At 47.0% G+C, this 70,371-nt stretch overlaps 4 protein-coding genes and 1 long non-coding RNA gene across 8 annotated transcripts in view; 2 read left to right on the top strand and 3 right to left on the bottom strand.

Moving 5' to 3' along the window:
• LOC144167732 (uncharacterized) overlaps nt 1-6,407 on the bottom strand; it is a 17,139-nt gene extending 10,732 nt beyond the window's left edge. Inside the window, exons 1-2 of one of the 2 annotated variants that reach the window (XM_077696913.1) lie at nt 5,983-6,407; nt 1,146-1,354 (exon numbers count right to left, since the gene is read on the bottom strand). In XM_077696913.1, coding sequence (XP_077553039.1) covers nt 1,146-1,346 — 201 coding nt within the window. In that variant the 5' untranslated portion in view covers nt 1,347-1,354; nt 5,983-6,407. The remainder of the gene's footprint in view (nt 1-1,145; nt 1,355-5,982) is intronic. The other variant, XM_077696912.1, reaches the window with a different exon arrangement.
• Nucleotides 6,408-15,439: 9,032 nt separating this feature from the next.
• Nucleotides 15,440-28,597, bottom strand: LOC144167731 (NPC intracellular cholesterol transporter 2 homolog a-like). The gene is made up of 4 exons (XM_077696911.1): nt 28,463-28,597; nt 25,596-25,694; nt 17,093-17,268; nt 15,440-15,680 (listed from the first exon to the last, which is right to left on the bottom strand). Exons 1-4 carry the CDS (start codon nt 28,578-28,580, stop codon nt 15,597-15,599), a joined length of 477 nt encoding a protein of 158 aa, XP_077553037.1. The 5' UTR covers nt 28,581-28,597; the 3' UTR covers nt 15,440-15,596.
• Nucleotides 19,188-24,300, top strand: LOC144170347 (uncharacterized). Its single transcript, XR_013322600.1, has 3 exons — nt 19,188-19,563; nt 22,023-22,107; nt 24,066-24,300. It is a non-coding gene; the product is annotated as an uncharacterized LOC144170347 (long non-coding RNA).
• Nucleotides 28,598-36,859: 8,262 nt separating the features above from the next.
• On the bottom strand, nt 36,860-42,712 carry LOC144167730 ((3R)-3-hydroxyacyl-CoA dehydrogenase-like). The gene is made up of 3 exons (XM_077696910.1): nt 42,372-42,712; nt 40,252-40,445; nt 36,860-37,642 (listed from the first exon to the last, which is right to left on the bottom strand). The coding sequence occupies exons 1-3, from the start codon at nt 42,520-42,522 to the stop codon at nt 37,226-37,228; spliced, it is 762 nt and encodes a 253-aa protein (XP_077553036.1). The 5' UTR covers nt 42,523-42,712; the 3' UTR covers nt 36,860-37,225.
• Nucleotides 42,713-56,111: 13,399 nt separating this feature from the next.
• Nucleotides 56,112-70,371, top strand: part of LOC144170346 (uncharacterized) — a 29,818-nt gene continuing 15,558 nt past the window's right edge. For 2 of the 3 annotated variants that reach the window (XM_077700094.1, XM_077700092.1), the window contains exon 1: nt 56,112-56,268. Coding sequence is in view for 1 of the 3 variants with exons in the window: in XM_077700093.1 (XP_077556219.1) it covers nt 61,047-61,056; nt 65,307-65,497; nt 67,528-67,800 (474 nt within the window). In the remaining 2 variants the exon portion in view is untranslated. Of the gene's footprint in view, nt 56,269-60,963; nt 61,057-65,306; nt 65,498-67,527; nt 68,816-70,371 lie in introns of those variants that run through there. The other variant, XM_077700093.1, reaches the window with a different exon arrangement.

Here is a 70,371-nt window from a genome sequence, read left to right as displayed (position 1 = left end):
TACTTAGGAGGAGCAATATTCTTCAACGCACGAGAAACACGCAATGCACTTGCACTTGCCCTTCTCGTCGCCCTCGGCTTTCATCGGTTGCTTCTAGAGGCTAAAGCCAAAATCAGAGCAAACTGTGCAAGAGTTAAGCCGTTGCGCAAGTCCCCTTTGAATTCCTTGCAAATACTGTCCTTTAGGAGGGAGACTTTTAGTCGTAGTCACTACGCATTATGTGGTGTGAACACCCCTTTCTAAAAAGAAATTAAACCTGAATTTTCTTTCCCGGGAGAACGAAGACTCTGGGATGGTTTCCTAAGAGAAGGGCTAAACGAAGAATTTTGCCGTGCGCTCGACATTTCTGGAAATACCCTCATTTAACTATTCTTACAAGTAATAGGAGAAAGAGGAACGTCTACAAAAATAGGCTCTGAAAAAGTAAATATTAATCACTTAAAAATTTTTAACATTTACTTTGTAGTCTGAGGTCAAACTAATCGAAGGGGGCCGGGGTTTGCGGAGGTATTGTAGGCAGTCAAAACATGTTTGTTCGACCCTTAAAAAAAAAAAAAATCGTGGCGATAATTCAAGTTGCCGCCGCTTCGTGACGTACAGCTGGTGTTGGCTTCTGCGGATTGCGTTTATTGTTAAATTTGTTCTTTTTAAAGCCAAAAAAGTTACGTAAAAGCGTACTCATTAAAATGTGAAATATAAGCGTAAAAATGCGCTCGTTACTTAGATAACAGGACCGAATTGGTTTGGTAATATGTCACGTGTCAAAATGTCCCCTCAGTTCTTCACCGTGGTTCCCTATCTCTCTCCAGATCCCGGAAGGACTCCGTGACCCGAACCACAAAAAAAAAGAAAAAAAAAGAAAAGAAAAACGAAAAAAATAGGTGTTTTAAAAGTAGCAACACAAAAGCAAGGGGGTGGGTAAAGCCCTACCCTCTGCCCAGCCCATGTGATTTGTTTCGTTTAAAATGTCTTTAAATCATTCACAGAACTCAGCATGTACTATGTTAAATATCAGTGCATTCTATGTTGTAGCTGAATGGCTGAGTATAGGGAAGACTGCCTGGGAAAGGGGGTTTCTGTGCGTTTCAGTGCATCGGATTACACAATTATTAAGCGAGCTTAGATGTTGTGCCGTGCTGCCTCACCGCTTGTCGTGGACCCCTTGTCGTCACTTGGCCCACCGTCGTCGTCGGTCTCTTGCTAGGGCTGGCGACAACCGACGAACCGCCACTGCTCGTCAAAAAGATGGTGGTCGTCCTGTCTTCGCCGTCTCCGATGAGCGCAGCGGAGGGGCAGGCCGCGGCGCCCAGAAGCAACCACCTGAACAGCACCTCGTACCTCGGCATGTCCTGCACTGCGCGCCCAGTAGAACGAATGTCGCAACAATAAAGCCCTTCCACTACTGTGAAGATGAAAGACCAACTAAGCTGCATTGGTGGATACGTACACAGATTTATGTGTGGTGACTTACTATATTAATCGAATAAAGACAGATACGCAACAATTCTTACGAATTAACTCGTAATTTATTCTGATATGATCTGTTGCAGCTGTTGCAGCCGTTTTGTGTAACCATACCCACTCCGCAGACCGGAATTCCGCAACAACTTGACTGTGAACTAACTAATCGGGACAAGAGAGAGAGAGAGAGAGATAATAAACTTTAATAATTTAAGCAAGGAAATGCATCAGAGAGGTGTCCCCATTCTCGGGCCGCGTCGAAAGCCCTTTCGATCAGGCGCAGCTTATCTTTGAGACGGGAGCTGATCGAGGCTCTCTCCCAAAGCTCCGTGGAAAGGTGGATGTTAGAGGGGTCTAGGGTAGACTTGTCGCAGCCGCCCACTATGTGTCTGAAAGTCCCAGGCACTCCACAGAATCCAAGTCAACGAAACTTGGCGGGGAATCCTAGCGGGGAATTTCAGAATGATTTTTTTATATAACCAGGTTAGAGTGAGAGCTATAGACTATTTTACACTAGATGTGGAGCTAGCGCGTGCGATGCTTTGTCGATGCGACGCAATGGAGGCGCGCAGTTTTGGTCAGAACGTAGTTCTAGACCGCGTCGCTGTATTATTCGCGCCCGTCGAATCCGTCTGTAGGCCATGCAGGTCCCATTTTGTGAGCCTGAGCAGCAACGTTGCTTGAATTTGGATAACCAAGGCAGAGCTTAATACATTATGTATGGGACACCGCTAAGGAAACACCGAGCAATAAATAAACTGAGTGTATGTTCATTATGCACACGCACCGTTAGGATCACGCCCGATCGTAACAGAAAGTGGAAATTGATTAACGCAACCAAATTAAAGTGCGAATTAAGGCAACCAAAACAAAAGGTATCACTATCTCAGAAAAAAACAGCCCCTATGCTTTGATTACGATCTAGCAGGTCACATTTTAACTCAGACGGGCAGTGTGAAATATCTAGGCGTAACAATTGGTAAAATTTTAACAATATTTAACAATGTTTAACAATACAAACAATATATGCGCTAAGGCACTAAGACAACTCAGATTTTTGTGACCAAAAATTAACAGCGGTGCCTCCTAAAGCAAAACTAGCAGCGTATTTAACGCTAGTACGTCCCTTTCTTGAATACGCGAGCGTAGTATGGAAGCCTCACCAAGCATACCTCATTGATAAGTTAGAACACATGCAAAATATGGCCATTCGCTTCATTTACTCGAAATACTCACGGCATGATAGTATCACCGCACTCCGCAACCAAGCTAGCCTACCAACATTAAAATACCGCAGACATGTTGCATCCTTAAAGTTCCTCTGTCGTCTGTATCACGGCAGCGTAAACCTAGACAAACATACGCACCTCCGGCCACCTTTTTATCATTCACGTAGAACCAGTCATAGCCATAATATCAGGCCTTTCGTTCCTCGCAGTAACACTTTCAAATGTTCCAACTTTCCACCGACAATAGAAACATAGAATAAATTACCCGGTGGAGTTGTTGAAGCGCGTTCTTTGGGCATGTTCTGAGGACATGTTCGTTACTAAAGTCGGAACATTGTATAATTCTGATCATCAATGGAAGTGGGTTAACCTGTGAAATACGAATGTATTTTTTCATTATTAACCCTTGTATGCTTAACACCTTTGCAGAGACTTGTTAAAAGTGTCACATTTTTTGCACTGTACCACTCCTGTATGAGCCTTTGAATAGGCTTACAATATGAACTCGAAAAAGGAGGGAAATGCAGTATCATGACGTACAGCAAACTGAGCGAGTGGGTATCGGTTGATTGTGGAAAAGTGCACAAAATACAAACTCCTTAAAAGAGGAAATGAATGACGCTAGCGCAGTGTCGTCCATTTCCTCTTCTAAAGTGTCTATTTTGCGCAGCTCTCCGCAAAGTATCCGCACGGGCATCAGCATCTCGAGTGGACGGCTGCATGAATGCAATGACAGGGAGGTTTCACGCATTATGACAAGCCAGTGGAAACTGAGGAAGCTCGCCTATAGTGAGACTGTTCAACGCAGCTGTTAAGGTTGGTGCCTTCCTGGGAAGCACAATAATTGACGCTTTAGAAAATTTTAAATTAAATATTTCTATGAAGACTCAACTCACAAACCCATGTGTCCGTCTTTAACGCTTGATGTGTCACACTTTCTCCGCACACAAAAGTGCTAATGATAAAGGCCCAATGGCGTTCATATATTTATGTACAATCGCTAATATTTCCCTCAACAAAATGTATTTTTGCAATGCATATGTGTGTAGTAGTGAAGCCGATAATAAAGAAGTTTTGTATATAGCTTTCGTTAGGTATACATGCAGCTTTGTGGATGTATTATATAAAATTCCCTTGTGCCATCATAATTTGATATGAGACTCCTTATACTACCATGAAAAAAAAAAGCGTTTTCCAACAAAACCTTTTTTGTATATAGCCCTTCATCCATACAGAAAAGCTCGAACGAAGTTGCACGCCGCGGTACTACAGTTGGTTGTTTGCTGACTTAGGAGTACGGTTGCGCCCGTGACGCTATCGAAAGGCCCTTGGACATCTAGGTAGAGAACGGTGCTAGGATCAGTTTTGCTAAGGTTGTCGATGATCTCTTCTTCTAGTACTGGAAGCACGTCTTGGGTAGAGAAATGGGTTCGGATACCGGACATGGTGTGGAGTAGAGGTTGTTACGTTCGAATAAGTAACCAAATACAAAAAAAAAATGCGATGAACAGGTTCTGTCATCAGCCTGTACCGCACGTATTATGTTATAAGGTATGGAACTTGGCGAGTTGGAAAATGCTCATGATGGTCAGCGAGAACAAAAACACGTGACAAAAAGTGTTGGGACAAGAAGTGCTTGTGTCGTTCCCGCTCTTCTCCCGTGTTTTCGTTTGCGCTGACCATCATGGACGTATTACATCCCTTCAAAAATTGACAGCCACATGTGGCACGAGTGCCAGGCTGACACCGCAATATAGCACTGGACTAATGCTTGTTTCATTATGTCTACGTTCAGAAGGAGAAAATTAAATTTTTTTTAAACGAATAAAATTACAAGGCGGGTACTTTATAGTATCCATGTTGGAGTACACACTCATTTAACACTCCGGTAGGAGGGGTGTTTAAGTTGGGGGGGGGGGGGGGAGGGAGTGATTAATGGGAAAGAATAGAAGCGAGGGAGAAAAAAAGTCTTTCTGGGATGAAGGTCGCCAGAGCAGTTTTGTCAAGCATGGCACCGAAAAATGTTGATTGTGTGGTAAACTGGCGGCAATGAAACTCGAACACAAAACTGTCCTTATGAACAGACAACGTCAAAATTGGTTAAAAACCGTCGCCGTCACGGTCCATTTGCAAAGTGCGATGTCTACCATTCACGTTTATAAATAGATGGCGCTATTAGTTTACCATTAGTTGAACAAATTTTCAAAATTTGTGTGCCCATACTATTTGTTTTCTGTTGCTGTTCTATTTCAGCATGACTTTATATGTACAGTAAAGGTGTGTAAAAATAATTTGCGCTTAGAACTCATGCCAGGCAGGTAGCGAGGCATGCCTCCTACAATGGGGTCACGGGATTTGTGCAAAAGTAACACACCTCTGTCTGACCTTTTACTTCAACGCTTTCCGTGGTCAAACCAACGAAATTTTCGTTTGATGCAGTGGAGGACCTCCTTAGAAAGGAGTCTGACTTTTTCGGTCTCCAAAGATGGAAAATCACCCAGCGTATTATGAGGCCATTTCTTGGGAAAGAAAACGTATTCGGTAGATAAGTCGAAACCAAGAGAGCATGCGCTTGCCGTTCGTATAGATTAAGACCCCTGTTACATTAGATACGGTTTCATATTAAGTAGACCCTCGTTAAGACGAAATCGAAGGGGCCGTGAAAATGTATTCGTATTATCAGAAATTCGTCTTAAGCGGGGGTTTTTGGCATTGTGGACGTTATAAAACAGCAAAAACAGCAAAAGTGTTGTTCGTCTTAACCGAGTTCGTCTTAACCACAGTATACTGCACTTACATTTGATTTGAGGTGGTTGACATCGGGGGCCTTCATCAGAAGAACAGAACTGTACGAGCGAAACTGTAGAATGTCGTAGCGTTATGTTGACGCCAAGAGTGTGCGTCAGATTCCGGCGCACATTGAAGATTCCCAGGTGGTCAAAGTAAATCCGGAGCTCTCCACTATGGCGCGCCTCATTGCCTGTGTATACCGTCGGCTCGTTAAGCCCTACAATCAATCAAAGATTGTGCGTCAACGAAACAACTAAACCAAAAAGCTGAATATTACAATTCCTAACAAGTTTAGATACTCAGCCTGGAATGATTTCTACTAGTAGCGCTGCATTTTAGGTCGCGTGTCGATGTGTGGCGCAGTCGTACCAGCATAAAAACCACGGAAGGGTGTTTGTTTTCCTCAACCCATTTAACGCGGATACCAGGAATGCGCGTTAGTTCCTCTCTGTTTTTTCTTCGTTGCGTCTAGGTATTGGCAGAAAAATGAAAATACCCTTACCAGGTAGTGGTCCAGCGAAGACGCCGCAGTCAAAAAATCAGGGCCTATGCCGCGGGTCCCTCCGCCACCCGGTCGCTTTCAATGGCGGAGCGATGAGTGCGGCCGTGTGGTGCGCTAACCGTGACGTCGGCAGCGCCCGTCACGCCTGGCTTAGTCTTGGCCGCGGTACGGACCCGGTGTTCCGTAACCGAACTGCCACACGGCCCGCGGTCGATGGGCGCTCTGCTCGGCTGGCTTAATTGCTCTTCCCTAAGCCTTTCCAATTACCACAGGGTTAAACTCAGAAAGACCAAATTTTTCCACCCTGTCTTTCATTTCCTCAAAAAAGAGGCGCAGAAACGAGGGTCGGGATGTCTTTTGCATTCAGAGCGTACACGTTTCACTGTGCGCCGGCTGGACGTTAGCCCTTCCCAGCCATTGCCAGGGAGCGTTTCCTGTATCCGACGTCACGAGCTCGCTTTATCAGAGCTGGCCGAAACGAATGCAGAGCACGGGGCGTCCGCTGTTGCAGATGTGTGTGTGTGTGTGTGTGTGTGTGTGTGTGTGTGTGTGTGTGTGTGTGTGTGTGTGTGTGTGTGTGTGTGTTTCTCGCTTTTATATGTGACCGTTAGATGAAGCTGCAGTCCCTGCAGTGCGCCCACGTTACTTGGAGGAGAATGGAACGCTTGTGAATATGTGAGCACCACTGCCACCCCTAATGCAGATTAACAATTAATGCAATACGGAGTGGTTGATAAGTCAAGCTTCCCCGGCCGCCGCTCCTCATGTGCTAACGCCGCGATGGGAACCACAGAGCGGCGTGCATGAGACCGTAGAATTGCCAGATGTGAGCTCCGAAACGTCACTGCAGGCATTAAGGGTGAATGAATTTTTTGTGACGCAAGGCCAGCTGGGGCAAAGAGTGCTAAACAGAGGTGGTTTAAGCAAAAAAATACGAAAAGGTAGGTACTAAAACCTGCAAGCAAGAAGAACAGTAAAATCAATTAAAGGCAATGGTGATGGCTGGTGTAGAAGGCCAGTTTTTGATTATTCATAATATGAAATGAGGTGAAAATTGAAATTCTCATAAGTGCTCCAAAAGACACGCTTCATGGACACCCTGGGGTCTCACCCAAAAACAATGATGGGTGGAGTGGGATACGTTGTCAGTAGAGTGTATAAAGTGTTTGGGTCGCATTGCGTCTTGTGCACTACATTGAATTAGTATGTGAACTACGAACAGGTGTTTTCCCCACCTGCTGCACAGGGGTCTTGAAGAGCCAGTGAGCAGGTGGGAATGGGCCGCATGTGTGTGGCCTATCCGTAATCTTGCTAAGGCAACTCGAAAAATATTGTTACGGTGACGCTCAGGCGTTGAGGGGTGAGCTGAGGGTTTATTTAAAAAAACCTGGGTGAGGATCGTTGCTGAGCGTCGAGTCCGAGCCCTGGATACGCGAAAAAGCACCTCGTTCTTCTCTTCGTCGTCCCGGCATTTTCGCCGGCGGGATTGGCCTGTGCCATAGTCAATGCCATCTACTGTGCACAACATTCAACAAGTTATGTAGCGTTACATTTCCCCCCTCCGCAGACGAAACCCACGGGGTGAGTCACTCAGCAGCACGAGGGTGATAAGTCTTTAGCCGGGCGACGTGCACAAGTTGGGTCTTGCTGGACCGGCGACCATGTGTTGTGAGGCGCGAAATGACGTAGGTCACGTCGCTTACACGGTCGAGAATAACGAATGGGCCAGTGTAACGCGACAAAAACTTGCTACACAGTCCACGTTTCCTAAAGGGAGTCCATAACCACACCAAATCACCTTTACAGAATGATACACTGCGGTGGCGAACGTCGTATCTCTGTTTAGACCGGGTCTGTGATGCAAGGGTGCGCAGGCGAGCTAATTGGCGGGACTCTTCGGCCAGGCACAGAGTCTTGGCAACTGAGTCCTCGTCGTGCAACGAGAATGGCAGAATGGTGTCCAGAGGAGTGCGAGGATTGCGTGCGTAGACGAGGTAGAAGGGACTGTAGCCGGTTGTTTCGTGCTTGGCCGTGTTGTACGCGTAAGTTATGAAAGGCAATATTTCATCCCAGTTTTTGTGGTCTGAGGCCACGTACATTGAAATCATGTTGAGAAGTGTTCGATTTGTGCGTTCAACAAGTCCGTTGGTCTGCGGATGATACGGTGTAGCATGGCGAAACTGTGAGGTGCAAAGGCGAAGTAGCTCCTCTACAACATCCGCAATAAATTGGCGGCCACGATCACTTATAAGCACGCGCGGAGCGCCATGCCTCAGATTCATAAAATTTAGCAGGAACATAGAAACCGAGGCTGCTGAAGCTGTTGGTACAGCCGCAGTTTCTGCGTAACGCGTCAGGTGGTCCACGCAGACGATAACCCAGCGGTTTCCAGCTGGCGTCCGTGGAAGTGGGCCAACGAAATCAATCCCGACTTTCTCAAATGGAGCAGTGGGTGGATTCACAGGATGGAGGAGGCCGGGCGGTGTGGTTGCAGGACGCTTGTAGCGCTGACACTCCACACAACTGGCGACGTATTTTTCAGTCGTGCGCCGCATGTTGGGCCAGTAAAAGCGTTCTTGTACGTGGTTTAATGTGCGAGCGAAGCCAAGGTGCCCAGACGTCATGTCATCATGCATAGCACGAAGCACGCAAGGACGCAGCCGCTCGGGTACAACGAGAAGGAACCGCGCTCCAGTCGCATTGTAGTGTGCTTTGTAGAGCAGACCATCCCGAATAGAAAAGCGGTTGGGAGGGGTGGAGTCGCGAGCAGTGGCGAAGAAGGACGCTAGCTTGGGGTCACCTTCCTGTTCTCGCCGGAAGGTTTCTATGTCAGGGAATGTCTCAACGACTGCTGCAAGATAGTCGTCGAAATTGTCAGCTTCGCAGGCGGTAGATGAAACTGGGAGCCGGGAAAGGCAGTCAGCGCCGGTGTGTCGGCGGCCGCTTTTGTAGGAAACAACGAAATCATATTCTTGGATTCTGAGGGCCCAGCGGGCGAGCCGCCCAGATGGATCACGTAGTCCAACGAGCCAACATAAGGAGTGGTGGTCCGTAACAATTGTAAAATGCCGTCCATAGATGTAAGGGCGAAACTTATGCACAGCAAAGATGACAGCCAAACATTCTTGCTCAGTCACTGTATAATTTTTCTCAGGTTTGCTGAGCGTGCGGCTGGCGTAGGCAATCACATGCTCAGTGCCGCGAAGTCTCTGCACAAGGACTGCTCCGATTCCGATGCCGCTGGCGTCCGTATGCACTTCTGTAGGAGCAGCCGGATCGAAATGGCGTAGTATTGGCCCCGACGTGAGAAGAAATTTCAGTTGAGAAACGGAGGCTTCGCACTCAGATGTCCAGTAGAAAGGAGCATTTTTGCGTAACAGAGAAGACAGAGGAGAAGCGAGCTCTGCAAAGTTTGGTACAAACCGACGAAAGTAGGAGCATAGCCCCAGGAAACTTCGTAGGTCGCGCACAGACTTTGGCTGCTTAAACTGACTCACGGCTTCAATCTTTTGTGGATCAGGTCTAACGCCATCTTTGTCGACTAGATGCCCCTACACTAAGGTCTGGCGCTCGCCGAAGCGGCATTTTTTTTAATTTAGCACAAGGCCGGCTTTTTCTAGGCAGTTCAGGACCATGTCAAGGCGGGTGTTGTGCTCTTCAAAAGTGCGTCCAAAAATTACTACGTCGTCGAGGTAGCACAGACAAATCTCTCACTTTAAACCACGCAAAATTGTGTCCATGAACCTTTCAAATGTAGCTGGGGCGTTACAAAGGCCAAACGGCATGACGTTAAATTCAAATAGCCCGTCAGGAGTCACAAAAGCCGTCTTCTCTTTGTGGGCCGGATCCATCGGAATTTGCCAGTAACCAGATCTTAAGTCAACTGACGAAAAGTAGGAGGCGGAGTGCAGACAGTCAATAACATCATCTATGCGAGGAAGAGGGTACACGTCCTTCTTTGTAATTGCGTTCAGGCGTCTGTAGTCAACACAGAATCGCCAGGAACCATCCTTCTTCTTCACCAGGATTACCGGCGCTGCCCAAGGGCTAGCTGATTCCTGTACCACTCCCTTCTGTAGCATCTCGTTGACCTGGTCTGCGATGACCTTCCTCTCGCCAGGAGAAACCCGATACGGTTTTTTCCGGAGCGGGCAGGCGGTTCCGGTGTCTATGCTGTGGCGCGTGCGAGAAGGCGGGATTTCGGTCTTGTTGCCGGGGTTGGTGGAAAAGTCAAATACTGTCGCATGCCTTGAAAGGACATGGGCTAACGCCTCCCTCTCGGCAGAAGGAAGACCTAAGGCTTCAAAAGCTGTTCGTCACGCGTAGCGCAGTCACCCTCGAAATCGCAAGTTTCGTCACTCACTGTTGCCAGGGGTACTCTGGTATCCTTTTCAAATAGTGCAAGCTTCATCCCTAGCGGCAGAACGGTACTAGCGGCTGAGCAGTTAACTGCGCATATGGAACTGCGCCCACCGTGTACGGAAATCAAACAGTGCGGCAACAAGACATCCTTCTTGACGCAGTTCGGCAGAATGGGCTCAACAATTGCACAAAAGGAAGGCTCCACAGCACCGCAGACCATGACAGGTATAAAGGACGCCGATCGGGGTGGTAGAACCATGTCTTGCGAAACAACCAAAGCGTGTTCGCTCGAACGTGAAGATTCCTCGGCAAGTGCAGAGTAAAGAACACTGCTTACACAGAGTTCGCCAGTCGCACAATCTAACTTAGCACCACATTCTTGCAAGAAGTCAATACCGAGAATAACTTCGTGTGTAGACTTCTGAAGTACCGCAAATTCTGCTTTGAAGCTTTTGCCCTCTAATGACACATCCACTGTACAAGTACCAAGGGGCCACAACGGTTCACCACCAACGCCTCGAAATGTGGCACTGCGATCCCAGCTGAACATTACTTTAGTCCCAAGGCTGTCTTTAAATGCCTTACTCATCACAGAAACTGTTGCCCCAGTGTCAACCAAAGCCATCGTGGGCACACCATCAATTAAAACTTCAATCTTTTTTTTGACCATGTAAACGGGCAGAGGTATATTTCGTAAAGGCTGTCCGGCGACCTCACCTCCATCGGCCGCGCAGGCTAGTTTCCCGGCGGTAGGGACATTGGACGGCGCCGAGGTGATGGAGACTGGCGCTGGCGTAGAGGCGGTGGAGTTAAACTTATGTCCGAAGCGGGGGAGCCATTGCGTGGACCGGTCGGCTGGTCGTTATGTGTTGACGACAGTGGTGGATACCATCGAGTGCCAGGGTTGAGGTTATTGGGCCGAGGAAACGTGAACGTGGGATCGTCGTTGGGTCCTTGGCGCCGACGGCGACAAAACCGCGAAATGTGGCCGACTAGTCCACATCGATAGCAGGTGGGTGGTTTGCGACGAGGATACTGCTGAGCAGGCGAGAATTACCTTCTTGGAAAACTCGAGCGATGGTGCTCTTCCGGGTAGTAGACGTGCTGTGTACGATGGGAATCACGATGAAAATCTTCCCGTGGCTGGTAGTGGGGCACCATAGTGTACACGCCCCTTCGCTGGTAGTCGTCCACGTCAGCAACGTTGACCGACGGCCATGAGGAGCCAAAATGTGTTGTTGAATGGCAACAAGTAGGTGACGTATCGCGGAGGAAGCTTCCGTCGCGAGAGGGTGTCCAGCAACGAGTTACGTCTCCATGCCGCAGGAGCTCCTCGCGAACGATTTGTCGGATAGTCGCAGAGAGGTCGGCAGACGAGCTGACGTCCACGCTGGCCACCGTTGTGACGTTGGCCAGTCGGCCAAACTTGGGCGTAATTCGACGCGCCTTCATAGTTTCAAACGTACGGCAGTGGCGAATCACATCGGTGACCGTATTTAAGTTGTCCTTGCCGATAAGGAAATTATATACGTCTTCCGCGATCCCCTTGAGGACATGCCCAACTCTGTCATCTTCTGGCATGCTGGCGTCAACGATCCGGCACAGCTTGAGGATTTCCTCAATGTAAGTTGTACATGTTTCCCCGGGCACTTGCGCTCTCTGGAAAAGCGTCTGCTCGGCCCTCCTCTTCTTCGCTATCGAGTCACCAAATCCCTTTCTAATTTCTTCAACAAACCGTTCCCATGTGGTCAACGCTGCCTCGTGGTTTTCAAACCACGTCAGTGCTGTCTCGTCCAAGTAGATTTCGACGTTCGCGCGTCGGGCCACAGCGTCCCAGCGGTTATATTTACTAACTCTTTCATAATGAGCGAGCCATTCATCCACGTCTTCTCCGGCCTTCCCTGAAAATGACCGGGGTTCCCGATGGCGCTGCCAGCTGCCCGTCGGTGGTGTCTGGGAACTGCCTGCTGGCGGAGCCATCGTTTCTTGGATGGGCGGGAGGCCAGCAACGCGACGGCTTCGGTGCAGATCCAGGGACTCTGTTGTCCGCGGCGTCGTACCCCGCACCTCTCACCAAAAACTGTTACGGTGACGCTCAGGCATTGAGGGATGAGCTGAGGGTTTATTTAAAAAAACCTGGGCGAGGACCGTTGCTGAGCGTCGAGTCCGAGCCCTGGATACGCGAAAAAGCACCTCGTTCTTCTCTTCGTCGTCCCGGCATTTTCGCCGGCGGGATTGGCCTGTGCCACAGTCAATGCCATCTACTGTGCACAACATTCAACAAGTTATGTAGCGTTACAATATGTTGTGTGAGCCGGCTGTGTATCGTCCCAATTGTGTAATTCTATTACGTGTACTTCGTTGCCTGTCTGTACATTCCAGTCTGCTTGCCATATTTTACTAAAATGCCGTCTGATGCGGGGCTCGAGGTTAGGGTAGGGTGCTGTTGTTATGTCTACTGTGTTTGTGTGTGCAGCAGCGGCAGCCCTTTCATCTGACTCCTTATTTTCGCCGATGCCAGAGTGGCCTGTCACCAACACACCGTCATTTCTAGGTTTGAGGAATCCATGATCGAAGTGGAACGCTGACTTAGGCGTTTAAAAACTTCGCGCACGTGTTCTGGGTACATTGTTCTTGTTTATTTTTTTTTGCTGAAACTTCTAAAGAATTCTAGTCTTTTCGCGTTTTTTTTTTTTTGTGCGTCTGCCTGTTGAAAAATACTGATGAAAAAGTGTGCCGGTCAGTGTAGGATATCGAGACCCTATCTCGTGCCTTGCAGACAGGTGCAAATCTGACAGGACCATATAGGGCAGAATATTTTGTTACGTTTTTCGGGGGCTAGATGTTTGAGTTCACTCCACCGAAAAAGTTGGGGCAGCTTCGCACTGGTGGCTCGAAGACTGGGCAAACAGCGAAGCTGGCGGCTCCACCTAGCCTATTCTTGGTTAGGCTAAATTTATGCGTGGTTATGCTTGGAGACTCGGCCAAGCTTTTTGCGTGGTGTCGTCGTTAGCCCGCCAAAGAGCAGTGAACACTCGGTAATTACAGTATGTACAATGTACACATGCCCACCGGCTTTGCGGTGAAGCTCCAAGAGTAGCGGAGGGCGCAGCGGAACGAGCGTTTCCTCAAAATTTTGAACTCGTTCGGTGGCTACCGTTCGGCTTGTGTAAACTGGCGTGCAGTACGCTAATTAGGAAGTTAACATTATCGCGTCCCGGCCTTTTGGATTCTTTCATTTAGGCATTAATTGTTTCCTCTGTACCGTCAAAACTGCACCACTCGCCGCAACAAGAGACAGAGTGAGCCACCCCGCGACGGGTTTCCCAAGCCAGGCTTGTACCAATAGTATTGCTTCTTCGACAGGTAGCAACACGAGTCCCGCCCCCGGTGAGGCAAAGCTACAGTAAAGCTGGGGTACCGGTGCGCGTTATGTCGTCATCGCTCGGCAAGGTATTCCTGCACACGTTCGCCGGCCCAACCACCAGCTTAAACAGCATCGCTGTTAAAGTAAGCATAAAAAGCATGCTGGTGACGGCTGCAGCTTGTAGAGAGCTGTTGAGTACGAAATGATTGTGCTGCAGCTGCTGCTGCTGCTGAATATAATGATGATGACGATGATGGCCGTGATAGTGATGATTATGATTATGATGATGATGCTGGTGGAGGTGGCGGCGATGATGACATGATGAATAAACGTTTATTATAAAGCGACGGGGTGAGGGAAGCTTCTATGGTTCAGTGATAGAGTTTCTTACAGTATACACTAGAGAGGAATCTGGCGCTAGCGTCTATGCGGCTCTCATCAAGGTCGTCTGTGTCGTCATGGACCACCATTATACATCGCGCTCGCCTTAGCTTCATCATTGGCTTGGATTGAAACGTTTTAGTGACCGTAAATTTAAACAAAGTGCCACAAAAACGCGAAGAATAGTGTGCAATTATGAAAGTGGAAAATAAAAACAGGCTGTTTTAAAACTAAGGAAAAAGGAAGTAAAGCGTATTTTTGCCGGAACGGTTGTGCCTGCTATTCCGCAGGCCAAGGTTGTAGTTACGAACAATATTATTTGGGGGGCAAATCATTAGAGAATGTAATTTTATTAATTTTACCATTATTTCAAAAAGTAAGTTGTTTGAAGAGTTTCGGAAGTTTTTTGAGCGTGCCTATGAAAACGTTGCTTTCGTGGTGAACCGGTGCACCGCGACCGCCAGCTAGTATAACAAGAAAAATGAAAACGTGGCGTTAAACAGTCGTGGACGATGCCAGATAGGACGCATACGAGCGCCCGTATCTGCCGTATCTTGTCTTCGTCGAAGTACGTTTTGTTTCTTCTTTTCGTCGGCTACAATTTTCGCGGCGGCATATTACCCGCTCAGTCATACGTCCTTCGATTGCGGCATGAGCAACGTCAGGTGCGATCACGCATTGCCTGCTGTTTCACTGAACACGGCTACCGCAGAAACGGGAGGATTTCGGCTTCCTTGTAGCTCGTAAACGTGTGAATCCATAGTGAAGAAAGCAAATCCCCAAAACCGCTTAAGAATCCAGTTGTCATGCCAAGCCCAAGCCAAAAAGGATGTCTTCCCATGAACCCCCACGACGACATGGCTTACGAGGCGCAGTTTCCTCTCTAGTATACTTACTAAGAAACTCTATGGGTTCAGTCTCATTCAGCCCCTTGTTGTCAGCCAATGTTCAGGAATCCGCTAAAGGATGCCTTTGTCACCGCCCGGTCGACCAGCGTAGCTTGACACTCGCGGTCGGAGCTGGTCAGCAGCCTCTCCCACTGCTCACGGGAAGGCGTGGCGGCTAGTTGGAGTGTTAGAGGAGGGGAGTGCGAATATTTAGTAACAAAGTAGAAAGTGTAGGATATTTCACGGTTGATAGGTAAGGTTGGGGGGGGGGGGGGATAATAAGTAGGTGCAGTGTGGTGAAGTCACGTACAGTTGTATGCGTCTTCAGGCATGCATACCGAAGACATTAAAGGTTTAATCCGCTTCATTCCAGAGTCTCTTTAGGTCACAAACGAAAAAAAAAAAAGAGCACTTGAACCACAATTTATTTAATTTACTTTAAACATTGTACTGCTCGAAAATGGTCTACAAACTTGTACAAGCACAACCATTGGTCCCTGCACATAGCGCGGCGCAATCGAGTTCTATGACGTTTCGCCTCCGGGCGACCCGTGCGAACGTTGTGCTGCCGACGAACCAGTCGCCTGCTTCCGATTCTGTCCTGCCTCCGCTGCCCGTCAGAGGATGTGGATGGGGAATTCGACGCAAGCGAGGAGCTCTCCTCCTTGTCCACTTACTTGCACCACTGCCAGAATCTCCATCTGTTGGCGTACCCAGAGAGGAACAATTAGCAGTCTTCCTTATAGGTATGCTGATCTGGAGGAGCAACACTGTGTATTTAATATAAGTCGAGTCCACTTATAACGATACCGTTTACAACAATATACCGGCTATAACGATGAACCGCCATTGCACCGTCTGCTTTTGTATGCTTTCCATGGGAAAATAAACCGCTTATTACAATGCTCCAGTGCCGCGATATCGGATATAACGATTGAATCAGGTTACAGCAAGCACCGAAAATGCGAGCTGCCGCCGGCTCTCCACGCCAACCACGCTGACACCATGTGCCGTGATGCGCCGCGAATCCCGTCCACGCCTCAGAAAACGAGCCAACTGCGCCGCTTACGAGGAAGTGAGAGGAGGAGGGGAACAGTTCTCCTAAACGCCCCTGCCGATGCCGCCGCGTTGGCTCCGTCCCCGTGCCCGCTGCTTTGAATTTCACTGGGTGCCTCTTCAACTACCTCCCTTTTTTCGCCGATGAAACGTCACGGCCGATGTTTTGTCTGAGTGCCTCGCTGAAGCGGCGATCGTTGCGCCGACGGCGGTGGCAGTGACAACCCTGACGACGCGGATGCACAGCCTACTCGGGTAGCACCTTCGCAGGAGGCCAACGCATGATAGTCTCTCAGGGACTTCGTTTCCACCAAGGACCCTTCGCTATGGCTTCTTTTCCACAAATAGGTAGCTGTACTTTGCTTGCCTGCAAAAAAAATGTTTGGAGCTCTGCTCTGTCTTTTTATTTAGCAACCCGCATATAACAATCATCGGTTATAACGATAGAATTTCCTTGGCACTTGGATATTGTTATAAGTGGACTAGACTGTATTAGCTTAAAGCCTATTATAATGAGTAGGTCATCCTCTGCGTTTCTTTTTCCTTCAATGATTTAATGCATTTCTGTTTTTCGTGGTGAAGGGACCTTTAGAAGTGCTGTTGGGCCTTTGCATGGCGACACGGCATAGCAAGCAATCACACTGTCAACCGGCATGACCTCATTAGAGAGTTTTAGCATACCGTGTATTGCTTACGTTCCGTGTGTTCAGTATGTACCAGGACCTGACTGGACACGTGCGCATTCGTTCCGATAGCGTGGGTTAGTATCACTGAAGGGCCACCCCCGTCTCGTCGTGCGAACGCACATTCGTTCCGGTGAGGTGCGGCCCTCCTCGCCGTGCCCCCACGAGCGCAGACGCAGCCGGGTGCCGGTACGCGCAGTAGATACGGAACGTACCGAACACACGGTCTGCTAAAACTCTCTATTGTTGCAGTGTGTGAGGTACCGTGAGAGGCGCCTCGTGTGCCGTCTTCTTCTAAGCATGAGAAAATTCCAATCAAAGAGGGAAATGAATGACGGCGTCAAGTTTTACGGCGTATCACCGGACACACCCACCCTGGGGTAAATTCGGTAGACCTTGACGGCGCGTGTGACGGTGTAGTTTCGGCCGGCGTGCAGAGGGCACACGAGCCCCGAGCTGATGCAGCCGTCCTTCTGGTTGAAGGGCAGCGGGAGGAGCACGTTGCCGGCCTTTCCCATGATGCCCACGCTTACCCGAGACTGGTTCTTGGCTGCGCCAGCAGACAGCACACGCCCCTTATGAAAATGAACTTTTCCTTTCTGTTTACTTTGTGTCTCCTGCATGTTGACTGTGTGGCCTTTCTTTTGACTTTTCCTTTGTGTTACCTCTAGGACATAAGCAGGCTGTGTACTTTTTATAGACTGCCGGATAAACAGCCATGATGTTTTACCTTTATATGTACTATGGTAAACACAAAGTTTAATTTTCTATACGAAGATTTTATTTCGGATGAGAGGTATAAAACTTTAAAAATGACTTGCTTTCTTCTCTTTCTGAGTTCCGCAATGCTATTGCCCATGTGTGTACTCAAGGCAAAATGAAGTCAAAAGACTTTGGCCTGTTTCCCCTGTGTTGCCTCTAGGACAAAGGCTGTAAGATAGAACTTGAATTTGCTGTCTTAATTCTTCTGTGTGCTGTAATGCTGTTGCTTATGTATGTACTGAAGGCAAAATAAAGTCAAAAGACTGACTTATGTCTTTTGTGTTGCCTCTAGGACACTGGGAGGAAGGATAACTATTTGTTGCCTTACATTCTTTTTCTGAAGATTGTGCTTCCTCAAGTAAACATAAAGTCGAATATGTAAGCCTTAATTATACTCGAAAGGTTAAGTTTTTTGGCTTGGCTAGAGATGGTAAGAAACAATGCCGATGGTTTGTGGAAATTCTGCAGCACTGTATACGTTATTTCGTGCTAGTAAGGTCTGATAAATTCGCAGAATTAATATTACCAACTGGTACGTTTGTATGAAACAGTGGCGTAAGAAGGATACATATTGAACGAGGCTGTTCGAAGTGCCTCGTCCGTCCCATTACGAAAAAAAAGTGGGAGGGAGAAGAATATCCAGACCACAAAAAGTAAAAAGAACACAAAAAGCCGAATAGAAAACGAAGCAATGAAAACAAAAACAACCTAAAAAGTGGCTTCCGATTGTCCTAGTCTGTGTTTTCCTTCAGGGTCGTTGTAAAATGGCTTATCCTTGCAACTAAATGCTGAAGCGGTGTACTGTTTTTTGGGGCAGAGCTTGCGGTAGAAATATATTGCGACAGAAAAAAAAGGGACACAGCCAGACGAGAGCAACAACAATGTCAAAATATAACCTAAGGCAGAAAACCTTCAATTAAAACACGGTTAAAAAAAAAAAAAAACAAAGGTCACTGAGCGGGTTTCGAACCACCGCCCTTTCAATCAGTAGGCGAGTACTTAACCACCAAGCCACCAAAACAGCACACGACCGGGTCATAAACCAAGGTCTAAATACTGGAGCTCACATAGTCTTGCTAAGCCTCCATTTGAGTGAATTGTTTGCCTGCGTGGATTTGAGTTTTGACGCACGGTGCTTTTGTGTGCGTGCGTGCGTGCGTGAGTGCGTGCGTGTGCGTGTGTGTGTGTGTGCGCGCGCTCGCGTGTGTGTGTGTGTGTGTGTGTGTGTGTGTGTGTGTGTGTGTGTGTGTGTGTGTGTGTGTGTGTGTGTGTGTGTGTGTGTGTGTGTGTGTGTGTGTGTGTGTGTGTGTGTGTGTGTGTGTGTGTGTGTGTGTGTGTGAGCGTATGCGTGTGCGCGTGTGTTTGCGTATGTCTGCGGGGAATAATTTTTGTATCCGGCCGTTCTGTTTGTGAAAAGCCCACAAACAGTGAATGGTGAATGCTTGGACGCTGAACAAAACCCAAAACAGTCAATCTAGATGTAGATGACGATGATAATAACTTCGTTTGTTAATCCATTTTTATTCGCTTTTGAGTAGCAACAACTTACGACAACAAAAGACGTTGCTCGCATTAAGAAAATATACTGCCATTATATATATGTTTGCTATTATCAACTTTAACAAAATACTATAATGGCGTCTGCCTAGTTTGCTTCAGGGGTGATGATGAAAGAAGAAAGTAACTGCTAAAACTCTATGACTGCTAGATAGCCAACTGTAGTAATAAGTCTAGTCTAGGCTAGCATATATGCAGTCATTGTTATAGGTGCGCAAGAAAGGACGTGGTTTGTTCGTTGTGCGTGGTTTTGGTGGTTTGTTTTCGATTTGCTGGTGTTACGTGAATTACTACGTGCTCCTCCTGCCGTAATATTACGTGTTAGTGCTCTTGTGCCACCTGAAACATCGTGAGTGCTGGCAAAGCGTCTGTGTCGTCGCCGTACTGCGCTGCTGTAGCAAACGCACATCGAGGTCGCCATTTGACAAAATACCTGACAAGTTGTGCGTGCCTACGTGAATCAAGAGTCTGTACTGCAAGTTCCAGTCTGTCGACGCGACGTGGGAAAAATGCTGCGTGTTCTGCCGTAAGTGATTGTTTATCGTGGTGCATGTTAAAATTTTATTACGCGTTGCCGCAGTGCTGTTTTGTTAAACGTGTTGAGTATATTCCTTGGTGTTCGGCTCGCCGCGCTTCTTTTATTGTAAATTACCGGCTGCGTCGGCGCGGTCATAATGAGCTTCCAGGAGCGGCGGCCAGTATGCTGTGTGAGTGATTGACCCCCTTGCCATTGCCGGCAACGAAAATATTATGCTGACGGCCCAGCGGCCGCCGCTTGGCTTTGGTGGATTCGACGCTAAAGCTTGTTGCATGAAAAAAAAAAAAAAAAGAAAAGAAAACTGCGTTAATGGTTGCAAAACAAAACGCCCACTCCCCGATTTTTTTTTTTTTTAGGAGGCAGTTGACCCACAGTATATTTTTTTACAGGACGTAGGCAGCTTAGCATTGTTCTAACGGGTAGTTTTCGTTTACGGGTAAAGAAATGCAAGGAGGCTGCATTACATTTGTAGTTATAATACGTAAGAGTTGCATATACGTTGAATTTTCAACATTTAAGCATTGCTAGCAACTTTATAAGTAGTACCACATGCACAAGGTCTTTAGGCAGTGAACATTTGACCAGATAATTGTTTAGACGTCGCAGCTTGAAAACATGCTGTTCCAGCCTGCATTGCTGGTGCAGTCACAGGGCAGCTTTCACTGTTTTAATGCAAGAAATTTTTCCACCTTCCTAAGCTCATCCAGCATCGTCATGATCAGACAGAAATTCTTGTGTGGTGTGACATTATTTGTAGCTGGCTTGCATAAATTGTGTTGACCGTAACATGTTGAGCATGGGTTAAACGTGTTGATTCTTACAAATATGCATGTGATGGGGATACAATCACGGTGCGAAAAAGATTAAACAGGGCGTGGGCTTGCCACCGTGCTCCTTCGCCATCCTGTTTTTTCGTTTCATCAGCATTTCAACTTGCCTACCCCTTGGAGGTATTGGCACGCTGAGACGTTCACCATGTGCCTCAGAGAGAATTTTAATGGCGCCATGAAGACAAAATACAAGTTTGTGTTATTCGAAAGATTTCGTGTGGTATGGTGCCCCCAGCACTTGTCCAAATGCAAACGATGCTTTATTCACTGAGAAATTCATTAATTGAAGCTAAAATTTTGATTTTCCCGCTAAATCGTGCATTTTCAGGGTCTGCAATGACATCACAGGAACCGACCGCTCTGTAGCCGATTGGGAAACGTTCTTTACCGTTAGTTAACCGAGATGGTGCCACCATACCGTGGCAAGCCGCTTTCTGCTTTTGTTTTGTTTTTACCGTATTTAAACGTGGCTTGTTTTTGTTCAGCGAGAAAATAATCGTTTCGTGAAACATAGTGCTCGCTCCACAAATATGGTCACGTAAGACACCGTTGCTTGTGTCAATCGGCCATTGTTGTCCGAGACAACCCCAAAGCCCCGCAGTCCTGTGCAGCTAAACCAAGCATAGTGCGCGCAGTACCAACAGCAGTACGCATCGGTACTTTTATGCTTACGTGTGCTTTCCTAACCTTTACTGTTGGTCCCACCATTCTTACTACTGTAAAAAGAATGTGCCCTAAATTTAAGCGCAAATAGTTCGTTCGGCAAGCTTATAGCCTCTGCCTAATTCGCGTTTGCTGTTGCCGCCCTCCGCTAACTGCAGAGCTGGCTGGTATGACATAGGTTCTGTTGCGGGAAATGAGCTAGTGGGTCGCATGGCCATTTCCTTTGTTCCTAATTTGTAGCTTATTTGAGTGGAGTTTATGTTAAAAATGGTGTCAGCATGATTCTAGCAACTGAATCCTTTGAATGAATCAAACTTGTGTTTTCTCTTCATGGCTCCTTTAAAAGCCGTAACCACGTTTCGCACCCTCTGGACCAGAGAATATGCTTGCACAGTGGAAATCTGGGGCCACAGATTTCTACCACCTAGGGATATTTAATAGGCTTAGTTTAACATTAATTCAGTGTAAGGATGTTTCTGTTCCTTTAAAGTATGGCTGAAAGCCTTGTAAGGATTGTCATGTATGTACAGTGCTCACGGATTGAAACGCGACACTGCAAGCGCGTGGCCTGCGCTACATGCAGCGCCGCCAGTGGACGCCCGTGGAAGCTAGGTGTTGCATTGTGGTATACCACGAGGATGAGAGTGTTTTGACCATAAGCTTGCTGCTTCCGGTTGCCAATAAGCGGGGAAGTGGTTCCCTGCAGCGACAGCGTTGCGCTGTCAGCGACAGCGGCGTCCATGGACGGCGCTGCATGTATTGGCGGCCACGCGCTCGCAGTGTTGCGTTTCAATCAGTGAGCACTGTACTTATTTTTTAGCTTGAAAGAACTGAAGGTGCCTTTTTTGCACCTACAAAAAAGAAATTCTAACATGTCCTGTCAGAGCGAGTATTTCACGGCATTATACCGCATATTTACGGCTTGTTTACTACTTGAACTTCCATTTTTTACAGGGCCAGGTGTTTGACATGGAGGATGTACGTTGTGAGCTACCAGAAGAATTGGCTGCCTCCTGTTTCTATCTATCCTGCACAACCTGTAAGTGGAGTTCATTACGGCTGTGAAATGCATGAAAATCTCGATTTTGAAGGCTGAGAGAACATGAAAACATAGAAAACCATTGTGGCATTCTTGTGGTACCTTAGTGATATTAAGACATAAGAACATTGCAGAGATGGGGCAAAAAATAAGGAACCGATGAGGGTGAGAAACTTCCTGGTACCTTTCTTATTTTTTTTGTCGCATCAGGGCTGCGTCCTTGCTCCATGAATTAATTAATAACGACTTTGTCACCCTTGTTCACTGTGGTAGTTGCGTGGTGCCCACAGACTGTGTGGGGATTTTTCTTCTACCGCCTATTACAGATGAACTAGATCTTTAGACTTCTACTCAAAAGTCATATTATGGATTACATTACATGAGTGAAACAATTCCATGCACCCAGAAATAGAATTTAGGTGAATTCACTTCAATGCCCTAGATGCAACTTGTGCCTAGCAGTGAAAAGGGTGTATTGCGTGCCTTTTTGCCACTGTGTTTCATGTAGTGTAATGAGTCTCACTGGCCATCGTACTCGTCTCACTGGCCATCGTACTGGCCATTTGCACTCATTCATTTAGATCGAGAACATTTTCTATAAAAAACAGGAAAAGCTAGGATAGGGATCGCAAAGCAACACCCTTTCCATATCAAACAGGACTGCTGGTGCAGCATACAAAGGAAAAAGGGGAAAAAGACGGTTCCCTTAAAAAAGGATAAGATTGCAGGGTGTGGCCAGGTGCTTGTAACAAAACATTTTGTAAACAAATCAAATGGCGTGGTTGGGGGCAATATTATGATGTTTATAGTAGGAAAAACCTGCATTATTTCCGAACAGTATGAATGCTCTGTGTCCAAACATATGCAAAAATGCTTGTGTGTTTTTAGCATTTGAGTGCACGTTACAGAGTAGTCAGCTCAAGTTACTGCGGTAGCTTTCCTCATTGCTGGTAAGCATAAACCCTGAAATTAAATTTGCTGTATTCGACCACTTTAACCCTTTCACTGTCACTGATGTCCTGGTTTGTCTTCGAATTTCTCCTCCACGGTGTCACTGACATCCGGTGCGTTTTCTGTTGTGCATTGAAAAATTCATGCCATGGTGCAAAGTTGGCGCACCTGCACTGTTTGTGCTATCTGTCAAATCTTTCTAGTAGCTTGTATTTTCACAAAGTACAGAGCGACCACGCCCAGCTTTCGCTGCGTGGGGGTCACTCCGTGCACTGTACATCTGTTGGGATGAGTGACCACGTGGCACGCGTGCAATGATGGGTGCAAGTGTGCTATCCACCACGTTTTTCTAGGGTTGTTTTTTATTTCTGTTCCTGTGTCTGCTACCCATCGACACAAGGAAATATAAAATGTGAGGAGCCAACCTAGAGGTTGGTCAGTTCATGGTGATGTACATTTTGCTTTTTGTAAGCAAGCACAGACAAATAAACTAGACAATGCAAGTGCTGTCTCGTAAACGAAATGCACAATAAAACTGCTGCCTTTATAGGTTCCAAAGAACGCGTAGACACAAGCAACTACTCATGATGACGACTGATCAATGCCTGTCTTAGCATGTTCATGCAATTTTATGTTGCCTTCCCTGCCCCCCCCCCATATTGCTTTGTTCTCACAGTGCTGCTGCAATAATCTCATCTCAAATGTTCTTGCGAGGCTGTATAAATGCCCGTCATGAGGAGGCCATGAATCTAAACAGTACTTAGTTCTGGGTTGTGTTGCCTATGTAACAGTATGTCATATTTGATGTTCGTAAGCTCATTAGTTAATTTATGTGGTCTAAATTTTGTGGCTAATTTTGCAACCTAGAAGTTGTACCTTCTCTTTCAGGATACTTGGTTCAGTTTTGTATGGGAACACTCCTTTATATTTATAAGCATAACCAGCAAATGTTTGAGACGTGTTTGTTTAAACCCCTTCATATGCGATCAATGCGTTTGTCATTTCAGGTTCAAGCGTGGCAGTGGCTATCCCGTCCTGTGAGGGGTAAAGATGAGGCGACACCTGGTGTGGCAGGCGGCAGCAGCACGTATGGATCCAACCTGAATAAAATAGTCAGGTTTGCAAGAGTCGTGTGATTCATATGATTTTCGTCAGCTTGCTCTTACAGAAACAGCTGCAGCATGAAACAGTGACTGTGGAGCTGGCTGACATTTTCTACATGCAGCTGGCTGTTGGGTGCTGTTATTCGACAGCATGCAAAGGGCACTCAAAAGGTGGAAGCTTGTGGGATACGTAGAGGACGGAAACATAAAGGATTCTTGGAGGACGCAGAAAGTCGGTGGCGAAATTTCAATACAGGGGACACACAAGGGACGAATGCGGTCTGTTGCCTTCAAGACATATAGGGGACACACAAAGGCCGTATGGTGTCTGTGTTGCCTTTGGGAGATAGACTGGACGCATGGAGGACGGAAACACACGGGACACTTGGAGTACGCAGAAAGTCGGTGGCGAAATTCCAACACAGAGGAAACACACAGGACGCACGCAGTCTGTTTCCTTCGGGACGCAGACTGTCTTTTGACTGGACATAGAAATTTTCATAAGGGGCATATGCATCATGCGCGCCCACGCCCGTTCACATGATGAGCCTTCTGAGGTCTTCCTGTTTGTACATACATGACTCAACAACCCTGAGAAATGTGCTAGCAAGCAGCGCATATTGCTCAGTAAGTGCAGCTTTCCGGAACGTCAACCACATTGTCATCATGTGTTTCCGCCATGGATAACAAAGGAGCTGGATGAAAGGAGGATAGAAGAAACGCGCAGTTCATTGCGCAAGCTCACAACAGTGCGCCGCTCATGGAGGAAGCACCGGCCTTGGCACAGTTTCCTGCTCGCACTCTTGAGTTGTCCTTTCTGTTTTGGCGCACGGTCAGTTAACGCGCCGATGTAGCAACTGTGTTTCTGGAGGCTTATGTGGCCAAGTGATAGTAGTTTCCAATGTACATATCTTTTGTTGTCGCGAATAAGTACATCTGCTGCTTTGCGCGATGAGATTGAATTGAACCGGAAGTTGCGCAGAAAAGAAGCAGCCTGCACTCATGCTCGTTCCTTCTGCCAGAATTTGAAGGAATAGCGAACTTAAGACCTTATTTCTATGCTTTATTTCCATTTTGCAGGGCAAAAAGAACGTCACTTAGGAGCGTTAGAATGGCCACACGTTTAAAACGCGGAAGTCTAAAATTTAAATGTCACCGCGATCGTGAAGTGCATACTTCATCTAAGAAATTCACGTCATCTATTTAGGAAAAAAATAATGCCGGGAAGACAAGTTTCCGAACATCCAACTTTCTGCTTTAAGCACATTGTCCTGTTTACTTAACGCAACACTAAAATAAATTTCTTAAACTACAAAATAAATCCCCTCAAATAACCTCGAGCAGACAGTCACATTCTCGAGGTATGTTTGGAGCGCATTCCACTCTATTCAAACTAAAGTCCAAACGTGGCTTCATATTTCAACAGAATCTTACCACTGTGGAAGTCCATCTCGATCTTGGCCGACCGACCTTTCTTGAACGTGCAGGGAAGCTTTTCGCATGGATCCACGCGAACTTGTAATGCTTCACCACCTGCGCCCAAATTCACAGAAGCGAGTGGCACTTGTGTACAAGGCCTACTATCTTTGTTCTCTGGTTCCTTTTTGTTTCTATAGAGAAGTAGGAGGAGGAGGAGGAATAGACTTTATTAAGGCGAGCCTTAGGTGCTGATGTCTGGGCACCCACATGGTGAGGGCAAAATAACAAATGTTGATAGGCGGTCTCAGAAAAAAAGTATAGAAGGAATAAAAAGAAAAGAAAGGAGACGACCTTGCGCAGATTCGTTTTCGGTGCGAAATAAGCCTCATCCAGTTCATGTACGCTATTAAAGGGACAATGAAGACAAAATACGACCCTGCAGTTTTGAAAGAACTAGCCTTTGGCAACTCACGCACCCACACAAAAAGACATAAGAAATGACATTTAACACTGAAATTCCTCAGTACGTAGCGTCGCCGGGGACGTAATAAACAGAACCATCAATGTGTTCACTGGATGTTAACGTTTAAGTTTCGCAATCAAACGGAACTATATAGGCACCGGTACAAACACTTTCTTGCCGGTGGCTTTGGTCGGCTGCTAATCGCACAAAAGAGTCCTTGCGATGTCATAAAGTCCGGGAGAGAAAGTGGCTGTTGAGTCATCACTGGCTATCTTGCTTATCCTCTTTAACGTGTGTGCAGCAGACTCAGCACAACTCCCGCTTAAAAATCGGAGCCCTGCACCCTTGCTGGTATACGCGCTAAATTGTGGGCATGTAACCCTCTGCTAGATTTCAGGGTTCGAGGGCAGGATTCAAAATACGCGCACATATTTTTTGTGGTGGACTCTGCGCTTGCACCATGATTGATTGATTGATTGATTGATTGATTGATTGATTGATTGATTGATTGATTGATTGATTGATTGATTGATTGATTGATTGATTGATTGATTGATTGATTGATTGATTGATTGAACTTCTCGACCGACGGATACGACTGAGTTGAGCATCGCCCAATACTTCCTGTTCTGTGAAGTTTCAGAGTACGCGCTCAGGCTTCAGAGTGTGCACACAAATTTTTTGTGCTTGACTCATTTGGTGTTGGCGCACCAAGAATGGCAAAAGAGAGCTAGATGGCCATAAACATGGAAAACATCTCGACCGACGTAGAACCGCATAAATATACGTGTATGAAGGGTACAAGCGTGTGGGATGACCAGCCTCGAATTCGTTAAACGACAAGCAGAGAAAATTCACGCCTAACAGACCACACACACAAAATTTTCTTTTCTTCTTAACTCAATAAAAACAGTTCCTGAAGGTGGCACTAATAGCCCCGTGCTATGTTCTCCATGAGTGCTCTGAGGAAAGAGAACGGGTAGTTGTTTGAGTCAATATTGCCAGAAACCACGGGTACTTTTGTCTGTAGATGGCGAGGATAACTTTTATAAAAAAATGGAAGCACTCCTGTAGGCGTTCCTGCCCAAGATGCCTGCGGTACAGGAACATGTTGTGGCCTCGTTATAAACATGACGTTAGGGCGGTGGTTGGCAAGACAATTGACTTCTGCATGGCACGGCATCGCGCAATAAGGGACCCAAATCGCGCCTCCAGAACATCCCAGATTAAACCCACGCATATTGTGCGGCGAATTTAAACAGCAGCATAACTTATTTGCGAACAACATGTGACCGGAAGCTCCTCCTGAATACTCGGTTGAATTCATCACGGAAGCTCACAGGTGAACGAAGAGACGTTATCGTATGCTTGCTGTACAGGTTATCATCTCACTTCGTATGTGTCATCTATTACCATACATTGAAGAAGTCTGGAATATCGTTTGAATGCAAGATTCGCCTACTCTTCAATATTTTTTTAGGTGCTCTACCTTCTTTATATCTGCAAAATGTGGTATGAGCGTTTGAAGAAGCACAACACATTGCCGTGAGTTGGGAATTTACACATTAGTCTTCTGAACCAGACTTATACAAACGTCGAATTGATTCCTTGTTTTTCCCCGACATTTGAGCCACCCCTTCACCTCCATGAGCGGTCGTATTGTCAGCCAGTGTTCTCAGAGCAAGAACTATCCTTCGAATTTGCTGTAAAAATGAAATATTATATAGTACTTTATGTATTAACGGCTGCAAAGTCGTGTCTGAATTTATCTGTAGCAAGGTTAAATCCGGTAGTGTTCGTTTATTGCCAAAAAATTTCGCCAATTGTGGTAGATGGGACCGCTATTCAACTATTCAATGATAATTATTGTGTTGCAGCACGTGTGGATTAAGGCCCCTTATTCAGATGTCACTTCGATTAGCTACCTGGTAGCGCTGGAATTTCCCGCTAAGCATATTTAGTGAGTAGCTGAAGTTAGCGATAAATTAGTGAATTAGCCCGCGTTAGAGCGCGTGGGCCAAAGAATGACAAGTTTTTTTTTTGGCAATTCCTCACTTGTTGCCATCGGCTGACCCGATGCCGCACCTCTCAAACAATACGTATAAAGGAAATGAACCTTGTCTTAACCTGACTTAACTTGAGTGCCTCTGAATATGAGTGAGGGGATAAATGGTCGCATGTTTCTGTTGACCGGAAGCTCAGCAGCGTTGGGGTCTGCGACCATAGCTGTACTTCCGCGGTGTTTTGCGCAGCATTGATAGAATCAAGGATGTGCCCGAGCTCACGGTGCTAGGTTAGAAAACTCATTTAACAAGCTAACTAAGGAGCTGTGAAGCCGGCGCTAAATGCATGCAAATACACGAAGATAAGGCTGGTCTGACACAATTGCGACGATGGTTTGGGGGTCACAGTCACCTACCGCAAGGACTGAACTCCACGGTGCTGAAGCTCGCCTGTGCCAGCAACGCCACGAACAAGAAGGTGAACGCTGCCAGGAGTACGGACGCTTCCACGGAACACCGACCGGCAGCAGCCATAACTTCGGCACTTCAGCTCGGGCTACGAGTGTCGTTCTCGCCCGGGCGAGCGGTCTTTTAATACCTTCGATCGTAATCGGATCTCCGTCGGCGGAGAGTCACTGTAGTCCGAGCGTGAGTAACGCGAAGGGCGGCGGTCGTCGTCACGGACGACGTCTCCAACCTCGGAGCTTTTGTTTGCCTGAAGCGAACGAAACCTTCGAACTCTAGATGGAAGTCGCCGACACGACAAGGGTGATGTCGTTCACACGTGGTCAGGGTTTCAATTCATAGCTAGCGCGGACAGCTACAGATATTCATAACTGTTTTCCTCCTCTAGTTATAAAAGCGCTAATTTTAACAGTTGGAATCGGTGTTTTACACTGTACATCTGCATTTGGGTGATGACGGGATCCCAGAGTGGGCCGAAAAACTTGTGTACACGGGCGGTTTGCTTTTAGCGCGAACAGAAAAACAGCTACCGAGGCAGTGAACCTAATCCACGATCTCCCGCAAAGAAGTGCGAAGCCTTAGCCCCTGAGCTACTGTTGAGATTAGAAAGATGGGAATCATGGCGCCGCAGTACGGATGTGGCGCAACGCGAAAACTGGTTCTAGGACACGCTCCGTTGTTAAAGGGGCTCTGAAACAAAAATTTTACATCTTTTTTTTCTCTTGTTGCGATAATGACCTACTTATCACGTGTGGAAACCTCACTTCCTTCAGCGTGCGGCGGTTGTTTAATTAGAGGCGTTTTCAATGTGGCCATTCGCAGTTTCGGTTTCAGCGGGTGACGCGAAACGCGAGATTTTCTGTAAGCAAAGCTGACCACGTGACCGTCGGACGGATATCACAGAGCAGAGCTGCCGTAGCACTGTCGTTTCTGCGAATTCCCCCACGTACTACTGATCTCGTGAGCCGCTTAATTAAAAAGCGACCGTTGGCGTGACGCAGGTTCTGCGAGTGCGGCTAGATAACGACGCGCGACGCCCGAAACAGTGGGTGGGAAGACGCGCGCTGGGAGCACCCGGCCGGTCAGGTCCGCCTACAGATGCGTTCGGCTCAGCACTGCGGCTGATATTCGATTGCCGCTCTCGTAGGCGGTGCAGATGACGATTTTTTATGCAACCCACCATCGCATCATTAACGCCTTTCTCATATGTGCTGCCAGCTTGGAACTTGGGTCTCATTTCGTGCAGCGGTAACAAGCTATCGCTCGAGCTACCTGCGCCGGCCTGCGCCACTTCGCGGCCGTGGCCGCCGCCAGCGCAGCGACCGTGCGGCTCGCTCACTGCGCTTTTCGTGTCCCCGGCACGTTTTTTGCGTCCAGTGTAATGAAAATCCACAAGAATAGAGTGCCTGGAATCGCTGTAGAAATTAGGTCACGGCCAGCTGCCCGATGAGCCAAAAAACTCACGGCGCCTCCGCCGCCAACGATCGGGTTGTTCGACGCTCGAGAGCAAAAGCTCCGATTGGAGTGGCGGCAGTGTGGAAGCGGTGTGGAAGCGGCCGCGGCAGTGTGGAAGCGGCCAACACAAACTCGTGACGTGTTTGGATGTTGTTTATTTACAAACTATCCAGGGAATGTCGATTGCGCGAGGTCCTCCGCTGGCTGCTCAGTTGCGTTTCGCACCCTTTAAAATTGATTTTAAATATGTTCTAGGCCGTATTTGCCGCTGATATTTTGCAGATTATGTATTTGTGATCACACCAATCTATCTCCGATGTCATCTCGACTTCAAAATTTTGTGTAAGTACCCCTTTATACTTGAAGGAGTATGCGCAAGAAACACGGGCGAAAAACGGAAACAAGAACGACAGAGAAGGCGCCTTATATGCCGTGTTTTTTTATTCCTCGTCCGTGTTTTTTTTTTCAGGTTTATCCATTTACTGTATGTAGAACCAATTTGCCAACATTAAGGTGTTGCTAGTTTGTTGTTAAGCAGCAATCAGTTGGTGGATTCGCTTGGTTGGGGAAAGTGGTAAATGATTCCCTTGAAACTTTGTTTTGCTTTATAGTGAAAAATCAAAAAGTGTATGTCCCAGAAAGATTGTTTCGTCGGCAGTTTAGTGAAAGTTAATACGAGTGCTTAGAGGCGTACATTCATATAGCACGGCCTGTACGTGCATTGTTCAGACGCACACTGGGCGGTGACACTCGCCTTCGCTGTTCCGTTATTCAAAGGCTTTTGTTAGCTCTCCACATAAGTGGATAGCTAACAAAAGCCTTTGAATAACGGTTGAAAAAGTGGTACAAAAAAAAACCGTAGCGCAGTCAGCATGCCTCGCCGGCAGTTTTTTTTTTTTTTTTGGGGGGGGGGGGGGGGGACACAAGGAGTCAGCAAGACGAATGGAATGTCGTTGTTCCGCGCAGGCAGTGGAGACAAAGCCGTTCTCTAAAATGCCCGTCACTTGATCCAATTGGAAGGTGGACACGTGTTTGTTGAGCGCGTCACCGAGGTGAATCCTATGCGCGATCTTTGTGTCTATACAGCGAAGAGAGAAACGTGCTATGAATGTATGGTTTGAGTCACACGTCTGTTGTTTCTGCCTACGGAAACGTAGTCCATTGTATCTTATTGAAGCCAAATATGGACATACAGACGGCCTCCAAAAAAGTATTCTTTGTTTGTTTTCTCCTCGGACACTTTAGTATTGCTTTTATTCATACCTTCACTAAACAAAACTCAGCATCTCTCGCAATCTTTAAAAAATGCGAATAAGCAGTTCACATCCAATTTAAATGCAGTCACACGGCAACAAAGAAAATCCGTACAGCAGTACAAGTGTTAGGCGATTGGTTTAGGAAAAGCCCCCGAGGTGGAGTAGAATTCTGCGAAGGAAAAATTTGACATCTACCTGAAGTGCAGTCACATGGCTGCCAATAGAAGCTTTACAGCCTTCTCAGAAACTTCGCCGGTTGAAGAGAAATTCGTCCTACCAACAAAGCCAACCAGGAGGCGAACTGTTAGCAGCGACTAAATAATATTTTTTTTCGGTTTTAAATCGAACAGGGGGGTGGCGTCATACGTTGTGTGCCTCGCGATGTGTTTCTATATTTTGTACGGGTGCTTATTACATTGGAATTGAGCCGTCTTCCATGGTTTCAGTGGGGTTATATTAAGGGATGTAGTAGCCATTAAATTAGCCACGCTGAACACTTGAATTGAATACGGGCGGTCGTGTTCCTCGGTTGAGTGGCCTCTCGAGTTGATCCGGTGTTTTTACCGGCGCGGGCTGAAAGATCAGGTCGCCTGGAACAAGTGTCGAAGTTTGCTTGCAGTACAGATGGTTTTTGGCGGCGTATTAGTGACAAATTCCGCTCTCAAGTCCTGTGAGGGAGTTAGGGATCGCGCATTAGTTGCACTAACACTTCCGCATTGAAAGCTATTTTCATGTTAGCTAATTTTGTATAAGATGTGGAACCCATTACGATCAGTGTTTGAAAAAAGTCTGAATTCGGAATTTTAATCACGTGACGCTATTATATTGTCAATACAATAGCAACGGGTAATCTCGCGTCAGCCATGCCCACGAAGACGAAGAGAGAGAGAGAGAGAGAGAGAGAGAGAGAGAGAGAGAGAGAGAGAGAGAGAGAGAGAGAGAGAGAGAGAGAGAGAGAGAGAGAGAGAGAGATAATGATTTGTTGGAGAGTTTAGCTCCAACGTAAAAAGGAACTGCCTGCTCCAAACTTTGGAGCAATTAAAAGCTACAATGATTGTCTTAATGAACCACGAGGTTAGAAGTGGTACATTGGCCACGAAGGTAAATGTAGAGGAAATAGAAAGAAAGACAGAGGGAAGGAAAATACGTTTATTGTGCTTTAGATGCATGAGTTGTGCATCCTTATTCCAGGAAGCCATGGGTCGACCACGCCGTCGTAGTCCGGGTCACCAAGAATGTTTGCAACCCCAGGAGACAGCTGGGTTAACCAGGCGTCCGGTTTATTACCCTTTAAGGGGAAATATGATGATGAAGGATGGGGCAGGAGAACAGCAGAAAAAAGGAGCGGAGAAGCATGTGCACTCATGGTTCAGTAAAGTGATGTCGGGCTAGTTGGTGTAACATGCTTTTGAAGGTAAGTCGCGCTTGTAATGCCCACAGGGACGGACGCAGGAAAAAGAAAACGTACACTTACACGAGTAGACGGCGCCGTCTTCTCGTGTACTATTGCACGTCTTCTTTTTATGGCATCCGTCTCCGTGAGCATAACAAGCGCGACTTACCTTCAAAAGCACTCATCCTTCTCTATTCATGCTATATAGTCGCTCATGTAGGCCGGTTTCGCTGAGGAAACGGATAAGAGCTTCCGTCGCCTTCCGAGGGGGACAACCAGGAAGTAAAACTTGAATCGCCGTTCGTCTCATCGGCTGAGCTTGGCGGAAGGCACACTGCGTTGAAGCGAACATTAGGGAAAACGACCAAGTACGGGCGGTGTTGTTTTCTCAGCACCGCAGGTGTCGCAGCGGGTTTTGATCGTCCTCACGATGAGGAAATTTAGGCCTTCGTGAAGTCTATTCGCAACCGCAGCCGAAAAGTAAAGGTGGCTGGGATAGAAAGGGTATAGACGGGAGACGGCGCTGGTGCAGAGAATTCGGGACGTTGGGGCGGGGTTTCGCAAAGTCAGCTGTTCTGCATACGCAGGGAATGCGGTAAGCAGGTGGAGAGCTCATGGGTGCCCGCTGACGATGTACAATTGGCGCATTACTCTTCTCCGCTTAGGTGAGCACGCACAAACCTTCCCTCCGGTGACAGATGTGGCAATAATGGCTTCGAGAGCAACGCTTCGATCTTTTTTAGTGTCGAAAGCCACTGTAAAGGTACACAATACTTTCACACTCGGTTAAAATGACAAACGTTCACACACCTGAAGAAAGAAGTAACTGAAGATCTCACAACCTTTATATAATTCCAAGAGTTTATTGCCTTATCGGATGCTAGGGCTAATATTGTCAGCTACAACAGTCCAGGGTACAGCGTAGCTCCTTGTTTAAAGTGGAAAAGATATGAGAAGTTATTTTGTGAAAAAACAAAGAACCTTCCTCGAAAGAATTCCCAAAGTCGGCTCAGGTCGCTGGCGCACTGAGCGCCTCGCGGAAAATTTGAAGCTTCTACCATTGTAAAACGGAAACTACTGCAGCTATCGCCCTAGTTCTTTTTATGTGAGGACTTTGTGCACTCTAAATGATTTAACGTATTCGTGTTTGGCCTGTAGAGCGAATTTTTTAAATAAAAATTACCGAATTGGAAAATTTAAAAAAAGTGCCCATATGTGGAGCCTTTTTCTTCTGCATCTAAGCGAGCTAGGTAGTTCACGTTTTTTAGTGTTATTCTTCTATTCTTGTTCAATCTTCGTGCCAATTTAATTTATGTGGTCAAGATGGTTCAATTAAAAAAAAAGCATTTTACTGCAGCTAGGTAGCGCATTTTGGTATAATTTGAAAGCAAAAAAAATGCAATCTTTGATTTCTTTCACTCTTTAAGAAATTAAAGTCCAGACCTACATCAAAAACATGTCACACTATTTTTGTTGTTTTCCAGCAACATAGCGCCAAATATGGCCTTGTTAACAGTATTGCGGTGACATACTCAACTGGTTTGCAAGAAGCTTATGACCGCAATGTAGGGAGAGAAATGGAAGTTAAAAAAGAAAAATTATTAAAGAAACATTGTTGTGAGTATGCTTTGTTAAAATAGCATGTTTATCGAGTGCATTGCACCTCATTCTCACGTTAAAGCTCAGGCTTCCGATCCCATGTTTTTTCGTGTACGTAATCATCGACTCGTCGCGTCTGAACCGCGCACTTCGAGGCCTGGCCTTTTAATACCTCTGGGCTTTAAATGATTGTCGTAATATTTTCAATAAGAACAACGCACCCATGGAGTGATACAAAAATGCCTCTAATGAGCCAAGACTGCAGATTATCCTTTTGTTCAGATTATATGCATCTCAGTTGTCTGATCTGGTACTCGCGCTGTCATCAAACTTCGGGAACAGCACCCGAGTGCAATTAATTGTCTGTTCACAGAAAATTTGAGTCCATGTGCACTGGTTCTCGAGGATCTTTGTGGCCCCATATGCTACTGCAGGGCCCTTAGCACCGACGAGGTCTTACTCCTTCGCTGTCATTCATTTGAGTATGAAGCAGGAGGGCAGTGAGGGTGATCCAAGTGGTCAATAGCGGGCTAGCGACAACTAAAGCGTTTTAGATGCTGACAGTCCCAGGGTGGCAGCCGTCTAGTGACCTTAACTACAGGCTGGGATGTACATGCTGGTTTGTGGGCTGAACGGGATCTTTTGTTCCAGTGTCCACATCTTTCACCTTACAGAAGTGCCTTCTTGAGGCAATTTTTTTCTGGTGCCCTCTTCAGTAATCAGCACAAAGCACGCGCTCCTCACTAGTTTTGAGCTATTGAGCCTCCTGGGTCTTGTCGATGTGTGTGAACTTCCGAAGGCGATGATCAGCAGAAACTGTTCCTAGCTGGGGCGGTTTATTCAAGCCGCCTCCTGTTGTCGCTCACGGTGGCTAAGGTCATGGTTATATGTCTTGTTTGATACTTTTAGTTTGGCTGGGAAGTATCCCAGTCTAACATCACAACAGGAATACCACAAAAACCTAACAAAAATCAAAAACTTTGTTCTGACAACCGCAGTCCTGTTGTTACGACAAAGCCATCTGTTGTTATGACACACATTTCTGTCGTAACGACAAAGTCAATTTTCTCGACGACAAACATTCCTGTAGTCACAACAGAACTGCCATTTACGCTACTCTTCACAATGGGCAATAACGTTCAAACCATGTGCAACTACTGGTGGAACATCAGGATCACGACAAGACAGCAATTCGGCACGACGGCACATCAAAATCAGGAAAGGAATACGACATACGTCAGAACACCAGAATCACGACACGACAAGAATACGACAAGACGACAGTACTAAACAGGAAAATCCGACAAACTGCAGAAATTTTCCTTGTCGTCCTTTTCGACTAGGATGAGATCATGTCTTTCTGAAACTAAGCAGAAAGTTCAGCCGCCATCCTTGAGTACCTATTTATTTCCGCCGGAGTCTCAGCTCGGGCATAGCCTGTGCGCATCGGTTGCTACTGAGAGGTCCGGATCTTATCTTACCATCTCGGGCTTACACAACGCGCGCACAAAAACAGTTAGCAGTGCACGAAAAGATGCATACGGAAGAGCAAGTGCGCTAGCTTGAACGATCCACTTGGGGTGCCTTTCTACAACTTGTTAAAATGCTGGGTACTTTCGTCACGCTTAATTTCAACAACGCGTGCTCACCGCAAAATTTCTTTAATCATTTGTCTTTGTAATTGCAATTTCTTTCCCTACATTGCGGTCATAAGCTTTTTACAAGCTACTTGAGTCTGTCACCGCAATACTGCTAACAAGGTCCTATTTGGCGCTATGTAGCTGCGAAACAATAAAAATAGTGCAACATGTTTTTGATGTAGATGATAGAGAGCAACCTTGGCTTCAATTTGTGAAAGTTTGAAGAACACCTAATACAGGCTTTTTTTTTAATTGGCGTTCAAAATACCCCAAAATGCCCTACCTAGCTGCCGTAAAGGGCTTTTTTTGAAAATGACCCGCCTTGACCATATAAACTAAATGTGGCGCGAAGTTTGTAGAAGAATAGCAAAATAGCACAAAAATTTGAACTACCTAGCTTGGTTGGATGCAGAGGAAAAAGGCCCCACATTCAGGCAATTCTCAAACATTTTTTCAATTCGGGAATTTTTATTTTAAATAATTCGCTCTGCACGCCAAACGCGAATAAGTTAAACCATTACAGAGTGTGCATATTCTTAAAAAGAACTAGGGTAAAAGCTGCAGTAGTTTTTTTTTTTTTTTTTTTTTTTACAGTGGTATAAGTTTCAAATTTTCCGCGGGCCGCTCAACGCGAAAGTCACCCGAGCCCACTTTGGGAATTTTTTTTAGGAAGGGAAATTTTTTTTCCACAAAATAACTTCAAATACGTTTTCCCTTGTGGACAAGGAGCTATATATAAGATTTTCGTCAAAATTAAAGATGTTGCCCGCACACGTCTGTGCCATCTCTCGTGAAAACACCCTGGTGTTATTTTAGTGACAATTTGTAGCCACCATTGATCCTAAACGCCGGCCACGGCCTGGGTTAAAGTTAGTATAGAGTTTTACTTTGCCTTCACGTGTGCATAGACTATAAAAAGCCAAGAGCTTTTTCGCTACTTAGAACTTCGATTTTGAACATTCTGCCTATGACTCTTGTACGACGAGTGACACAGGCACAAAGATCTTAAGAACACAACTTTATTCTTGGGTATTGAATGCCTGGTTGCAAAATTATCTAAATTTTGCCTCCGCATAAAGTTAAGTGCATGCCCCGTATTCGGTCACCTCACAGAAGAATGCTCTTGGGAGCGATAAGAAGTTCAGCCCCGAATGACCATGTACAAGCTTGGCTCGTGGACTCCAAGAAGAAGAAGAACAAAACTTTATTTTCGCAAGGATCCCCTAGTCCGGAGCTCCCGGGATAGCCGACAGGGCCTTCTCTGCGCGTTCAATGAGTGTTCTTTGCACTTCCGCGCTAGAGTCGGCCAGCCTTCTTTCCCATGAAATGGGGGTAGGATGGGGGAAGGTTAGGGTTCTGTAGAAGAAGGAATCACAATGCGTAGCCCGCGGAAACGTCTAGGGCAGCGCCGGTGATAAAGGAAGCGGCGGCAGGGCAGCAAAGGAACTTGACGGCTTCCGCTATCTCCCGAGGTTGGGCGATCCTCTTGAGCGGCAGCGCCGAAATTACGCTGGCCTTCACATCGTCGGGAACAGACGACATCATTGCGGTGTCGGTCACACCTGGCAACACGGCGTTGCAGCGAATGCCATGTGCCGCCAGTTCCCGCGCCGTCGTCTTGGTGAGGGCCACCACGCCGGCCTTGGAAGCGGAGTAGGCCGCGTACGCACAGTAGCCGCTGTTGGCGAGGATGCTGGCCACGTTCACGATGGCACAACCTCCCTCGGGCAGCGTTGCGCGGGCATTGATCATCTCTCGGCTGGCGGCCCGTGTCACCGTGAAAGTACCCTGCGCAGGGAGCGGTGACGTATGGGACAGGAAAACAAAACACAACTTCGTTCATTTTGAAAAAAAAAAAAAAAAAACTATTTTTAAGTAACTCACTCAGCGCCATTCTAGCCCCGAAAGACATTTTTCTGAAAAAAAAAACCCGCAAAAAATAGTGAAAATCTTTCAAATCTCGCACTACAGTTACGTCATACAGTCAAGAGTGGCGCGATATGGGCCAGAACTAAATACGCAGTTATCATTTTGTTATCTGCACATTAGCATACAAGTAATACGAACAAATGTAACTAGATGCCCCACTACAATCGCCCAGTCATGTTTCTTGGTGGTGGCTTATGTCTGCGGCCGCCGATCGCACAAGCAAGATTCTGTGACGTCATAGAAAAATGACCGGAAAGGGGCTGGGGAGTCGTCACTGCCTGCTTCATAGGCTTTTTTTAGATCTTATTTGCTTGAAGTTTGCGATGCAGTTGGTATCCCAGTTATCCGTACAAAGCGGTTTTTTAAAGACGATAGTCTTTCTTGGGCTACTTAAACCCAGAAATTTTGGTCTGTCTGTATGTCTGTCTGTCCGTCTGTCTGTCTGTGACCCGATTCAGCCACCCGGCCAAAGCAAAACAATGCCTGCGCAATAGTCTTATATAGTCACAGCTAAATCTACCCGTCTATGTCCGGTGGAATGTTCATACGTGTCAACATTGTTGAAGAAGAACAAGACATTACGCAAATATGAGACAACAACAGAAGTGATATTTGCAGTGTTACAGAATACAGAATACAGAATACAGAAGTGATACAGAAGTGATATTTGCAGTGTTCCTTTATAAAAAAAATCAAACATGCTTGAATTTGCGAAATTAAATACTTCATCAACTGCAGAAAAAGAATTCACTCCGCCGTCGCCTGCTGTCGCCCGCGCCACTATAGCTTCTGGGGCCATTTTAAGAAATAAACCGCCAACAATTACGCAAGGTTCTACTAGGTAAGTTCCACGTTCTGCTTGCAACGCACGTGGAGTAGGGAAACGCGGTTCTATAAACGCTGAAGTAGGGCGCCTCGATTAACGCGCGTCTTCGCTGTACGGCAGCGTTCGCATCGAGACACCCGTTTTGGAGCAGTGGAATGCGGGAAATTTAAAATGATTTAAGCAAACCTTTGGCGTCTTTACCTTGGGAGGAGCGCGACGCAAGAGGAACAACATGAGAGGTGAGCCTGAAAGCGAAGGGAGCATTTACTTCGCAAAAGCCGATAAAGACTATCGTCTTTTGACGGCATTTGCAACGAAAGGAGCAGATACGCGGCCAATTTTTTTTTAATTAACCAAACATATTTCGTCTTTGTGGCCTTTTCGGCAGCTGGCCTTACGTTTGCATCGGTGCTTTCAACATGGGGGAGAGAGAGAGAGAGAGAGAGAGAGAGAGAGAGAGAGAGAGAGAGAGAGAGAGAGAGAGAGAGAGAGAGAGAGAGAGAGAGAGAGAGAGAGAGAGAGAGAGAGAGAGAGAGAGAGAGAGAGAGAGAGAACTTTAATGAAGACCAACGAGGTTAGCCGAGCCGTCGCGCTGGCGTGCTACGCTAGATGAAAGAGGAAAAAGAGAAAAAAAGCAAAAAATAAAGAAAAACAAAGAAAGAAAAAAACGTGGGAGTCGACATTCGTCTTGTAGATAAAATGAAATTATGGATACCAGAAGCTGGTCTTGAGTTTTCCAACCTAAGTCTTAGGCTGGGTTCAGAATGTTGCCGCAACTGTCGTAATAACTTTGATGAATGACGTAATTTCATGTCTCAGCCAACCAAACTGCGTGACACGTCCTTTTTTTTACGTCCATAGATCACGATAGGAATTCTGCGTCGGTAGTCTGAGCATAGCATTAGCGATTCGATACGCACTGTTGAGAGTATTCCGGAGGGATTTTCTGCTGCTGAACTTTCTTTGAAATACAGTTACCAAAAATCGAGAATGACGGCTGCAGTGACCAATTGGTGCTTACAGAAAGCTTAGTTCGGGGATATTCATTTTATCGTTACATGCAAAGCCTTCATCTGGTCTATGCCGTTTAATTAACATTAAATAAAGGGCTATGTTGTTGTGCGTGAAACGTGTGAAAACGCCACCTTGTATTCTGTGGCTCGGTAGATATGGGGCGGTCCCGGCCCGATAGTTTGAACCTTGGACTTCTTACGCTATAAAGTTTTTTAGAAAGATATAACGTTTTCTTTTATAGCCGCATGGCCATATTTTTGGTGAGCGACACTTTGTTGTTTGAAAGGAAACTGAAACCCCTATAGATTCCTTCGTAAAATTATGACTAATTATTTTTGAACGATATATGCAAGAAAGTCAGCTACCGCTCGCTCAAACTTCATTATTTCGATTTTATGACTTGCAGAAATTTCATTCAATTACATGCATGAACGCTGCTTCCATTGGCATTGACCAATTCTATTTTGCTCTTAATTTTTGTCAAACGTTCGGTTACGTTTTATGTGGCACCCAAATTTTCTTTTAGCAACCAACTTTTGTAACTACAGCTTAGCTCAAGCGATTAGACTGTTCCATCCGTATTCGACAGTATTAAGATTCCCGGCGACTCTGGCTGCAACCGCCTTACCCTCAGGTTAACCCTGATGACATCGTCGAAGACCTCGTCGGAGCACTCAGAGATCAGCCCCAGACGAAGAATGCCCGCACAGTTGACGACAATACTGGGTGGTCGCTGGAAAATACTTTTGACGCAGACGAAGAGCTGCTCCACGGACGAAGAATCGCCGACGTCTACTTGCACGGCTTGGTGGTTCGCGCTGCCTGCAAAGCAGCCACCGAATACACCACGAGTGAACGGCGGGAGAAATGACGTGTTTGTGTTCTAATCGAGTTTCTTGTTACATTGGGGCAGCCGATAAAACCTCTTCTTGTTCTCCAAGAACGAACACTAACTTTACACTCTTTTTTCGATTCCAATTACGGTATCTACTTGTCCCGCGAGCCGCAGAAGAGGTCTTTCACTAGCGCTCTGTGCGAGGCGGTGCGCGTGCAAGCAAGGTTAACATGTACTGGCAGTGGACGCACGCGCTGCATCTTTCGTCTATGCTTTTGAGTCGTTCTGATGTTTAGTGCTTCGACTGACGTCTCAAGAGTCAGCCACACAACTGTTTCATTCATTGTTGTCCTCCGATTACTCTCACTCTGGTTTGTTATCAGCGTTTTGCTTGATACATACCCAACGTTTTACTCTGGCCTGCCTCGGTTCATAATGTTAACAGCTCATCATAAAACGCCAGAGGCAGCAAATGATATACATAGATGACCTTCGCGCCATTTCGGTGTACTCTGCGATTCACCTACGCGCGTTGCGTGTTATCAGCTAACTGATTGTCTGAATGCGGCTCTTGGGTGTGTTGGCAGAAAGATAGCGCATATCAGTATACGCTAGAGACCCTGCAACATATTCAGAGGCTAAATATTTAGTCGGAGTCGTTTAACACTAACTTTTTTGTCTGCCTAGCTCAAAAGCGGTAGCTAGGAAATATTCAAAGCATGAATAACCACTATCGTAATTATAGATCGATCGTTACGATAGGGGTTACCCATGCGTTGAGTATTTTCTTAACATTCGACCAGATAAGCGTTTGATTACGATGAGCACAGAAAACACTATTGCAGACTATAAGTTACACTTGTCCGCGGTGCTGAACCTGCTATACGAAGCAACAGTAATTGTGAAAAAGATGGGTAGTGTCGTGGGCCCCTTGCTGCTATTTGAACTGCAGACGATTTTGAATCTTTGTACCCGTCGTACACCTGACTTATCAGCCGGACTCTACGGCGATGCGGCGCGTTCAGGGGCAGAATTATCAGTTGTGTCCGTTTCAAAAACGTTCGTTTCGGGTCAATTTCAAGTCGTTAGGTTGTTCTGGTGACGAGGCCTGTATCATGCACATGAATACTTGCCTCGAGTAATATCCGTGTAGTCGGCATGCCTTCGGCCGATCGGGGCTGAACGGACAAAACTGACGATTCCTGCCCAGACCGAAGCATGTATTTTCCTGTTTTCATTTTTTTTTTCATAATCGATTGTCATTGTCGGCATTGACCAGATGGTATATCTTTCCGTAGCGTTAACCTATCAGCGTGTCCAGAATTAAACAACCGTGCAAAATTAAACCAAATAATACCTCCTTGACTTCCAATCCCATCTCGTAACTGTTCTCTGTGCAACAGTTTGCAGGTTACTGCATAACTTAGGATCCAGTAATGCAAAATGTTAAATACAAAATGCTGTGGCTGGTCACTTCGGGGTGGAGTCGCCGAGTTCCAAAAAGTAAACGATGATTTGCCGCCGAGCCATTTGCTCGAGGAGGGTGCTAGTGAAAGCCGCAGTGTTGGTGCTCACAGAATGGCGAGCAAACGAGCTAATGGGTGAGGGAAGCCGCGTGAGAAAGAAGGTTGTCAACGGCCAAGCGAACTTGTGGTACAACTGACATAGCTTAGTTCTTGTTCAGGAGAGCCTACGACCAAGCATTAATAAAAAAATTGTACTTCTTCTAATTTATTGATACCGTTTTGTAGATACACATTCAAGGCTTTCACCTGTAAAATTCCGTTGCTAATGCCCACCACTCATCCCGTTTCGGAGATTGGGCCAGAGATTGGGCCATTACACATGAGCGGGAAGAACTAGTCCCTCCTCTACGGCCATAGGAGGTTGAACACACATCTAAATTCACTGACCTGGGAGGGACTGCGCTACTTTGCGAGCGCCGTCAAGCTGCTTGTCAGCGACAATGAGCGTGGCTCCCTCGGCGGCCAGGCTGAGGCAGACGGCTTCACCGATTCCGCGTGCGCCTCCCGTCACCAGTGCCAAGTACCCGGAGAGAGACATGGCTCTGAGTACAGGCTGTTCGGTGTGAGTGGCGGGGTGGCGCTACGCCAAGCCTCTGTTGTCAAGTGTTCCTGACAAAAGTCGCATGCTCTGTATACGTGGCCGTACACCTGGAGCACTTAATTGTGTGTTGCGTATCTCCTTTCTGTTATACGCACGTCGATTGTGCCTCGCCTAAGATAACACTTGCTAGATATCTTAAGCGGACAAAACTTGTTAATGGTTCGCGTCGCGAACAATGCAATGGGACTTTGCTGAGCTACGCACCCTCTCGTTCGTGGCTGTGATGTAGACACGATAGGGGGAGGGGGGGAGAGTAAATAGAAAAAATGTAAGCCGCCGGTTAACTTTGCAGGCAAAGTCGGTAAACGTTAAACAACACATTGTTTTGCGTGTTAAAAACCGTTTCGAGGGGCCACAAATAAAAAAATACGACCTGGTTCAATCCGAAAGAACTGTATAGCCTTTGGCAACTCACTCAGCTCCATCCCCCCCCCCCCTTTCAAAAAAAAAAAAAAGTAACGTGAAAGAAAATATCGAAAAACTTTTCGCGCAGCCGTACAGTAATGTGGGCGGAAATGACGCATTAGATCTCGCTCCCTATAGCCGCCCAGCCAATATTCTTTGAGGTGGCTTTGGTCGGCGGCTGCCAATCGCACAAACAAGATTTCGTGACGTCACAAAGACTCCACCAGAAAATCACTGGGGAGTCGCCGCTGCTTCCTCTGCTGCCTTTAATATCGTCATTATTGGTTTGAATTTCGCGATATAAAAGTGGAAACACTGTTATCGGGACAAATCCGTCTTTTTCATGAATCAGTTTGATTCATGAAAAAGACGGATTTGTCCCGATTGTCTGCATTACCACAACTTTGTCTGCATTACCACAACTTCATATCTGGTCATCAGGCCAAGAGTCCCTCGAAGAGAACGAGGCAGCACACGCCGCTGACCGTGCTCATGCACACGGGGCCATTTCCCCAGAAGGAGAACAACACCACGACCGACCCACATACCCCGAAATCGTAGCCCACTGCAAAAATTAGTGCCCTTACGCTCTGTAAACAAGGGTGACCTGCGAAGCTGGGAGCAGTACACAAAATGCACAAAACACAACACGTTTGTTTTCAATTTGGATCGAGCAATTAAAACTTAGCCCAATGAAACTTTTGAAAGACTCGAGATTTATTATAGTGGACAAACATGAAGCTTTCTGTTTCTCTTCCCCGTCGTAGACATCTCGCTGCCTGCGTAACACACCAACCCAACCCGCTCGACCACTGAGGACACCGGAAAGTTCGCATTGGGACGGCGGACGTACACGTTTAAACCTCCCGCCAGAAGAACGGACATGTAATTAGTTAGGGCATACAACTTCTGGGTCCATTCGATTCAGCCTGCACCTCTTGAATCAGTTCACAGCGGTGCAAAGCGGGTTCCGCCATCCCGAATAATCGGCGGAACCAGACCTGCACTTTTTTTTTTTCGTCTGCTTCTGCACCTCCTCGGCAGTGCAGGCGAAGCCATGAACTTGTCCTGCACCTGTCTGTACCACCGGTGAATCGAACGGCGCGGTTCAGGTGCCGCGAGCTGCACCACTGAAACGAACGGCGAAGTGCTGCACCACCTGCACTGGTTCACGTGGTGGAGGTTAAACGAATGGGCCCTATATCTGCGCGTGCATGCCTTCCCTCTCCCCTTTCCTCCACTCCCAAATCGTGCCTGATAAACCGGCAACCAGTTATGTGCGCGTGCTTAGAAGTGAAAGGCACTACCAAAATTGTCGCTCTGAGAGCCCTTCAAGTTGAACTAGAGATGTTGGCGCACGTCGACGTTGCTGCTCATCTGGGAGAAATTCCCAGATACTGGGGGAGCTGGAACATGCGGTTTAAACAGCGGCAGAAAAGGCTTTCTCCTGTTTTCGCACCCATTCGCGCTTCTGTTCCGGTGAATGCTCCTTTGATTCCCGCTGTTCTTCATCCCAGCGAACGACAAGCGTCTGTCCCGTAGGGTGTTAAAACCTGGAATGACTCTGGCTTTATTCTAATAGAGAAACATGTGGCTATGTGGCTGTCCGTTTCCGTCTCGCGTCGTGGGCATATCACTGTCTGTGTAACACACTAACCCAAACCGCTCGATCATTGGGGGCAGCTGACAGGTCGAATTGAGCCGCGAGACTTTGACGTTTAAATTTCCCGCTGGCACAACGCGTATGTCATCGGTAGCGCAATGAAGACTAGCTGTACATGCACGCCTCACTGCTTCCACCCACAACCAGTTCACACATAAACCTGCAACTGCTCATGGGCGCGTGCGTAGGCGTGAAATACACGGATGAAAATGTCGCCCGGAAAGCCTTTCATGCTGAAAAAAATTGGCCGCGTATCTACTCCTTTCGTTGCAAATGTCGACAACCGAGTAAATGCCTTCCTTCGCTTTCTCGCTCACCTCTCATGCTGCTTCTCTCCCGCCGCGCTCCTCCCAAGATAACACGCTAGAGGTTTGGTTAAGTCGATTTATATTTACCGCATTCCACCTCACCAGGCCGGGTGCCCCGATGCCAGCGCTGCCGTACGTCGGAGATGCGCGTGAATTGAGGCACCCTACTTCAACGTTTATAGAACCACGTTGCCCTTCTCCACGTGCGTTCCAAGCGGAACGTCGAACCTATCTAGTGGAACATTTCGTAACTGTTGCCGTTTGATTTCTTAAAATGATGCCAGAAGCGTTTGGTGATTAGATGTTTAAGTGACGCCCCCTGGCTTTGACGTCAGCTTAGGGACTCGCGCCGCTGTCGTCTGCTACAATCCGCTTGTGAGGGGCAGCAGTGCTACGCTAAAAATCTCCCGCTTTGATGCTTTAGTGCATTAAAAAGCGTATTTCTAGCATTCAGTTATTTTTGCCAGTTTCCGACGCCTCTGAATAATTTCAAGCTGTATCCCGCACAAGTTTGCAACACTCAAGGAGAGAGAGAACAACTTTCTTCAGGACATCTGTCAGATGATCGTAACTCGTCCTTTCTAGATTATTTTACGAGGTTCAGTGCTCAGAGCTCCTCGAGGAGTATTCAAAATGCGTAGGCTTCCCTGAAGTATTTTTGCGATGCTGTTGTGAAGACACAATAATCTAGTGCTACGCTCCACACAGCGGGCTCGTACACGCGCATCGTACAACAGGAAAAAAAAAGCGGAAAAACACAATCGTATAATAACGTTACCTTCTTCGGATAGATGCCGTCATAGCGGCTGTATATTAGGCTCATTTTTTCTTATTTTCGTGGCTGCTAGCCATCCGCCATCAGTTGTGCTCATCGAGCGTCCGCAGAAGTCTTTCCTTTGCTGCGAGATATAGCTGTAAAACAGCCGAGGGTATAGCCTTACCTTGGGGCGAGTTATGGCGAAGGGCAAATGCGTAGTCTTACCTTCGGCGGCGAATTATGGCCGGGAGAGTGGCCCCTAGCGCCATAGTATTGTATCCGGCGTTGATTTATGGCTGCGAAAATTCGGAGGTATTGCCTTAACTTCGACGGCGAGTTGTGACGATGAAAATGACAAGGGTCATTTACCTGCGGCGGCGATTTATTGGCGTGTTTGTGGTAGTGCTATAGCCTTGCCTTCGGCGGCTAGTTTTGGCTTTGAAGATGGCCAAGGTACAACCTTATCTTCGGCAGCGAGATATGGCCGTCATACTGACCGGGCTAATGCCTTGCTTACGTCTCCGAGTTGGGGCTGTGAAAACGGTAAGGGTAGATATATAGCCTTACCATTGGCGGTGAGTTATGGCTATGAAAATGGCAATTGTATAATAGCATTACCTTCGGCAGGTAGTTAGTGCCGTTATAGTGACAAAGCTATAGCCCGGCCTTTTGCAGCGAGTTATGGTTGTGATAATGGCGAGGATATAGCCTTACCTTGGGAGCCAAATTATGGCCGTGAGAGTGGATTTGCAATAGTCTTACCTTCGGCGGCGAATTATGGCCGTGAGTGATATAGTTTTGCCTTCAGCAGCGAGTTATGGCTGTGAAAATGGCAAAGGTGTAGCCTTACCTTCAGCGATCAGTTATGGCGATGAAAATGGCTGTGAGAAAGGTGCGTGTATAGCCTTACCTTCGGTGGCAAGTAATGGCTGTGAAAAGGGCAAGTTTATAGCCTTACCTTCGCGGCGAGTAACGGCTGCGAGAATAACAAGTTTACAGCCTTACCTTCGGCCGCAGACGTGACGACCTCCTACCTACACGGACAAGGGTTGGGAATATCCAGCGGAAAATGGGCAGTGCTTGTGTTTACACGAATGTATGCATACCTTTGTATATCAATGGCGAAATGGTGTCTTACGTGAGAAACCACAAGTTTCTCGGCATAGTTGTCGACAGAGGCCTTTCTTGGAGCGCCCACGTAAATGTTATAAAAAAGAGGCTCTCTGCAGTGGTACTCAAACTCATTGGTGGCAAGACGTGGGAAACGCCAATGAAGTCGATGTTACAGCTCTACAGCGCACTGTTCTTGGGCTGCTCCGGTACAGTGCTCCGGTCCTTTCTGGAGCTTGCCGCGCAACTACTCGGTCCCTTCAAGTATACAAGCTCAGGCTCTCCGAACCTGTCTTGGCCTACCATGGTGTACGTCCACAGCAGCGACCATTGCCTTGACTCACAAAAACCCTTTGGCAACTTTTGTGGAAGTTGAAATATATGACACATATCAGACACTTCACCCACCTGCCTCATCATCACCTCGCAGGTATACCGGTGACCCGTCCCCGGGCGTCGTTCGCAAGGGTGGTAGCTGCCCACAACACCAGCATTCCATCGAACTATACGCCGGCGATGCGACCCCTCCTTCCGCTGTGGTGCGTGATGCAGCCCCGAGTGTGCCCAGATATTCCAGGAGTAAAGAAAAAACGCGATCTTCCAATACCGGCCATACAGCAGCTAACTTTGACGTACCTGCGCGACACATACAGTGACCGAACCCATATTTACACTCATGTCTCGGTAACATCGTCGGGTTCTGCCGGCGCTGTTATTATACCACGAATGTCACTGTCCAGCAAATTCAAAATAGCCAATTCTACAACTTACCCGGGTACAGAACGTACGGCGATCCGTAGCGCTTGTCACACCATCGAGCAAAGTTCATGCCGGAGATGGGCTATCTTCTGCGCTTCAGTCACTCCAGACAGCCCTGTGCCGGGGACCTCACGAACAGCTACTAACAGAAATAAGAATGCTGTACGACCGTGCTTCCCAGGCGGGTCATAATGTCACCCTGCAGTGGCTTCCCAGTCACTGCGGAATTGACCGAAACGAAAGTGCGGACGCTGCCGCTCGGTTGGTGCATCAAACAGCGACGCCTGTACTCATTCCATTGTCTAGGACGGACGCAGCTAGGGCCCTCCGCATACTTGGCCGGGAAAAAACAATATCTCAATGGTCTACAGAAGAATTGTCATGTGCACGTATTGGTGCCTTTCATTGGCGCACCTGCACCGTCCCCTTCCACCAAGCCTCCCATGGCCTGACGCAACTCTTTGCCGTCTCTGGCTGGGGGTGGCATTCACAAATGCTTACTCATACTTGATAGGAATGGCAGCAAGTGAGGAGTGGGAAACGTGCGGCACGCCGGAGACGATACGCCACGTTTTGTGCGAGTGCCCACGCTACTCGCCTGAAAGAAAGAAAGAAAGCTGTCGGCAGCACTGAGAAACCTGGACTTTCGGTGGAAGATTCTGTCACTGGCCTTCTCTGTCATCCGCTCAGAAGGCGATTAAGGAACTCTTATGCTTTCTACGGGCGACGAATGTAAACTCCAGACTATAGACTAAAGGCCTTCAGTGGCAATCACTGAACTTGAACATTTACTGCTTCAGCGCTGTACATACCTGTCTGCTCCAACTTTTCTTCATTCTTTCCTTTCTCTTTTTGCCTACGTGCCCTTTCCCACGTGCAGGACAGCAAACTAGGCTATAGCCAGGTTAACTTTCCTGGCTTTCCTCTACATTCTTCCTTCCTTCCTTCCTTCCTTCCTTCCTTCCTTCCTTCCTTCCTTCCTTCCTTCCTTCCTTCCTTCCTTCAGCGTCAAGTTCGGAAATCCATGTGATGGGCAACATCCGGGTCTCCGACGAAGGAAGAGGGGCTTCCAGCTCTGCTGCTTCTCCAGCCTTGCACCCCCCCTGCAAGCTGTGCCAATTTTTGTGCTTGAAAATTAGCAATTTTATCGAGAAATGATGGTTCCCTCTATGCGTTTTATTCGAAGAAACTTTTATTAGAAGCAACCGTTATAGTGGGTCGTACCTTCGAATAATCAAGCAAATTCTTGTATTGGATTGCATGTAAAAAATCTGGGACCAGAACATTCCTTCCAATTAACCGAAAATTCCAATTAGGCGACTTGGAATGATCGAGAGCCGCCTGTACTCGTGCAGTCCATTCATTTCATCGCGCGTTACGTGGTTTGCTGTTGCATGCACTTCGATCGAGCCGCACCGAAGATAAGATTTGTCCTAGATTCTAATTTAACAGTGCGGCCAACTCACGAAGAATACTATCCGCTCTTGCTAAGCAATATCTCATCTTGCTCATCGCATTGGCGTAGGCAAGATGGGGGAGAAGTAGACGGGAACAATAAAATTAGCAGATGACCTTTGCAGTCAAAGTCAATGGACGTCGAACTGCGGGATTTTTACGCGTTGTTATTGCTTTTCAGTTTGCACCTTATCAAGCCGCCATCACTTCTTTAGAACCCAGCTTTTAAGGGCTCGTTCCTGCAGTGTAGTTCACCGGCGTCGGCACAACGTAGTGTATCCCGGCCGCGGCGGCCGTTCGTCCGATGTAGGCGTAAACTGGGGGCGTAAAACTCTGAAGATGAATGACCAGCGAGGCTGTTTGGCACACGACACATATGGGGCCCGCAATTTCGAACAGCTGTGAACCCTTTTTCGGTCTTCATCTGGGGTCATCGGGACGAAACGTATACGTGCACACATTTTTAAGGCGATACATAAGTTCCCCATTCTGCGAAAAACCGCCGCTTTGGCTGTCCCGTACAGAAAATGCTGTTAATGTAAGAGTCAGTAAAAATAACCTGATGACACTTATAACTTCTTATCGGTCTTGAATGCGAAAGCAAGAATGTCCAGCTGAACGCCTGAGTTGCCTCGTTTTGCTTCGCGTTGTCGAAGGGCTTGGCAGTCTTGCTGCTCGGAACCGCTTAGCGATCCACTTTAATGCTTTTGAATGGCTTTGATCTGTCACCTGCGCGATGCGCCACTGTTCGTTCACGAAGCCGTGTAATTGCAATAAGGGAGTTGACAACGATGGTGAATTTCGCTGCTGGTTCTTCCCCTGCCTTCATCCACGCTATATTGGCGGGGACGACCACCTTTCGCTACCGCCCAGTTTATGCTTGCGCGTAATTAAAACGGCCAAGTCATAGGGCTGTTTTAAATACGATGATCTTTCTTCAGTTCCATAAAGGAAAAAAAAATTGGTCTGTATACGTCTGCCTGTTTTTCTGTCTGCACCTCGATTCAGCCGCCCGGCCGAAAGTTAAGAGCTAGTAAAATTGAAAGCTTGGGTGAGTAGGTAAGCCGTGACTTTTAGAAAAGTTTTTCAGTGAAAAAGGTTAAAAAAGATTTGTTGAACAATAATTACTTGTAGGCGAAACCTTTCCAACATTGAGACGGCCCCCAAATGTCCTGACACATGGCGCACGAGCAGAGCGAATGCGGGAAAATTGAATTGATTTGCGTTTATCATGGTAAGAGCCAGAAAGGAGGGGACGAGTATGGAAGGGAACGGGGAGAAAGGAGAGGCACATACGTGGCAGGGGCCGCAGAATACTATCTTTGCAGCGAAGCGAGCAGATACTCGTCCATTTTTTTTTTATTGTAAGGGACTCTGATTCTGGACGCCGGATTTTTCGCTTAAAATTAAGCGCGTGCCGTGAAACGCCCCATGCTCAGAACGCCTTGCAATGAAGTGCCTCCGAAGGAGGTGTTTTCTGTTGCGGCAGTCGCATGCCGCATATTAAGCGAAGCTTATAATTACTCCAAGTACAAACCCAGGAAACGCCTGGTAGCATCCCCTTGACCTTGATGCTGAGCCAAGGTCAAACGAATGCATTGTGTGGTTTCGAGACGCCGACTGAAGCGCCACCGACAACACTTCCGTCGCAGAACATGCCAATTCACGCACATTTTTTGCCGAGTATAGCCAGGACCGTGTAACGCCCTGATTTTCCGCAAACATGCAGATTTGCCGGAAGTAGCCCCTGTAGTTGTTATAATAGCGTATATGAAGAAAATTGGTCGGACAGATTTTTGAAAAACCAAAAAAATAATGGAAATAGAAAATAATACAATTTTCCCGAAAATGATCTGACAGAATAAAAAATATGCACGTTATACCTCTCCCTCCAAAACCGAAGAATAAACGAAAAAATTCCACAAGAGAACGTAGAAAAGGCATATAAAAATAGCGTAAACGGATCAACTGTGCAGTATCGCTTGCTCTTTGGGAAAAAAAGACCATATATAGCAAAGTAAAGGCACTTCATCGCTATAATGGCATATATCTACACCACTGGAGAAAAGAAACAAAAGAAAACTTAGAAAGAATGAAATAGTGCAACGTATTTCACTACTCATAGCCATATTTGACTGTAAAGAATTCACCCTCTAGACAAGCGGCATAAGAATACTGTAGTATGCAATTCTTTGAATTTTTGCAGATTTTTAACAGCAGAGCTGTACAAGCGTTACGTTCGCAATTGCAGGGAAAAAATGTCAAGAAAAGGCCTCGCGCTCGCGAGCCCGTGCCCCGCGGCGACCGCCGAGAATCCTCGGCACGCGCAGTGGCTTAAAAAAAAAAAAAAAACACTTTCAAAAACCCAGAGGGACGAGAAAATGGCGAGTGCTCGTGAACGCGTGCCTAGCGGCGACCGCCGAATCCCCGGCTCAAAAAAAAAAAAAAAAAAAGAAAAAAAAAAAAAAAAAAAGAACCTCCAGCGCTGTCGTCTAGCGCTACCACCCACGTAAAGAAAAAAGCTCCAGCGCTAATCCTAAAGTTGAAAAGACACCCCGCTTGGGAGAGGTCACCGCGGTCGCCGTATTCTTTTGAAGTCATTTAGGATAATCGGAGACATGGCTACGAGTGTGCCAATCCTCTCCGAGGCGACTTGCAGATCCCGGCACCGCTGCCTCGAGTCGATGACGAAGAGCTGGTGGAAGACTGCAATGTTGAGGATGACTTTGGATCCACCACTCGCCGCGAAGAAGACGACGACCTCGTCGATGCATATGACGATGATTACCAGCACTGCAACTATGCAAGTAAAGAATGATACTGAAACTTACCTATGTGTCCGGCAATGCTCACCTACAACATCTTCGCCATTCAAGCTTGCGCGTCAGTGCAAGTTTCCCTAAATTTCTGTGCAGTGAAACCACCTCTCGTTCCAAGGAAAGGGTGCGGAAAGGGGGAAATGAAAAGAGGGTAAGCTCACCTAAGGTCAAGCCTGCGCATCCGCAGTGAAAACGTCTAAAGGGAGACGGGGGAAGAGCAAGGGCGTCTGCAATCAGAAAATGACGCAAGCAGCACAGGCTGCATCAATGTTAACTCGGTGTTCGCGCCTACAGCAGCGGCTGCGCCTAGCAGAGTCTGTGTTTCGTCTTGCCGTCCAATTGTGAGCGCTAACTGCGCGCTCTCACCCGAAATCCGAGCTTTCGTTCGACAAACTGGGTTTAACCGCATTCAACCACGGCAAAAATTTATGGCTGGTTGCGCGTATGTATCGTCTGCGGTACAAAAAACTCTCTTACGCGATGACCGCCGTCAACGCTCTAGAGAAATAAAATTTGATCGAGTACGTTTAGCCTTAATTCTGCTTCAAATTTTTCACTGATCATCCATCGTCACAGAGCGGAATGGTTCCTAATTTATCGCTCAATGGGTCGTTTAAGACTTTCTCAAAACCCATTTAAGCCGCATGGGATTATAACCCGGGTCTCCAGACAGAGACTGACAGAAAATGTTTCCTTTGTCCCACAAAACTACCTCATTTCAGAGAGCTGCTGGTTACCTTCTTTATGAAGGCAGCCGGGACTTATTGCTGCTGTTGTAGAGTTGACAGCACAGTCAGCCACCCCATGCGTATATTCTGCGGCTGGTTATTATTATTGCACTCATAGACTGTGTTATTGTGTTATTTATCTAGCATTTTCTGACAAATACGGCATTGTCTCAATCAAGTTTCTCTGGAATTGATGTTTTTCCTGGTGTCATAAGGCTGTTTGCGTTTGTCGTAATATTGTTTGTTCTACACTAGGTAGGTTCTTGTTCTGCTGTTAGTTGTTTACGCGTTTCTGCATTATGTTCAGGATTATGTTGGCGGATAATTCGCACTATGGAATTGATCACTGTTGGCGGGGTCCCGGGGTAAAGTCTCGCTGGTGAGCACGTAACTCGAATTCATGTCCCGCCAATCTGGTGAGTCCAGGAAACTAGTCAATCCTTTTGTATTGTGAAGAAGCAATAAGGTGGATGAGTGTGAGTAGCGTGGCGCTAAAATATGTTGTACATGCTTGAAAACTGTGTATTCCTGGTGAGTTGACATGACCATTGCAGCCCATGCGACTGCTATAATTTCGGCATCTTCTGCAGAGATACAAGTTCTCTGCTCTGTTGCCTTCGCTCATGTGAGGGTTACGGTATGGTGCATTCATTTTTTCGTGCAGCGGCGTCAGTAAAGATGCGCTTATGATGTGTGTCTCGGAATAGTTTCTTTGCGTAGTATACAGCTGGAATCCTAAGTCGGGAGGAATTCCGCCCCCTGTCTATGTTGCGAGGCATACCGACGCTCTTTCTATACGGAGGGAGATTTGCTTAGGTAAGGGCACAAGCACGTCGTGTTTAGGCTTCATACTCGAGTATACTGCCACCTGCAGTAGGGCGCTGCCAAAAGTTGCCCCGTGCAGCCTATTTATTTGATCCTGTCGGTCAGTGGCGATGACCTCTGGCCGGTGAGCTCCAATGATAGTATTCCTGTATCTAGCATTAAATGAGTGCCTATATTCATCGGTATTCCAATAGGACTATCTTGGTGGTCTTCCTCAGTAGTATGCTAAGCTTGTTTTCCTGCGTGTTGGTTATATTTGAGTGGGAAATGTGACACCGAGTTTTCGACGTAATTAGGGCATCTCTGAGACGCAATATATCTGAAAGTCCCCTGTTTTAAAGCATGGCTTTACTAATCTCGTCGAGCGGTTTCGCCGTCGTGGTAAATTTGACTTTCATTTGACCGCAGCTACGCCGTATCCTTGGCAACGTACCAAGGTTCGCTCCTGACCACGCGACTCGCCGCGTGCATGCAGGCTTAGCCATGAGTGGGAGCGAGACCTGGCCGTCTTCTCTGAGCGTTGCGTGCGAACAGGAGGCTTTGAGCCGTAGTCGGCAAGCGGCGTCTGACCACCCCGCGGATATCGCCCGGCGAGCCGTTCGGCTCGGAAAACCCCGGAATGGGGACCAAAAGCGTAGAAAAAGGCAGGCCTTGCACGAATAGTACAATAATTACAGCTAAATAAAAGGTTAACCAGGTGAAACCAAGACTTAACCAGGCTAAGCCAAGCATTCGGTTAGCATATATAGGGTTAAGTGAGCTAAGCCGCAGCCATTTTTGGTTGGTGTCTCCCTTGGCTTTATGATGCTAATAATAGGTGCATGTCCGTCCTTCGCCGTTACTTTAAATGTGGAGGCCAAGCACTTAGGTTTACCGACTGGGCTGAATAATTTGCCTTGAATGTGTAACTTAATGCACGGCACTTTCGTGCGTTGGCTCTACACCAGTAATACACCCCGGTTTTTTTCGACGGAGCACTCCAGTTCTATGTCCCTAGCTGCCGCTTCTACGGCTTGTAGTGCTTGTTGGAGAGTTTCCTGTATGTGTCTTGGGCTGCCACTGTTAGCCCGTGTTGTTAGATCATCTGCATTCAGGGTATGCATAACCCTAGGTATCATTGTTAGAGCTCTGTGTATTGTAAGGATTTCCATTGAACAGAGTGGGAGACAATAAATACCCCTGTGGTATTCATTGTGGTAAGTGGGTAATCAGCTTCGACTTGTATTTTCCTCTGCTTATTGTTAATAATCTAGTGCTGAGAAACTCGGGGACGTAGTTGTAAAGATTCACTCCCCACTTTGTTCTGGAGAGCTCCTCGAACATGGGGTCATGATGCACGTGGTCAGAGACTTTGTAAAGTCTATCGTAAGTAGAGGCTTAAGTTGTACCGAGCTGAGTTCCGTAATCACGTCTGCATTCTGTGCGGATATTCCAGCGATGTAGAACCGGAGCCGGGTTCATTACCGCTTTCCACGCATGGCAGCGGCCGGTGAAGCAAAAGTTGTCGCTTCTTTTTTCGTAGCATATACCCACTTGATTGTCAAGGAATCGGGAGCTTAGAGGGGCATAGTGCGCGCTTCACAAAACTGAATTCGAAACGTAAAGTTTATATAACTGTGCGTGCCGCGTAACGCGTGAACTTGACGGCACGTGAGTAGAACAGGTGCACACTAGCCACTCAGTACTTTAATTCTAGCGATTGATTGATTGTAGGGTTTAACGCGCCGACGCAACGCAGGCGATGAAGCGCGCCGGACTAATTTTGACCACCTGGGGATCTTTAACGTGCGCCGAAATCTCGTACGGCCGTTTTTGCTTTTCGCCTTCACCAGAAAAGCGGCCGCCGCGGCCGGGAATAGAACCCGCGTCCTCGTGCTCAGCTGCACAACGCCTTATCCACTGATCCGCCGCGGCGCGTAACCGCAAATTTGGCAATATACCGTTCTCACCAATTCAACAATGCGGTCACCGATCATTTTAATTCATCAATACCTAGTTATTTCGTGGATTAAATGTTCCCATAATGAATTATTCACAAATCAGTTTTAAATCTGTATTTTGGTAATACTCGTCGCAATATAACCGTTTGCAATAGAGTACTTGCAAAATAACACTTAAACATACAGCAGTGTCTGGAAAGCTTGTTTGTTTTTGCGATTACACTTTGGTCAACATCATGCTTTTCTAGCAAGAACTCTGCGTGTCGAGATATCGGCGCAGTTGAATTACCCTCGGGGGTCAAAATTAATCCAGAGCCGTCTACTATAGCGCGCCTTGTAAGCCCTGGTGTAGCTTCGGCACGTAAGCCCATAAAATTTGAAGCATTATGCTTTTTTTATTATCTGACCACGCAGCCGGGCAATCGGTAATGTCGAATTCAAACTGAAGTTCTCCAGTGAATTCTGCCCGGGCAAGGCATTGATGTATGGAAGTACCTACCCCCTTCGTATATAGTTCCATATCAATGTCGTTTAGCTGCCGTTGGGACAGCAATGTATAAGGAAACATAAAAGAAGCAAATGCAAGCGTATTCGTCAGGTCCCGAGTTGCTTACCACAGTTGCGGCCTTGAATAAAGCAAAAAGGACAGAGCTTGCAGAGTTCACCTTATTGATATAGAGTAACATGACATCGGATGGACATGTACATACACATTTCGGTTTTGTTGGAGGCGAACGCTATAGAGGCGGAACTTCGAATCTCTGCGGTCGCCCGAAAGCGCGCTGAAAGTTCAAAACAACAGCTGTTGGAAACGGTCAGGCCGACGCGCTCCCGACACGACTGACTTGACTTCTTCAGCAGGCCGGTCGTCTCGTGGCTTGCCGATGCCAGAACACGCAAGCCTCTTTTCTAAGGTTAGTGTTTGCATCTATTTTTTGCCTGGAACAATTATAACAGCACAGCAGAGCAGTTTTTATGTTTTTATGAGGTATGGAATGACTATTTATCACTCGTAGTGAAATAATTACCGTAAATATACCTCAGTGCAAATCGCACCATGTTTTGTGCCTCCAGGCAAACGATAACGAAATAACGCCATTTCGATTAGCTCTTTCACGCATGTAAGCAGCGGATAGGGTGAATTGAAGAAGGAGGAGGAGGAGGAGGAGGAGGAGGAGGAGAAGAGAAATAAATCACTTTATTTTAACGGAACCCTGCAACAGTTTTTTTAACTTTTTTTTTTAAATCATAAATACTTGCAGAATGTAGTCACCCAACACACTCAGTACTTAGGTCAGAGAGCTGCGAAGTGCCTCAGCCAAAAATTACCGCTCTATGCCCATCAGATAACTTGTAAACTCGCTCAAAAGATTTTTCTCTCTTTCCCGGTCTTGACGTTCTTCGACGGCTCGAATTACTTCACTAAGCATGTAGCGGCTGTTGGCCGGTTTTCCTTCAGTTGCCGCAATGAACGCTTTTCGATAGCAACTTAAAAAAAAAAGACACAAAAACAAAGCAGAAATGGAGGAGGAGGAGGTAGCCTTTATTGTGGCAGGAAGACTCTAAGTCAACTGGGGGAAGGGGAAGTAGAAGGTGGGGGGTTTGTAACTTGAGACATCTTAAATGCGTAATATCTGGTGCGACAAGCAAATCACGCAGTGCCGCTCCGTGCTGGCGATAACTATAGCTTTTGCAGTGCTGCCAGACGCGAAAGAAAAAGTGACAGCGTTTATAGAAAGTGTTGCAGGGTCTCTTAAAGGGACACTGAAGTGATATGTAAACATTGCGGGATTACTAGCGGAAATTGTAGTCCGGAGTCCCCAGGCCATGTTTCGACCACTCTAGGGGCGTTTACGCGATTTTATTTAGTAGAAAAACTAATTCGAAAATGCTGTCCTCCTCTCTTTACGCTCGCCCATTTTCTGTGGCGTTTTCGTGTGACGTCAGGAGGGGATGAGCTGGCAATTGGCTGCGCCACGGCTGCGCTACTGCACGGCTCCCCGGCCGACAGAGTCAGTCGGCCCAGCGTTTCGTCCGCCGGCCGCCGGCGGGTCGTCGCAATCAAGGAGGTTAAAAAAAATTGCTTGGTCGCAATTCGTTCGCTTAGTTGAAACGAAGCCAGGACACGTTTGTGAATGGAAGAATGTGCCTTTCTTTACTTGGTTTGTTGTACACTGTATCTAGCTCCAAGTCAAGGTCGCTTCACACAAGCGCTCGACGCTTCGCTGACTGGTACGCCAGTAGGAAAATATAAGGCCTCTTGAAGGCGGGAGAAGAGTCAGCGAAGTCAATATAGGTACTAAGGAAATAAAATCAACTGATATTTTTACCGTACAGCGTAAAACTAGGGCGCGGGAAGCACTTTTTTGCGCTGGGCGAACAAGCACAGCGGTCAGCAGCACGACTACGCATCTGCGAACGCTTTTCCGTCTACGAAATGCAATTGCTAGACGTGAGCTACTGTGGAAACTCGGGCGACGCTTACTGCACGATCGCAGTACAACAAATAGTCACCTAAGCTGCTTGAAATGCCAAAACTAAATAAAAGTGTCAACCGGTTGTACAATATGTACCCAATATTAGCAAGGTCTTCGCGTCCCGCTCCGTGGCTCAGTGGACTGGGGCGCTGGGTATTTCACCGCAAATGTTTTGCAGGGCACGAGTTCGAATCCCCGCGGGTACGTGCTTTTTTTTTGTAAGTTAACTTTTTTGTTTTCCGCCGATGTTTTCTATATCGAGTTCACCTTTTTTTGGGCCGCAACGTTCATGGCTACACGAACTAGTTCACAAAACGCGCGCAGGCTGGCACTGGCGCGCTAGCGAGTTCTCGTTGGCGTGCTGTTGCCATAAGCGCCGACTGCTTGCAGGCAGTGGGCACAGGCCAGAATGAACAGACCCTTGGCCTGGTGCTAACACGCTTTTTACGATACAGGCATGAGGGAGGCAAGCTCCAAATATGGGGGAAAAGCGCATGACATTTGGGCGTCTTCGGGTACCCGGAGGGCGTTCATGCACTGCGTAGGTCTCGGCTAGTGAATGCTACGACTACAAGCCGTCCTGGTAGGCTTATCTTGTGCATTTTACAGCCGACAACATGGCAGAAGCGCGGTACGATGATTACTAAGATATTGAGAATGCCCTTCCAACAACGCCATTGGTTATGTTTTACAGAACCGAAACCGAAACCGAAACTTGTGTGATTGCTAACCTTGGGCATCATCCAATCACGGCGCCCCTCCTCCCAACGTCACAGCCCTAGTTGGTGCGGCCGCCGCAAACCGCGCATGGTAGTTTTTCTTCTTTCGCGCTTTGTAAAATAATTACCGATTTGTCAACCGGATAAACGATGAAAAGTGTGCTAATTTGAGCCAGTCTACGCAGTGCAAGCAAAAACGGGAGCTTGACAAATTCACTTCAGTGTCCCTTTAAGGAAGTTGGCTCAGGAACACGTGCTATATTAAGTAACTGTTTTCCCGTTTTTCTTGTAATGAGCAAAGGAACTAACACCTTTTGTTTTTGAGTTATTATTAATGGACGGAATTAGTTCTTCCAGTACTTTACTCATATTTTACTGAGAGATTTTCAAATATCTCTCCATCTCACCTTCTCTACTCGCCAGGCCATCAATGCAAGCTTGTTTGAGCGCTTGCCGGCCACAGAACGTCCGTGTGCCCGATTGAAAAATATGTGGGAGCCATAAGCCTCATAGATACACGTTACGGGGTGTGAACTTAAAACAGGATTTCTTACAGCGAATCTGTTAGTAGTACTTTCGTGAGAGGTTTTCGCAACACCGACGTTGTTGTTGTCATCGTTTGGGTAGGCGCGAAAATAAATCAGGTAATCCTCCACTTCCTCGTCCTTCTCTTCATAATCATCATAATCGTTACATCAACCTGCCCCTCACGGAGGGAAGAGCAGCTGATGCTGCATTATCCCCTTGAGGGAAGTGGTTGTGACCCCTCTTCGTAAAAGATACAGGAGGAATGATCGTTGGGAGGGGCGGTATGAATAGCAGTGTCTTTTTTTATGATTTGCCCATCGGATTGCTGTGTTTCTGCGATTACCACCCACTTTTATTGAGGGGAAACGAAGTTTCTGATATTCCGTGCTAGACATTAGACTCGAGTTTGAGATGGAAATAAAGCGCAATTGCATCGCATTCTTGCTGGCTTCGCTAGAAAACATTAGGGAAAATCAATATACTTACTCGGTGGTGCGATTATTTATTTGAATTAATGAATTTATCAAAATTAATTATTAATGTTATACGACGTTCCCGGAGGTGTAACGAATGATATAATGTAATTATCGAAAAGTTACTCAATTGTAGCGCGCACTGGCAATTCCCTCAAAGTCCTCATATTTCATGGGTAGTGGAGGAGGAGAATAAACATTTATTGAGCATAAGTGCTGATGGCAGGGCATTCGCCCGGTGAAGGGCATCCTTATTCCGGGATACCCAGGCTGCGACTTGCCGTCCAGGCCCTCATGACCAGTTCTTGCTGGTGTCCAAGGTCCGGATCGACCAGACAAGCCATCCACTGCTCAAAAGTTGGGAAAGGGATTGGGGGTAGGTCTGGAGTTTTTTGGCACTCCCATACCTGGTGGTACAGGGTGCCCGGCGTTGGACAGAAATTGCAAAGGGAGGGATACTGAGTCGGGTAGATGGAATGGCGGAGGGTGCTGTGGGTATAAGAATTTGTCTGCAATCGCCGAAGAGTGGTGGCTTTTTCTCTGCTTAATTGAGGATGAGGTGGTGGGAATACTCTTCTGCCGAGCCTATAATGTCCCACGACGTCTGAGTACCGGAGAAGTGGGTCCGTTTTGGTGTCAGCGGAGAACATTCCGTCTCGGGTAATGGCCCGGTGTATGTACGAGAGAGAGAGAGAGAGAGAGAGAGAGAGAGAGAGAGAGAGAGAGAGAGAGAGAGAGAGAGAGAGAGAGAGAGAGAGAGAGAGAGAGAGAGAGAGAGAGAGAGAGACTTACAATCTTTGAATACACTTATACACTTCATGCGTGCCCTCCTCAGGTTTATGTTACTGGAGCTGGCCCGTTTTTTTTTTCGGTGGAGGCAAAGAAGCGAACTTCCCGCACGTACGATACTACGGCTCGGCAGTATACGTAGGGTTTCTAAAAGGGACCCTGAAACATGAATGTGCGTAGTTCTGTGGGTACGCGAGCGGGACAGTGTGAAGTTGCAGTTTTGTTATGCTTTTATTTATTCATCTATTTATTTATTTATTTATCACATACTGTGGACCAAGTATGGTCCATGCAGGAGAGGGCGATACAGTTCAAAATTCTTCTGCAAAACTTCTTTTTCTGCTAACCGAACTAATAGCAAAACTTTCTATTCAACATCGGGACGAATTTAGTTCTTTTCTCATTTTTCCGCGGCCTACCGCTGCTTAAATTTAGCTTCAGCAACTTTAGCAAACTTCTAACACATTCGAATCTGATGGCTTAGTTTTTAGCAGTACATACATCTTTTCATTTGCCAAGCAACTTATCGGGCCTTACTTCTCGCAGACAGAGCATATATTGTTTGCTCCCTGATAAGCGGTCGAGAAAGCGCCACCTTCTAAAAATACTTCCTTACCACACAGGCTGCAGATTCAGCAACCCGGAATAACACCGAGGAGCCAACACAGTGCCGCTGCCTCTTTGTGTTTAGACTCAAGCTTCTAGCATGGCGATTGGTAAGTCTCGAATAATAGATCGTGGTTACATGTCACAAGTGGTGTCACACGTGGTGTTAAGAAGTAACAATACCGCCTTTGTTATTTATTTTTATTTCTAAATACTGCAGGCCCCGCTCGTGCACTTGCAGGAGCAAAAGGGAGATATCTGCGAATCTATTTCTCTCAACGCATCTGGTAGGATTCATATATTCGGGCTTCGGAGTTTGCTTTATGCTTTCTTAAAAAGGGGTATGTCAAAAGTACCAGGTTTTTCCGCACAAACTCGTCCTCTTGCAAATGAGGGGTCCTACCCGCTGTCGTTTGCCACCAGGTCAACAGGCGCTTGGTCGCGTCCCTCCGGAATCGATTGGAGACCCTGATTTCGGGTGGGTATTGGGCGCGGGCGGTATCAACGTTAGTTTCCGGAAGGAGAAGAGATGGACAAGGACGCACCACAACGATCGCAGTGACGTTGGGAATCATCACTAAACTTTCTTACACCCTTTTTGGCCGAAAAGGGTGTAAGAATCTTGGCGAACCCCTTTAAAAGGTGTTTTGGCGAAAAAAGGTTTGTACGAATGAAAAAAGGGTGTGCGTATAAACACCCTAAATAAAGGGTGTAAGGTTGCTGAACACCCTAAAATAAGGGTAAGGTTGCTGAAGGTTGCTGCCAGGGAAGCGGCCACACAAGGCAATGCGAATCGCTGGAGCGCGCAGCATTCAACACAAACAGTCGTCAATACGCACAAGTTACACTGGAACACAAATGAATTGAGCAAGAAAACCAACGGGATGCAAGCGCTACAATGAATGCATACTCACTTAGTAATGCATGTGCTCTTTTTGCTTTTATATACAGCAAAAGAAAGCCCCCGATCGAGTCGATGGGCTTGTCGCAAAAAACATATTTTAGTGCTAATTTTGGAACTATGCATTTTACTATGAGAACATACAAATTAATACGCGGATTTGCAAAAAAATGTTTAGTCACGAGGTAGTTTTTGTGTTCCGTAAGTTATAGAATTTTATTAAACGCCGAACAAACCCTTCCCACCACGTCAAAACCCTTCAAAGAGGGTGTTCATTATTTCAACACCCCTTTTTTTCAGAAGGGTGTAAAGTTGCAAATTAAGGTGTTTGAAACTAAGAAAAAGGGTGTAAGCGAAAGGGTGTAAAAAAAGACCACCAACTAAGAAAAAATTGGGCCCATCTCCCCACGAGGGGGGGGGGGCTCGAGTAAATGCGTCGCGTAGGGGGTGGGTGTATTGCTTTAACGTTAGTGTTTGGGAGTGGTGGTGGGGTGGTAGTGAATGTGTTAACTATTATTGCTTATTACTATTAATTATTATTATTTCTTTCATATATTAATTATTACTTTTGTGATTTTGCGACTCGAGTCCCCCCTCGTGGAGAGATGGGTTTTTCTTTTTTTTTTGTGACGCAAGAGGTGAAGGCAAGGAGTAGGTTGTTGTAAGTCGTTATTTATTTATTTGTTGCTGTTGTTGTATTGGACGCTAAGAACGACGGCTTCGTGGTCGCTAAAGTGTACTGTTAAGAGGTCTGTAAGCAGTGGTCGTGCGTTGCAGCAACTGGTGAAGACGAGATCGATGCAACCCGCCGCGGTGGCTCAGTGGCTAAGGCGTTGCGCTGCTGAGCACGAGGTCGCGGGTTCGATTCCCGGCCGCGGCGGTCGCTTTTCTGATGGAGGCGAAAAGCAAAAACGCCCGTGTGTACGAGATTTCGGCGCACGATAAAGATCCCCAGGTGGTCAAAATTAATCCGGAGCCCTCCACTACGGCGCGCCTCATCGCCTGCGTTGCGTCGGCGCGTTAAACCCTACAATCAAATCGAGATCGATGCAACTGCTGCCGTGTATCAGCAGCTTCTTGACGTAGTTTGAATGTGTCAAGGATATAAGGCGCGTTCATACCCTTTGATTCTGTGTCGCTTTTGTGGCGCGAGGTATGTGGCGCGAGGTATGGTGGCCTTACATTGGCCACCATAAGGACAGTGTTTTGAAGCGGGTCACACGTATGTGTCTTCCTCCAAATGCAAAAACGTTTTTCTTTAAGCTGCATACATCAACACTCCCAGTGAAAACATGGTTGCGCGAGAAAGGAATGTCTATTCCTTGGTCTGACAATTGCCGTTTATGCAATCAACCTGAAACCATTGATCATTGTTTTGTTTTGTGCCGGGATGCGGTGTTTTTCTGGGATGTGTTGCAACGAACTCTTAAAAAGGACGTGGACATTACCCCTTATACAATTCGGTTCTTGCTTTTTAGATGTTACTGGAGTGCCCTATGATATGTTTGTTGTGATCGGATTGTATAGCTTGTGGAAGTGCCGCATGACGGACAGGCACGCGGAACCCCCTCGCCCAACGAAGTCCATTTTTCGGGAGCAAACTGCGTTGGTGCGGAGCATTTATGCGGCGCAAAGTGACCCACCAGAATGGCTGCATCTGTTGGACGCGTGCGTCTGCTTGCCAGAGTTTTAACGGACGGCTTATTTTAGCTGCAGTGATGTGCATCTTCTTGGATGACTCCTAACTTTTGTAGGCTGTATTAAGGGCAGTTTTCCATGCAGTAAAGAAAAAAAAAGTCGCTTTTGTGGCGCAGTGGGAAGAGCACCATGTACCCCGCGTTCCGCCCATAGGGTCGTGGGTTCGAAACCAGGCGCCGATAACTATTATTTTTTTTATATAGTGTAGGGGGAGGGGTGCGGACCTGTTGTTGAGAGCGAGGAGGGTAGCGTGATGCGGGAGAGGAGGAGTGGGGGAGAGGGCGCACCTGCGCGCTGAGCTGTTGCGGACGGACGGCGGACGCTACATGTGAGTTAAAGAAATGCTCTGCATTTAAAAGGTGAAGGGACCTCGAACTTTTGTACCTGTTTACACGGCTGCTAAAATATTCAGTGAAGAAAATATTCAGTCCACCCGTGTAAACAGGTACAAAAGAAATGCTCTGCATTTAAAAGGTGAAGGGACCTCCAACTTTTGTACCTGTTTACACGGGTGGACTGAATATTTTCTTCAGGCGGGGATGTTTTGTACCTCACGATGTTTAAAGCAATATGAATTGGCATAATTTATTACCAGTAAAGCTGTTTAAGCTTGAGCTAGTTTCGGTGGCGTTAGCAAATAAATACAAAGAAAAAGAACTGCGGCACCTGTAAAGGGTGCACCACCGCAGATAAGGTATGATAGCAGTAAAGTCGGCTTTCGAGCTTGTTAGAATGTGAGCACAAGGGGCGTATGCGTATGCGCACCTCTTACTATACCATTTCAAAGGTACTAATCTTTTTTTGGATTCTAAAAGGCACAAAAATTGGCCCAGCTTGCAATAGTGTTGCAAGGCTGGAAAAACTGCACAGCTGGGGGCCGACCCAGCTTGTTTCCCCCTTGAATCCCCCGGCAGTCGGGGGGAACACTGGAACAGCCTTGTAAAATCCCGTTAAACTTGGCCTCACCCCTCAGCGGTCATCCTAGCTTAGCAAGAACATTGCAAAGCTTCGCAAACATAACAAAACTTAGCAAGACCAGAAGAAACTAGGTCGACCCCCAGCTCCGATGTTCTTTTTTTGCAACTGAACACATATTTCACACCGTTTCAACACCCTACAGAAAGCCAAGCGTGTTGCAGTCAGTAAACACCCTTTTCGCCACACGACTATAGTCTTTTTGATTTTGAAGGTTCAAATTGGTGTTTCACGTGCCAAAGCTAAACATGGGGCACGAGGTGCACCGCATATGGAAAAGAGCGATCATTTCATAGGAGCAATTATTTTTTTTGCGTTGGAAAATTTCTTGCGGGTAGAGGAGTATATGAGGGGGTGTCTTGTTTTTTACAGTGCTATTATTCATCCAAGCATGGCCTTATTCAATGAACAGCTGAACACCTTTTTCACACCCTTTCAACACCCTAAGAAAAATCAAGGGTGTTGAAGTTGATCAACACCCTTTTTTCACACAAAAAGAGTGTAGAGCTAGGAAAAGGGTGTTGCGATTCAAAAAAAAAGGGTGTAAAGGCCTCCCAACACCGTTTTTCCACTTATGCTACACCCTTTTTGGCTAAAAGGGTGTCAAAAGTTTAGTGTGCACTGCTCTTTTCATAGAAGGCGAGAGCTTAATTTGACCGTTAGGGCCAAATGGGAATTGTTTGGTTCCTGGGGGCATGCACTGACGATGATTTAGAAACGAGCTGACGTGTAACAGAGCATGCCCAGTGGACAACGCCAAGCTAAAGCCAGATCCCGGGCGGGCAGCAACCGCAGGAGCCATACAGCAGCAGAAGAAAATCATCGAGCAGACATCGTTGCCGGGTTTCTATGCCGTGGACATCAACTACCTGCCCTTCTGGCTGCTAGGGTCCTCCGTGGTGATCGCGGCACTGCTTCTGGCTTTGGTCCTCTACGCCTGCTCCAGGCGACACGCGCTTGGACCGGGGCGCACACAGGTTACTATGGACCTCTTACAGTCACCACTAATTGCGCGGATATTTATACGGCTACCAGAGAAAAACTGCCCATGCATTTTTTTAGGTGCACGTCCGTCTGTGATCCTTGGGACGACCCGCACCCATTTCAGAATTTGGCAAGCGCGTGAAACGCAGCCTGGTGAAGCAGCAATTGCAGAAAGAAAAACACTAATTTAAACTCAAGACTTATAACGGCTACACTTTTCTTATGTTATTGTTTACTTCTGGCTTGATTGGGCTTGCCTGATTGCTCGAATGATTTATTAGTTCCTTGCTGGGTCTCCAATGGCTAAATTCGTATGAAAACTACGAATGAAGTGAAGAAAGCCCTTCGCCTTGAGGAGAGTAAGCTTACGAGCGGCTGATTGCATTACCGACGATGTATGTTATTTTCGATGACTTGTATTGAAACTTTTGCAACTTGCGAATGTCAGTCCTTCCGTCTCCAGACGCTTGATTGGCCTTTTATACCCATTTGTTTAAATGAGCTCACACCAAAGCCTGTTTGCTGGTTTATGTCAATAAAAATGAGAAGCAAATATGGTATACAAAATCAGAATGGCCTAACGCCATTCGCGAGGAACTGAGCATTTGAGCACACAAGGTGAACTTTGAGTATTGTTAGATCGTAAAAGTGTCCAGACGTTCCCTCTGCCGACGCTATGGAGCCTCTATATAGGGTTACGCACAACATCGGCATCCTTCACTGAACTCCCAGTGTGGCGCGGCCGCGTCTAGGAGCAGATCATCCTCGCAGTGAAGGATGCGCTAAGATCGCAGCAGATTAAATTGCAAATAGCTTGTAATCGCGCTTCACGTAGTTGAGGCGGCCATTAAGTGCCGTCCTTTCACTCAGCTATAGGTGACGACAACCCTTTCCAGCTTCTTGACAAGGAGGCCGTGAGGCTTCCACCCAGGCCAGATTCCCTCAAACCTGACTCGACATGCATCTTAGGCGACGGGGTGCCTTAGCTGCAAATCCCCGGAGACGATAGACCCTGTTTTTTTCTTCGTTGTTGGGAGGGCGTATATTTTTGGGATGTTTTACAGAGGACACTTTGCAAAGACTTCCCTCTACACCCTCATGACATAAGGTATCTCTCCGTAGACCAAGAGGATAGAATGCCGTATGACTTAGTCATGGCGCTGGGCCTCCACAGCATATGGCGCTCACGCACAGCAAGGCTGTACAGCGACGTCGATGCCCGTTCGGCAAAGCAGTATTTTAGAGAAAGTGTAGGTCGTTTTGTGGAAGTTATTAATTCTCAAGAGTTTTCGCCTGTGTGGCTGCCAAAAATAGAGCAGCTTACGTCATTGAAGGAATTTAATGAAACACTAGCCCTTAGTCGGGCTGCTTCACCACGTTGTTGTTGTATGATGATTACCGCTGTTGATCTGCAATGTGTTGTGTATTGACGAATCCAGGCAATAAAGGGAAAAAAGGAGAGGAGCGTGAGGGTGGTAGCACAGAGCGGAGATCGGTGCCAGAGCCCCAGTGGCTAATCACTGCTCCGCCCTAGACAGCTTTCGCGTTGAGTGGAACTGCTTTAACTTTTTGTTCACTTTCTTTCCGCGACAGCATTTCAATATTCATATTTTTTACATAAAATCAAGGAACTAACTCCCCTATGCCTTCCCTAACGTGGCTTTCCCTTGTGTTTATTGATAGGGCCCCTCATCCCATGTTCTGTGCATGCTTTGTCGAAGGCTTCCAGCCACCCGCAGCCCGACACTGATGCCTGGACTGAAACCTTGTCTCGTCTTTGGAAACATTGCTCTCTTTTTGTCTTCCTGACACGGCCGTTACACTTGCAGGCACGCTTCTGGATATACTCGAGTTCGTATTCATATAATACCGTACTGCAGGCAACAGTACATCCTATTTGTGTACTCTCTCGCTGTTATTACACCTCCAAGCCCCCTACCATTCCTGCATGCTTTCGCTTTTTTTTTTATATCTGCACGTGCGTAACGTGGCTGAATCGCCGTGCATCTCACCGCCTGTGCAGGTTCCCCCTCGTTGCGCGGCGATCACGTTGGCCTGCCCTGCGTCCCTGCGCGGGGCGGCGCACCAAGTTCCCGAGATCGTGTTGTGTTCGTCGTGCCTCCAGCAGGACGACCTCTTCCGGCTCGACCCGACGGCGACGGTGCTTTGGAACCTGCCCCTGTCGAGGAGCCTGAACCCTTCGCCGTGCCCTCCACCCACGCCGCCACGCCCAATGCCTAATGCGAGGAGTGCCGACGGTGCGGCAATTGCACACAGCAGTGGGCAATTGATTTGATTGCTTCAATCACGTTTCAGAGATGTCTCACTAATAAGTTAAAACTACCGGGTAAATACGCACGATCAGCGTCGCAGAAAGCAAAACATGAAGAAAAAGAAATACAAGCAAAATAACACAAAAAACGATTCTCGTAACAATGCGATAGCTATAATGATTGTGAACCGAAGCTTTGTGGTTGTATTGTTCTAGTTCGAAGGCCAGCTTAGCATCCAACGGTAATTTTACCTCACTCCTGAATTCCCAATATCTACGTTCTCGGGCGAAGCTATCATTCTAGTAATGGCGGCCCGTTTTACATACCGTTCGCATTAGTTAGTGTAGCTGCATTTAATAAAATTTGAGACCAGAAGTTATAAAATTGCCTGGCATTGCTCTTGCATGGGTGAGCTTACGGTACATATTTTCCTACTTCCTTAAGAAATACGACCATATTTGTGTTACGTGGAAAAGACCATTGTACAGCGAGATCACCGGAGAACTTTTGATGCCGAATTTTGTCACTGCTGACCCTTTCGCTAGTTCCAGCAGGGCGTGGCCTATTTTCGGGTTTGCGCATCCGACAGCAATGGCGCCAACGATGGAAACCCGCTTATATTTCGCTGATTGGTTCGTAAATCGCGCTTACTTTCTTTACAAGACTTAGTTTTCCAAACAGTCTCTGAGTCAGGCAGATAATCAGCGTCACACTCCCAATAAAGGTACGCTGTCGCATTAAAAGAAACACTCGCAGAAATTTCCATGTCAAATAGAAATGAGTGAATCGTGCAATTCAATTTGCCCAGGGAGCGAGTGGTAACAACCATGTTGGCTTCAAGTTCCTCAGATTAGTCTAAATAAAGAACCCAAAACAAGCATGTGCACATCATCAAGTGGTGTATACTAATAGTGAAACTTACGAGTAGAATTCAATACAGTACATACGGAAGAAATCGGCCAGGAATATCATACGAAATGCCAAATAATTCTACGTAAAATTGAAGATTGCGGTAGAGAAAAAATACACAAGAAGATAAAAAAAATAGTTGCGGCTAAGCTCACCTAACCTTGGATATGCAAAGCAAAAGCTTGGCTTAGTATGCTTGACTCTTGGTTTCGCTTGGTTAACCTTTGATGTAGCTGTTGTGCCGGCCACGGCTCCAAGCCGTTCGGTTCAGTGCAACGCCAAGCCGTTCGGTTCAGTGCAACGCTCACAGGAGGAGGCCCGGCCTCGCTTTCATTCTCGGAGAACGCGGCGTTCCTCTTTCAGTGCGAACGCAGCGCAAGATGAGTCACAGCCTGAGACGACCCAGCAGCGAATGCGTGAGAGGCTGCGGGTTTGGTTGGCTGCCGATCAGCTGAGCGGCCGCCACCCGGCCGCCGCCGCTACGTGAGCAGAACCACTTAAAGGGGCCCTAAATAGGCTTCCGAATGTCGCCATTTCAATCGCGCAATCGCTGGAGTACCCCTTCACGACAACGTGTACCAACTATTACACCTCTGCGTAAAGCAGGGGCCGCACAAACACGAAAAAAAGATTTCACTTCCTCCCCTGGCTCACCAACCATACCTTGCCGCCACACTTGCGCGCTCTGACGCAGTTCTTTCCGGCTCTGACGCGCCTCTATGACGCACGAGACACTGCCCAGTGCGGCGCCGCGAACGCGAACCACAGCGACAGCGCTCACCGTGCAACCGGAATCTGGTGGGCGGAGCATGCGCGTCGAGTGCTAAAAAAAAAAACCGCGCGCAGGGCTTGGCGCAGCCAATGACTGCACGTACATCAAGGAGGGTGATGGATTGCCCTGTTTCTCTCGGTGGTCTTGCGCCGGGTCGATGACGTCGCGGCTTCCACAGTGCTTCGGAGGAGCTACTAGAGGAGGAGAGCCCCAGGCCTTATGGGTGGCCCCTTTTAATGAGCGATAACTCGGCTAATACTTAACGCATTTAAACAATTTTTGCGGGATGACGTTCCTTGGATAGTACTCCAGTGACTGCGCACGCAAAATCGTAACATTTGGCAGCCTATTTAGGGCCCCTTTAAAACGGGGCCTTGGGCGCAGCGCCGGCAGCGGGCCCGGCGAATCACACGAGGCGCTTTGAGGGTGTGTCGCTGAGGGTGACTCTCCGGTCAAAAGGTTAACCTAGCGCATCCTCCGCGGAACCACTGGACAAAAGTAGCAAAGCTTTGCTTTAAAAGGCTAACACGGCGCCCAGTTACCCCTATAACATTCAGACTTCCTCAAAAACCAAACGCCTCTTCGTCTAACGACAACGATGGTTTAATTGCTCAGCCTACTCGTAAAGGGATCCGTTCGATGTGGTGTGGCTGTTGACTTTGCGTCGTTGCGTCCTTAAATCCGTGAATCTCGTCCGTCCATCAGTGAGACCAAAAAAGCCTGGCTTGAAGTCCAAACTGCTTCGACCGTGTCGGCGCAAAGGTATGGCGCAAACGTGTAGACGTCGGCTTCATAACGCGAAGTACCCAGGTTCGATGCCGACCACGGGAAGCGTTTTTTTTCCCTCGGGGTGCTTGATGTGCCTTCGCTCATAATCATCATCGTTTTGTGAAACCATTGTGTGAAGTTGCCC

Source organism: Haemaphysalis longicornis, unplaced genomic scaffold, assembly GCF_048455015.1.
Source record: "Haemaphysalis longicornis isolate Haplotype H1 unplaced genomic scaffold, Haemaphysalis longicornis Haplotype H1 scaffold_2, whole genome shotgun sequence".
Lineage (NCBI taxonomy): Eukaryota > Metazoa > Arthropoda > Arachnida > Ixodida > Ixodidae > Haemaphysalis > Haemaphysalis longicornis.
Note: the sequence above shows the minus strand (reverse complement) of the source record. Positions and strands in the feature narration are given on the sequence as shown.

Excerpts from the sequence above, each read along its gene's own strand:
- LOC144167730 (XM_077696910.1), bottom strand. The coding sequence starts at position 42,522 with ATGTCTCTCTCCGGGTACTTGGCACTGGTGACGGGAGGCGCACGCGGA. Across the intron at positions 40,446-42,371 it reads AGTAGCGCAGTCCCTCCCAG|GCAGCGCGAACCACCAAGCC; the intron begins GTCAGTGAATTT and ends GCTGCTTTGCAG. Across the intron at positions 37,643-40,251 it reads TCATCAGGGTTAACCTGAGG|GGTACTTTCACGGTGACACG; the intron begins GTAAGGCGGTTG and ends CTCCCTGCGCAG.
- LOC144167731 (XM_077696911.1), bottom strand. The coding sequence starts at position 28,580 with ATGGCTGCTGCCGGTCGGTGTTCCGTGGAAGCGTCCGTACTCCTGGCA. Across the intron at positions 25,695-28,462 it reads CGTGGAGTTCAGTCCTTGCG|GTGGTGAAGCATTACAAGTT; the intron begins GTAGGTGACTGT and ends ATTTGGGCGCAG. Across the intron at positions 17,269-25,595 it reads CGAGATGGACTTCCACAGTG|CCAAGAACCAGTCTCGGGTA; the intron begins GTAAGATTCTGT and ends CTGCTGGCGCAG.